Source organism: Maylandia zebra, linkage group LG10, assembly GCF_041146795.1.
Source record: "Maylandia zebra isolate NMK-2024a linkage group LG10, Mzebra_GT3a, whole genome shotgun sequence".
NCBI lineage: Eukaryota > Metazoa > Chordata > Actinopteri > Cichliformes > Cichlidae > Maylandia > Maylandia zebra.
Genome location: NC_135176.1, coordinates 19,295,573 through 19,364,798, shown reverse-complemented (window position 1 = coordinate 19,364,798; position 69,226 = coordinate 19,295,573). Strand labels below are relative to the sequence as shown.

General features: G+C 41.9%; 7 protein-coding genes across 9 annotated transcripts; 3 read left to right on the top strand and 4 right to left on the bottom strand.

The window, feature by feature from the left end:
* Positions 1–10,908: 10,908 nt before the first annotated feature.
* LOC101466978 (claudin-4) lies at positions 10,909–13,044 on the bottom strand. The gene has a single exon (XM_004550194.4). The coding sequence runs from the start codon at positions 12,870–12,872 to the stop codon at positions 12,222–12,224; it is 651 nt and encodes a 216-aa protein (XP_004550251.1). The 5' UTR covers positions 12,873–13,044; the 3' UTR covers positions 10,909–12,221.
* A 3,164-nt stretch (positions 13,045–16,208) lies between these two features.
* cldn3d (claudin 3d) lies at positions 16,209–17,301 on the bottom strand. Its single transcript, XM_004550193.3, has one exon. It carries the CDS (start codon positions 16,999–17,001, stop codon positions 16,330–16,332), a length of 672 nt encoding a protein of 223 aa, XP_004550250.1. The 5' UTR covers positions 17,002–17,301; the 3' UTR covers positions 16,209–16,329.
* Positions 17,302–35,928: 18,627 nt separating this feature from the next.
* On the top strand, positions 35,929–37,183 carry LOC101466430 (claudin-4). Its single transcript, XM_004550192.5, has one exon. It carries the CDS (start codon positions 36,178–36,180, stop codon positions 36,823–36,825), a length of 648 nt encoding a protein of 215 aa, XP_004550249.1. The 5' UTR covers positions 35,929–36,177; the 3' UTR covers positions 36,826–37,183.
* Positions 37,184–39,200: 2,017 nt separating this feature from the next.
* LOC101466132 (claudin-4-like) lies at positions 39,201–40,089 on the top strand. The gene has a single exon (XM_004550191.2). The coding sequence runs from the start codon at positions 39,298–39,300 to the stop codon at positions 39,934–39,936; it is 639 nt and encodes a 212-aa protein (XP_004550248.1). The 5' UTR covers positions 39,201–39,297; the 3' UTR covers positions 39,937–40,089.
* Positions 40,090–41,191: 1,102 nt separating this feature from the next.
* LOC101465844 (claudin-4) lies at positions 41,192–42,628 on the bottom strand. The gene is made up of 2 exons (XM_004550190.2): positions 42,558–42,628; positions 41,192–42,327 (listed from the first exon to the last, which is right to left on the bottom strand). Exon 2 carries the CDS (start codon positions 42,128–42,130, stop codon positions 41,498–41,500), a length of 633 nt encoding a protein of 210 aa, XP_004550247.1. The 5' UTR covers positions 42,131–42,327; positions 42,558–42,628; the 3' UTR covers positions 41,192–41,497.
* Positions 42,629–43,197: 569 nt separating this feature from the next.
* LOC101465540 (claudin-like protein ZF-A89) lies at positions 43,198–46,029 on the top strand. 2 transcript variants are annotated; one of them, XM_076889273.1, is made up of 2 exons: positions 43,198–43,752; positions 45,181–46,029. In XM_076889273.1, the coding sequence occupies exons 1-2, from the start codon at positions 43,270–43,272 to the stop codon at positions 45,739–45,741; spliced, it is 1,044 nt and encodes a 347-aa protein (XP_076745388.1). In that variant the 5' UTR covers positions 43,198–43,269; the 3' UTR covers positions 45,742–46,029. The 2 variants fall into 2 exon arrangements, with proteins under 2 accessions (XP_076745388.1, XP_004550246.3); XM_004550189.3 differs by lacking the exon at positions 45,181–46,029 and having other exon boundaries at positions 43,200–44,029.
* A 14,257-nt stretch (positions 46,030–60,286) lies between these two features.
* On the bottom strand, positions 60,287–64,507 carry LOC101465259 (pyruvate dehydrogenase E1 component subunit alpha, mitochondrial). Of its 2 annotated transcripts, none has more exons than XM_004550188.5 (11): positions 64,353–64,507; positions 63,895–63,963; positions 63,648–63,821; positions 63,331–63,457; positions 62,854–62,945; positions 62,639–62,731; positions 62,306–62,461; positions 61,718–61,789; positions 61,574–61,641; positions 61,092–61,200; positions 60,287–60,828 (listed from the first exon to the last, which is right to left on the bottom strand). In XM_004550188.5, the coding sequence occupies exons 1-11, from the start codon at positions 64,398–64,400 to the stop codon at positions 60,664–60,666; spliced, it is 1,173 nt and encodes a 390-aa protein (XP_004550245.2). In that variant the 5' UTR covers positions 64,401–64,507; the 3' UTR covers positions 60,287–60,663. The 2 variants fall into 2 exon arrangements, with proteins under 2 accessions (XP_004550245.2, XP_076745386.1); XM_076889271.1 differs by having other exon boundaries at positions 64,349–64,425.
* Positions 64,508–69,226: the final 4,719 nt, after the last annotated feature.

The following is a 69,226-nucleotide window of genomic DNA, read 5'->3' as shown; positions in this document are numbered from 1 at the left end:
GAAATCAGCGATAACCTGAGCCTGTGTTTCCTAGAGTGTGTTTGAGTTGGACCTTGTGATTATTGTTCTGTTTGTAAGAAATTAACTACTTGTCAGTTTCATGTGTCTCTGCTGTAAAGGGAACCTGACATTCAATTATGTAAGCAGTGATATTAGGTGACGGAAAAAACAATGGCACATCCTCTTTGTATTTGTTGTCACAATATTGAATGACTCCATCTTCTCTCTCTTCTGTTTTTTTTTTTTGCCCTGTCATACTTCTCTATTTCTTATTTCTCATTTTTTTATACATTAAACCTTTAGAGTATATAAAATAGGTTTAGGTATTATCTTAAAAAAGAAACAAACCTACATGTGAAAAACAACAACTTTCAATCCACTTGTTTTTAAAGCTTTCTTTACGTGTGGAAATCGATGGATAAATAGATAAATAGATTGAATAGAAAAAAGTGCAAAGGCCTGGATTTAGCATCATAGGCTATGTGGGATTTTTTAATGCCTGAAGTCACCATTTGTGTATGCAAGGATGGTCATAAGGCATCAGCCAGCACAGCGCCCTACGATATCTCTGAGTGAAAAAAAGACTGAATGAGAAGTGGAAGCTGTGGACTGCTTTCCGCAGACACTAACACCTGCCAATTTGTGCTAGTTAACATAGAAATAAAATTATAGTCCACAGATTGCATTTAAAACGGTCTAAAAAGTGATAACCTGTCAGATTCAATTTGAAGAACAAAATTGAAGCGCAGCAGACCTCTGTTCCTACAAAGTTGTGTCAGAGGTAGGAGTGGTTTGAGAACACTTCTGCATTGTTGAATTTTGAGCGCCAACATGGGGTTCTGTGCCATGTAGATAGATGAAGGGGGCAAACATCCAGACCACAAATATTGCCGAACTTTAAGCCCTAATATAGAGCAAATGAAAGAGATTTCACATGATTAGCAGGCACTAATTCTGATGAGATGCTTCTACTTGCCTAATAAATGACATTCTTACATTGATTGTTATCAGATAATTAGTGAAACATCTTTGGGGAAAAAAAAAACGACAATTCTCTGGCACAAGGGATTGTAGTCTGTGTAAAGCAGTCAATAAGAATAAGCATTCATTCATAAGAGCTTAAAATATAAGGTAAACTGGTTTTAATCACAGTCAGATGTTTTCTTTTTTAAGCCTGGATTTTGATACTGAAATTGGAATGTTGATTTATTATCTTGTTTTATCCATCCATCCATCCATCCATCTTCATCCGCTTATCCGAGGTCGGGTCGCGGGGGTAGCAGCCTAAGCAAAGAGGTCCAGACCTCCCTCTCCCCAGCCACCTCCTCCAGCTTGTCCGGGGGAATACCAAGGCGTTCCCAGGCCAGCCGAGAGATATAATCTCTCCAGCGTGTCCTGGGTCTGCCCCGGGGCCTCCTCCCGGTGGGACATGCCTGGAACACCTCGCCCAGGAGGCGCCCAGGGGGCATCCTTGCCAGATGCCCGAACCACCTCAGCTGGCTCCTTTCGATGTGGAGCAGCAGCTGCTCTACTCTAAGCCCCTCCCGGATGGCCGAACTTCTCACCCTATCTCTAAGGGAGAGGCCAGCCACCCTTCGGAGGAAGCTCATTTCCGCCGCTTGTATCCGCGATCTCGTTCTTTCGGTCACTACCCACAGCTCGTGGCCATAGGTGAGGGTAGGGACGTAGATCGACCGGTAAATTGAGAGCTTCGCTTTTACACTCAGCTCCCTCTTCACCACGACTGACCGGTGCAGCGTCCGCATTACTGCAGCCGCAGCCCCAATCCGTCTGTCGATCTCCAGCTCCCTTCTCCCATCACTCGCGAACAAGACCCCGAGATACTTGAACTCCTCCACTTGGGGCAGGAGCTCATCCCCGACCCGGAGTGGGCACTCCACCCTTTTCCGGCTGAGAACCATGGCCTCAGATTTGGAGGTGCTGATCCTCATTCCCGCTGCGTTACACTCGGCTGCGAACCGCTCCAGTGCGAGCTGGAGGCCCTCACCCGATGAAGCCAACAGAACCACATCATCCGCAAAAATCAGAGATGAGATTCTGAGGCCACCAAAGCGAAAGCCCTCCGCCACTTGGCTGCGCCTAGAAATCCTGTCCATAAAAATTATGAACAGAACCGGAGACAAAGGGCAGCCTCCCACAGGACGCCCCGAGGGACACGGTCGAATGCCTTCTCCAGGTCCACAAAACACATGTAGACTGGTTGGGCAAACTCCCATGCACCCTCAAGTATCCTCGAGAGGACACAGAGCTGGTCCAGTGTTCCGCGACCAGGACGAAAACCGCATTGTTCCTCCTGTATCCGAGGTTCGACTAGCGGACGAACCCTCCTCTCCAGCACCCTGGCATAGACTTTCCCGGGGAGGCTGAGGAGTGTGATCCCCCTGTAGTTGGAACACACCCTCCGGTCCCCCTTCTTGAAGATGGGGACCACCACCCCGGTCTGCCAGTCCACAGGTACTGCCCCTGATCTCCACGCAACATTGCAGAGACGTGTCAACCAAGACAGCCCTACAACGTCCAGAGCCTTCAGGAACTCGGGGCGGACCTCATCGACACCAGGGGCTCTGCCACCAAGGAGTTGTTTAACTGCCTCAGTGACCTCGCCCCCGGAAATCGGTGGGTCACACCCCTCATCCCCAGACTCTGCTTCCTCCCCGGAAGACGTGTCAGTGGGATTAAGGAGGTCCTCGAAGTATTCCTTCCACCGCCCGACAATTTTCTCAGTCGACGTCAACAGCGCTCCGCCAGCACTATACACAGTGCAGGTAGAGCACCGCTTTCCCCTCCTGAGACGCCTGACGGTTTGCCAGAATCTCTTCGAGGCAGTCCGAAAGTCTTTTTCCATGGCCTCTCCGAACTCCTCCCACACCCGAGTTTTTGCTTCAGCCACTGCCCGAGCCGCATTCCGCTTGGCCTGTCGATACCTGTCGGCTGCCTCCGGAGTCCCACAGGCTAACCAAGCCCGATAGGCCTCCTTCTTCAGCCTGGTGGCTCCCTTCACCTCTGGTGTCCACCATTTGGTTCGGGGATTACCACCACGGCAGGCACCAACCACCTTGCGGCCGCAGCTCAATGCAGCAGCTTCGGCAATGGAGACGCTGAACATGGTCCATTCGGACTCAATGTCCCCAGTCTCCCTCGGAATGCTGTTGAAGCTCTGCCGGAGGTGTGCGTTGAAGATCTCGCGGACTGGGGCCTCTGCTAGACGTTCCCAGCACACCCTCACTACGCGTTTAGGTGCACCAGGTCTGTCCAGCGTCCTCCCCCGCCACCTGATCCAACTCACCACCAGGTGGTGATCAGTTGACAGCTCAGCCCCTCTCTTTACCCGAGTGTCCAGAACATATGGTCGCAGGTCTGGTGATACGATTACAAAATCGATCATCGACCTACGGCCTAGAGCATCCTGGTGCCACGTGCACTTATGGACACTCTTATGTTCGAACAGGGTGTTCGTTATGGCCAAACTGTGATTAGCACAGAAGTCCAATAACAAAGCACCACTCGGGTTCAGATCAGGGAGGCCGTTCCTCCCAATCACGCCCCTCCAGGTCTCGCTGTCGTTACCCACGTGAGCATTGAAGTCTCCCAGCAGGACAACAGAGTCTCCAGGTGGAGCACCTTCCAGCACCCCCCCCAGGGACTCTAAGAAGGCTGGGTACTCCGAACTGCCACTCGGCGCATAAGCGCAGATGACAGTCAGGACCCGTTCCCCGACCCTAAGGCGCAGGGAACAAACCCTCTCGTCCACCGGGAAAAACCCCAACGTACCGGCAGCAAGCCGAGGGGATATAAGAATACCCACCCCAGCCCGCCGCCTCTCACCAGGGGCAACTCCAGACTGAGACAGAGTCCAGCCCCTCTCCAGGAGACTGGTTCCAGAGCCCAGACAATGCGTAGAGGTGAGCCCAACTATATCTAGCCGGTACCTCTCAACCTCACGCACCAACTCAGGCTCCTTCCCCACCAGAGAGGTGACATTCCATGTCCCTATTGCCAGTCTTGGCAGCCGGGGGTCGGTCCGCCAGGGCCTCCGCTCCTGGCCGCCACCCGGCTCACAATGCACCCGACCCCTATGGCGCCTCCTGCGGGTGGTGGGCCTGCGGGAGGATGGGCCCATGTCTCCTCTTCAGGCTGTGCCCGGCCGGGCCCCATGGACTAAGGCCCGGCCACCAGACGCTCGCCCTCGGGCACCCTCCCCGGGCCTGGCTCCAGGGCAGGGCCCCAGTAACCCTATCCCGGGCAGGGTAAACTGTTCCCTCGATATTCTTTTCATGGGGGTCTTCTGAATCGCTCTTTGTCTGGTCCCTCACCCAGGACCAGTTTGCCATGGGAGACCCTACCAGGGGGCAAAAGCCCCCAGGCAACATAGCCCCTGGGATCCCTGGGACACACAAACCCCTCCACCACGATAAGGTAGCGATTCAAGGAGGCCTTTTTGTTTTATCAAAAAAAAAAAAAAAGATTACCACTTATTAGCAGAATTGTTGCAGATATTTTTTCTCCTCTTTTCTCCTTCTTCTTTTTTCTTCTGAAAAATCCAGTCATTGACCCAGCTCATATCCTTTAAGATTAATGGACCAGTATAAAGAACATGTGTGTGGCTTGTGAGTAAAAACTTGATAACTGTTAACTGTTGTTAAGGTTCAAAATTGAGGAAGGAGAGTACAAACAAGCAGGTCCAGAAGATCTTGGTCAAACAATGATTTTAATGACTACACACGTGTGGGAAGAACACTCTGTACGCAGACAGCAAGTGATCTCCGACTTAATCAAAGCATGAACAGATATTTTATACCATCAGGGCTTGATTTACTGACGCCCCTTCATGCGTCACAGACAGGATATATACACATACGTCAATATCAAAACCACAACGACTTTTGACACAATTTAAAAGAACAATTGTCTTCTATCTTCATAACAGGTGCTTCCTGTCACTGCCGGATGCTCGCTTGTCATCTTGGCACCTCAGCAGCAGTTCTGCGACAAACTGCTCTTTTTGCAACCCCAAGCAAAACATGATTAAACTTTTACCTATAAATGATTCTCTCTAACTAAGTGTGTGTCTCGTCCTTAAAGGCTCCTCAAAATAACCTGCACTTAGACTCTGCTTTCGGTTTCAGTTCTGCAAAAGGCACACTCTGCAAACCTGCAACTTCCTGTCAGCCTGCAACTTAGTCTTTCAGAAAGAAATCCAACCTGTTCTCCTCCTTCAACCCTCACTAATTTTCCCCAAAGGATATCTTTTTGTCAACGTGTCCCACAATTTCCCTCTAAGATTTGTACACAGCTTTAAAACACTGGCATTGTATCTTCTAAACAGGATTCAGTTCACTTTAATCCTTTAACCTTAACATAAAAATAACAGTTTCAGTTTTACCATATCCAAATGACCAAAAACCCAAAAGGTCCTAAAATGATCCTAAATTATTAAACAATTAAATTATTAAACCCTAAACTGTTAAAGTACGTTTGTTCCTTTTATTTCAGATGTAGAATGTGTAAAAACTATGGAACATGACTTAGTGATTCAAAGATGTGATGCTCAAAAATGACCCTCCAGCATTTACTGACGCTGAACAAAAGAAAAACAATATGTGAAATTAAAATGCAAAGAAACGCTGAAATTGCACTGATTGCACTGACACTTTATTTTGTGTATTCTTTCATGCTACACAGAGTGAACAGCCACTGCTAATCACAGTGTTCTACTTTAAATAAATAAAAGTTAAAACCAGGCTTAGCGCCAATATCCTACTGTGTAAAGATCACAGGCCAGGTGCCTGTGTTTTATTCTGTCTTTCTGTTCCTCTCTGCACCCTGCCACACCCAAGTGTTACAAAGGTCTCCCAATAAACCAAAAGAGAGATCCAACACAGCTGCTGGCTAAACAAAAAGTAACCGAATGGAAGCCAAACCTGATCTTCAGCCATCATTTGCTTTGGTGACACATGCTTTGTGATATCTATCTATCTATCTATCTATCTATCTATCTATCTATCTATCTATCTATCTATCTATCTATCTATCTATCTATCTATCTATCTATCTATCGATATATAGATATATAGATATATCTATATATATATCCACGAGCACCTGGCAGCACAAATGAACCAGAGACACCCGGAATGGCTAACCGAAGGCCGGACAGTTGTGATCCTCAAGGACCCGCAGAAGGGACCGGTCCCCTCCAACTACCGACCAATAACCTGCCTCAGCACCACGCGGAAGCTCCTGTCAGGCAGCATAGCGGCTAAGATAAACAGGCACATGGGTCAATACATGAGAGTTTTTAAAAAAAATTTTCTCGTTTGGCTCTCGGTGAAGGCGGTCACACTTTTCTCCTCTCCTCCTTCCCCTTATCTTCCCTGCTTAGCCTCTTGTGTCCTTGTCTTGTCTCGTGTGTATTACTTTCCCTGGAACACTCTCTCACAGTCTGTTCTCTAAAACCTAAACAGAATTATGGATTTGATCAACTGGTCTCTGAATGCTATTGACACCCTCTTCTCAATGAGACGTCTGGGCTCGGGTGAGCCTGAGTGTCCTGGAGGTACTTTCCCTGCCGGATACACGATGGACGGGTGGCAGAAATGGAGGATCGTGTGCCTGGCGGGACTGTCGATCGAGGACGCTGAAGATATTGTCGGAACTATTCGGAACCATGATAACAGGGTTCTTGCTGATTGGAGCTGGCTTGGCCCTGGCTTATCGGAGAATTACAGTTTTTCTCAGTCGCTTTGGTGCGTTTCTCAGAACACCATTAACATTTGCACAGCAGTTAGTGCATTTCCCAAAACAATTAGTGCAAACTGCAAAACCTAGTGGATAGCCTGCAAAAGCACGTCACATGCACAGAATTGATTATCCATACCTCAAAAGCAAGTATCCATGTCAATGAAACTGTCAGTGCCATCAAAATGAAAAGTCTTGACACCATCTTTATGAACAAGATAGTCAAATGGCATTGTCATGTTTCCACTATGACAGTTTATAATTTCAGTGTTTCCCATTGCAAAAACAATTGGTGACACCTGAAAATGCTGACAACAGCACTATGGCCTACCTGTACAGCCATCTGAAATGTGCAGTAAAGTCACTGTAGATGTTATGGGAGTCTTGGGAGTAACTGAGACACTGAATACGTACGTTTCACATTTCCATTGCGTAGAAGTGTTTGTAATCCTACAGAATTGTGCAAAAGAAAAATATGCTACAGTCACTTGTGCACTGTAGAATACATGTAAACATAAAATCACCCATTTAGTAGAGCTGTGCACTAATGTGAACAATAAACAGCACATGTAACAGTACAGTAAATCATTCTGGCACATCCAGACGTTCCTGTCTGTCTGGCCACATATTTTCATCTACATCACAACAGATGTTATCCCTCGCAATGCAGCGAGGAAAGTATCTCCTGGAGTGGCGAATCCATCCTCTGCAGGACCCTGCTGTGATGTCGTCACATGCTGCATCCATGGCTGCTAGCAGGGCCATTTGCTCATGTGGATTTCATTTTTCTTGAGTACTCTGTCAATTGTTGAAATTGAAACAGATTCAATATGGCCAAATACCGTGTAATTCTCTATGACAGTGCTTTGTATGTCTCTCAGCTTTATTGCATTGTTTGCAATGACCATTGCACAAATGGCTTCTTCTTGCTGTGGGGTAAAAAGGGGCCCTCTTCCGCCTCCGCGAGGTTGTCTTACAATCCTATGTGGTGCAGAGTAAACTTTTTGTGAAATTGCAAATACAGTACAGTAACATGTGATGTGTCTGAGATGGCACAGTACAGTACAGTGTATTACTGTTTGCATACCTGTTTTCCCTACGGAATGTTTGAATGATTGAACTGACAGTAGTTCTTCCAATATTGGGTTGCACCCTTCGACCAGCCTCCTCCATGGTGAGGCCGTGATTGACAACATGGTCCACAATTGTAGCCCTTATTTCATTAGGAATCCGCCTATATCTGCCTCTTCTCCCTCTTCCCCTTCCCCTTCCTCCCCGCATCCTCACCCCTCTTCCACGGTGCTGACCTTCCATTTTGTGTCACAGAAGTGTAGAAATGGTACACACTAGCTCCTGCGCAGTTTATATATGCTTGCCAATTGGGGATTCACAGGATTCATCCATAATTGACAGTGAACAAGTTGTTTGTCATTGGTTACAACTAAACTTTCACACGCCTCCTCATGAGTGACAGCTGTAATTCACCCGAGATCAATTGTTCAATTTCGGAGACATTTCCAGGAACAATGATACAGAAAGGTATAGGATTTGCTTGACAGATGGCCAATATTTGGCATGTGATAACTAGTTCAACAATTTTGTGTGTGATGACTCAAGCAATGGATGTATGACTATTAGTTTTATTGGGAACGACTATTCAGCATCCATAGGTATGATTACTTTTGACTGACATGACATAAGCAAATGGAAATGTCAGAAAGCAGCAGGGAAATGTATGGAAGCAACTGATTCATGTCCAAAATCATTTGCAGTTTGTTCAGAGAGAGGAGAAATTGCTACTATGATGTGCACAAATGACTGAGTGTTGTGGAGGTTGAACTAATAGTTATGAGAATTTCAATTCTGATCTGAGAAACGCACCAAAGCGACTGAGAAAAACTGTAAGAAAGTGGAACCAGCTGTTCAAACCCCCCCCAAGGCTGCCCGCTGGGATTGAAATGATGGGACGAGGCGCGACTTCTCAGAATGGGCTCACTGAGTGCAGCATGGTTAGATCTTGGAGAAGCTTACGGCTGCCGTGAATACTCAGAATAAGACCTCTGAGCGTACATTGGACTACATCAAGGAGAAGTCCACTCAGAATAACATCTCTGAGAGAAAGTTGGATTACATCGTGGAGCAGCTCACTGCAGTCGGGAGTTCTCAGAATCGGCTCTCTGAGCACAAGAATGACAACACTCGCGGCTCTCCAACGGGAGATTGAGAGACCAGTGTTGGTGTCGGCGTGTTAAAGAGCAGCTTTGAAATTCTCATGAGTTTTTCGCACAAAAGAAAAATCACCATTTTATTGCGGCTATCCCTTCGGCGCAAGCTGTGGGCTCAAGGCTGGAGCCGAACAACAACACCCTGATAACGACTGTGTTTTTTCTTCCCACTCTATGCAAGGCCACCTGGGTTGGCTGGAAGACTGTTTACTTAGCCTGGTAGGGCGAAGGACACTGTCTCAGCTGAACTCTGGACACACACACACACACACACACTTACACTGATAAGCATTCACACATCCCCCCTCCCCTTCCAACGGCTTCGATGCTTGTTGCCTCCTGGGAACACGAGGCGGGTCTGGACCCGCGCTGGAGAGACGGCGCAGTGGCAGGATGGCTGCTGTGTTGCCTGGGATTACTCCTCATCCCCTACCCAACCCTGTTGCTGGTCACGTGCTCTATAATGTTGTACTTTGGACATTTATGTGCTTTCTGTGCAGAGGAGTTTTTTTTGTTTCCTGTTCTCATGCTGTCCTCCTATAGCCCAGCATGAGTAGAAGTCTCTTTTTTTCCTCTTGTACATTCCCATTGTAGTGTACATTTCAGTGGTTTTTCTGTAATGCAGCCGTTCTCTGACTTGTATCCCCATGTGATGTCTGTGTTGTGTGTGTAAGGTCGGGGGGCGGGTTCATTCCACTGCAGGGCAACCTGTCACTGCATGTGGCAAATAAAATTTGAACTTGAACTTGAACTTGAGCGGGGCACAGAAAGGGATGGGCAAGAATACCAGAGGCGCAAACCATCTACTGGCAGACCAAGCAGTCAGCCGAGACTGCAGGACCAGACTGACCAACCTGTGCACTGCCTGGATTGATTACATGGAGGCCTATGACTCAATGCCCCACACCTGGTTCCTGGAATGCCTAGAACTATATAAGATCAACAGGACCCTGAGAGCCTTCATCAGGAACTCAATGGGGATGTGGCGGACAACAGTGGAGGCCAACCTCAAGCCCATAGCACAAGTCACCATCAAGTGCGGGATCTACCAAGGAGATGCTCTGTCCCCACTGCTGTTCTGCATAGGCCTGAACCCCCTCAGTGAGATAATTGACAAGACTGGCTACGGATACCGACTACGGAATGGAGCAGTTGTCAGCCACCTCCTGTACATGGATGACATGAAGCTGTATGCCAAGAGTGATACATCGATTCACTGATCCACACCACCAGGATATACAGCAATGACATCAGAATGTCGTTCGGGCTGGAGAAGTGTAGTCGGATGGCAACAAAGAGAGGGAAGGTAGTCAGAACTGAGGGGATCAAACTACCAGAAGGCAACATTGCAGACATAGAGGACAGTTACAAGTACCTGGGGATCCCACAGGCGAATGGGAACCATGAAGAGGCCGCTAGGAAAGCTGCAACCAGAATGACCGAGCTAAGACAGACGGACAAAATGGTGGTGGCTTACCAACCGAACATAGTGGTGATAGACAAACATGAGAAGACGGCCGCAGTGATTGATGTAGCGGTTCCGAATGACAGCAACATTAGTAAGAAGGAACACGAGCAGCTCGAGAAATACCAAGGGCTCAGAGAAGAGCTCGAGAAGATGTGGAGGGTGAAGGTGGCGGTGGTCCCAGTGGTAATCGGAGCACTAGGTGCAGTGACTCCCAAGCTAGGCGAGTGGCTCCAGCAGATCCCAGGAACAACAGCAGAGATCTCTGTCCAGAAGAGCGCAGTCCTGAGAACAGCTAAGATACTGCCCAGGACCCTCAAGCTCCCAGGCCTCTGGTAGAGGACTCGAGCTTGAAGGATTGACCGCCCGCAGGGGTGAGTGGGGAATTTTTATATATATATATATATACACACCTATGTATATATATATATATTTTTTTTTTAAATAAAGGAGTCAAGGTTGTTGCTTTAGCTAAGAAGAATTTTATTAAAACTATTATTATTAGCAGTAGTATTACTATTATTTTGTTAATTTTCAACACATTTGAATTTACAATGGCAATATAGAACAGCAAATTAAGCATAGACACATATTTGAACAATTTCACTCACTTAAGAAATGAAGAAATTATAAACTTACACACACACACACACACACACACACACACACACACACACACACACACACACACACACACACACACACACACACACACACACACGAACTGCACAAACCAACCAAGCAAATACACAAAGAAAACCAACCAGTATCTGTGAAATACAAACACATATGTACTTTGCAAACTGCTGTGGTGTTACAAACATAAATATACTAAGAGGATCTTGGTTACATACTTTTTAAAAGGGTCTAAACATGGGATCCTTGGAGCATCACGGACACATAAATATACACTAAAGAGGTCCTTGGTTATATGCTTAACAAAAAAATGGACCAGACATGGGTTATAATCTATTCAAAAACTTTAAAAAATCATTGAGAAAAAATTGTGACTAACGCTCATTGTCAACTTCCAGAAAATAAAAAAATAAAAGAAAGGAGCATAGTGTAGAACATATTTGAATATTTGAACATTTTGAAATAAATTTTAAACACATGAATATACAGACATTTGAAATAAAGTTATCCTTACATGAAAAACTCTTTTCTATTTGCACACACAGTGAAACTGTGAAAAGGAAGACAAAGTTTCACCTGGGGCAGTATTGGATCTATCTGTAGTTTCAGTCTCAGCAGAAACTCTCTTAAGCAAATATTACAGGTCATGCAAAACACACGCACACACTGAACAATCACACCAACCAAATGCATGTAAAATGAGAGCTGACTCTTCCTGGTCATTGTCAGTGAAATGACAGATCACATTTTAACAGCAGGTTTCAGTGAAACACAACACCACGCAACCAGCCAAGAGCTAATAAGAGGACGACACACAGGTGTTTTCAAATTCACATAATGCCAAGAATTTAGTAGAAATATTTTCCCAGTTAAAAATCTTAAAAGAATAAAGTTATTTGTTTAAGCTCCCATGTTCAAGCACTGAAAAATCTAAGTCTTTTTTTTTAAGCAAAACAAAAGGATGTGAATAAACATATCAGCTAAAAGCAAAGCAGAAGATTAATATTTCTATAGCATCTTCATCTCGGAGTCTTTCAGTCGGATTCACGCTGTGGTTTCCGGTAAAAAAAAGTAACATGCATACAGACAAAAACTCACACACAAAAATAATTTTCCTTTCATCCTTCAGCATTAATTCAGACGTAGTCTTTCTTGTCATATCCTCCACCTGCACTAATGCTGCGTGGGGCCGAGTACCCCATCCTGGGTGGCAGATATTTCTTTTCTTTTGGTGGGCAGCTAGTGCACAACATTGCCCCTCCGATCAGAAACAGTCCGGCTGCAGCCCAGCCTATGTAGAGTGACGCCCCTAGCTCCATCTTCTGAGACGTGAGCAGAGTAGGGTTGTAGAAATTCATGATGATAACATTGGCAGTCCAAGAAACAGGGATGAGAACCAAGAGGCCACTGAGGATGAAGAAGACACCAGCGATGATCATCACTTTGGCTTTGCTTCCTTCCTCTTCAATGCAGTTGGTGCACTTGGCGCCGACTATGGAGATCATGACGCCCAGCACTCCGAGTATAATGGCAACAACCATCATTGCTCTGGATGCCTGCAGTTCCTGAGACAAGGCCAGCAGCGAGTCGTAGACCTTGCACTGCATCTGACCTGTGCTCTGGACAACACAGCTCATCCACAAACCCTCCTGGATGATCTGAGCAGTGACGATGTTAGCGCCGATGAAGGCAGTCACCCTCCACATTGGTAGGGCACATGATAATATGGCTATAAGAAAACCAATGACTCCAAAGGCAATGCCCACGATCTCCATACCCATCGACATGTTCGCTCTCGTGTGTGGTGACAGAACAAAATCCAAAAAGCGAGTCCACAGTGTCCAACAAACTGAATCCCTCGGGTGAGTCTTTGGTGAAAAGGATTCTGCTTTACTGTCAGGTGCTTGTTGAAGTGTGAGCAGCTGTATGAGGGTGTGGCGTAGCTTTAGGATGCTGCTACAGAAACAAGATATCTTTATACCTCGAGAGAACAAGGAGGAGTCCTCTGGTGTTGATGTCAGCGAGAGGCTGTCTTCACATACACACAGAACAAATACACACATGTGAACATACAGTGGAGGAGGGGAGCTTGAGGCAGAGCAAGAGAGCAGTGATGTGATGGAGGCAAGGTGTGGCTGTGGTTTGTGGGGGATGGGCAAAGGTAGTTCTCTCTTAAATTCCAAGAACTATGTAAAACATGTCACCTGTTTTCTCCCAGGAACTGATTTCACCATCACGTGGGTGGACTCACACATCCCTTCATACACGTCCCTACCAAGCACTTATCTGCACAATCTTATCCACAAACACATCACACTTCATACATCAAGTTACTGTTGCAAAATGCTCAGTATTTTGTACAAACCACTGTCATTGTTGCACATTTCTATAGCACTATCTTGTGTCTGCATCGTTCTGTTCTGTCTGATGTTACACTGCCTTTGTTTTCTTTTTTTCTGTTTTGTTGCAATTTTGGCACACTTGCACTTAATCTACTCCTGTGTTGATTGTCTTTTATATGTTATATGTAGCACCATGGTCGTGTAGGAACGTTGTCTCGTTTCACTGTGTATTGTACGGCTGCACATGGTTGGAATGACAATAAAGCCTCCTGACTTGACTTGATGTGTGTGATTAAACTGTGACTGTACAAAGTAATAATGAAGAAGACACCAAAACGAGGCACTTGACCTTCTAATTCACTGCATATGAATGAATGAAAAAAAAGAGCATAAAAAAGTTACTGGCTAACTGTAAATGCTACTTTGCATTAAGTGATTAACATTACGGGGCAAAAAAAATAAAATCCTTTGACCTCAGGCTACTTCAAAAGCTTTGTTGTGAATCAGAAACTTAACCATGGTGAAAAATAACCCTCAGGTAATTATTTTGGTTTCATTCATTCAGACTTTTAACGACAGTCAGGATTTAGTGTCTGGAAAACAATCCCAGAGCTCTTCTGAGAACCGGAATAACTGCATCAAGAACAAATATGAAGAGAGAGAAAACATAACAGTGCTGTTGTCTGACACCCTAAGCATACAGAGAGAGCGTGACCTTCTCAGTATCGGTTAGACTCTGACCAATCATTTTCCTGAAACACACACATGTCCACTCAAGAAAAAGCGAGCTACAAAAGCTCCCTATCACTTTGTAATTCAGCAAACAATTTATAGAATGAGTTCTGAAAAAGTATTATTTAAAAACAAAAAACGATAATGAAATGAACCCCCCTATGATTGAACTTTTAGCTGACCCCAAACTTTTGAGTGGAACTATGTGCTGTAATGTGATCTATATGGGTTTTAATGCATGTTAGGGAAGTAGACTCATTATATTTTTTTAAGAATTTTAAAATTTTTGGTAATGATTTTCTAATAACCTGTAAAAAGAGAGATTTTATTACATATGTAAAACACAGTTCACATAATAATTTCTGCTGGTTATGGAAACTAAAACGTTTCTTTCAAATGCACAGCTCACGATAACAAGCTTAGTGACTTAACGTTTCTGCTGTACACACAACTGCATGTCAACAATGTGCTGTCATAAACCAAAATAGGGCTCAAACATATAAAAACAAGACTGAAAAAAATAAGGGAGCCTGTTTGCAGTTTCATCATGAACATCAGGATCAGATGTTTATGTATTACATCATCCTTTCATGAATGACAACTGCTATTACAACAGCTAACACCTGTGTTACCAAAAACAAACGCATTAGCATAAGCAGAACAGCAGCTGTTCCCCCCCCCAGTAATTTAAGATAAAGATCTCCACCAAACAAATAGGAGAATACATGCTGATGGTGTTTCTATTACTGCATTACACCTTAGATGAACCACATTTACTCTCCTCACAAGTTTGCAGATTCAGATTAACGTCTGTATTTTCTTTAATACTTATTAATGGGAATAGATTTCTTTATCTATGGCCTTTATGTCTCATTACCAAGGAGTTTCAGTAGTTTCAATAAAAGCCTTTCCTGGTTGTTGAAAGTTTACTCAGTGTACTGATGAGCGGAGTCAGTCATGTGCTGTAATGGCGCAGCACAGGGTGGCTGCTCACATGCTAAAGGTCAGGATAATTTGACTATTCAAACCAGGAAAAAGTTGGTATCTGTGAAGGCACTGAATCAGACAATAAACAGAAGGGACATTTTCCCAAATGACATCAGATTTCACGCGTGAGTTTCAGAAGAGACTCTGATGAATGTGTAATGAACTTGGTACATTTATTTATGTGACCTGTTGTGCTTTACTTAAAAAAATGTTGTTAAAATGTTGTCCAGTGGATTACGTATTACTCTTAGTTTCTTCTTCTTTCTACAGAATTTAGAAACCTGTTTACATGCACTCTTGTAGAACATTAAACAGTCAATCAATGTTAAACCAGTAGTTACTTGTAATTACTTTATTAACCTAAAGTATTTTAATCAAGTCAGATTCCAAAATAAAATATTTGTATTTATGGAGTCAAATGCATTATAAAAGTTGTATCAAAAATCAGATAATATTAAGATTTTTTTGTCAAACACACAAAGGTGAATACGTAGAAATGAAGGACATTAAGTAAAGTACAATACATGAAAGTTTGTCAGATTTAAAAACGGTAGGAATACAGAAACATCAAATGATAAAATACGGAAGAATGAACAAATAAAATTACTTACGTATCATTCTAATAAATCATACATTTGCCACCCTTTTGACCTTCGTTTGAAGCCGAGGGTGAGCTCCACTTTGCTCAGCTGCATGCTGTTTCACATCTGTGACTCAGCATGTCTGTTTTGTACGAACGTCCAAAAAGTCATCACATGAAACTTATTCCAGTTACGGTGTCTGTCTGCTTTGAATCTATGATAGTTTGTATATACAAAGTCATCAGTACATTGATCATTAGAATAACGACCGTCCACAACAGACACTAATGCTATGAATGTTATATTATGAATAAATATATATAATATTTTTTTCTCTGCAAATGTTTCTTCACAGTGCTGTGACAAAGAATCACATCGTTTGCCATAACTGATCATGATCACAATTTCAATCTGCTCAGTTAGACTAAATATAGAGAATATGTAAACATTGTCCTAAAGAAACTGCAAATTCAGTGACATTCTTGTCATCCTAAATATCGATAGATTTCCGTACACCATAACATTTGTATCTGTTTAACTACATTTTTATAAAAATAGCATGCAATCCCCTCCAATCCTCTTTAGTTTTTGTCCTTTTCCACTCACACATAGTCCCTTCTAGTATAGGAGCTTTGAGCTGCCGACATCGGAGCGGCTGAGTATGCTGCACGACTCTGGGGCTGTATGTTATACTTCAGTGGTTTGTCTTCCTTTGGAGGGCAACTGCAGCAGAGGATAGCTCCCCCAGTGACCAGCAGGGCTGAGGCAGCCCATCCCACATACAGTGATGCCCCGATCTCCATCTTCTGCCCAGCAGGGACGATTGGACTGTAGAACTCGACGACAATGGTGTTTGCTGACCAGGAAACAGGCACTAGTTGAGCCAGACCTGCTATGATGAACGCCACTCCAGAAGAGATCATCACCTTGGCTTTAACCCCATCCTCCTCGATGCAGTTGGTGCACTTGGCTCCCACCATGGCAATGAGGAGAGCAATCAACCCCACTAGGATGGCAACAACTGTGAGTGCCCTGGCAGCCTGGAGGTCCTGAGGTAAAGCCAGCATCGAGTCGTAGATTTTACATTGCATCTGGCCCGTGCTCTGGACCACACAGCTCATCCACAGACCCTCCCAGTACACCTGAGCAGTGACGATGTTGGCGCCAATAAAGGCCGAGACCCTCCACATTGGAAGGGCACAGCTGGTCACAGTGAGAGCCCACCCCAACACTGCCAGGGTGATGCCGGCCAGCTCAAGTCCAAAAGATGCCATGGTGCAACCACGCAGTCCTTTTTTATATTTTCTCTCCCTGTGTTTCAAGACAAGATAAAGTTTTTTCTCCCTTCTTATTTTCTCAAGTTCTTTTTCCTTGTGTTTGCTTCAGTGACTATCTCAAGCCTTTGTTATTTGGTCCTTTAATTTCCTCTTTTCTGCACCTCTCTCCAAAAGGTACGCCCTTTTCTGAAGCTGTAGCCACTGTAGTTCCTGCTGAATCCACTCAGTGTACTTCCTCCAGGGACTTTCTGCACCACGTATTTGTCCGTTCTTGAGCAGCCGTTGACCCTTATCTGTGTACCTTTTTATTATAAACTGGTGTGACCCACCTAGGGGATGACATCACTCGCCAAACTAAGCCAATCAGGTGAGTCCTGTGCATCGGCCTCATTTATCGCCTGGGTGTGTTGGCACTCGTTTGTGTGCTTTTTCAAATGAAGAGTGTTTTCATGGTTTAACCTTTTGCCCCTGGTAGCTCTAGGTGTGCCTGTTTTATTGCTGTTAATAGATAATGAGTGGCCAGGACAGGCCTTGTTATGCAGTTGATAAGTGACCACACAGGACCGCATGCTTTCTAAAAGATTTGTATGTAAGCGTTAGCATACATAAAGCGTGTGTGTACACAGAGTGGGAGAGACAGAGGAATAAAAAGAATCTGCACAGATTATTATATTTGACTTGATGTTATTTTTTTCCATTTCCAGTTTTCTGTGTCACATTTTTATAGCCGCAGCTGACACACATTATTACAGTTTTAACACCAGTGACGCGTACCACAGTAGTTCCCGCAGGGTTAGAAATTCATAACTAGTTTCGCAGTAAAACTGAGTTAATGTCAAACTAGAAGCAGAAAGAATGCACTATATACCTGTGTTACTATGCCTTGTGTGAACTTAATAGGTTGCTGTAAATTCTACTACTGAATGCTAGTCAGTTTCTACCAACAAGTTAATACTAGTACTATACATAGAAAAAAATTGTCCGGCTGTAATTACATTCACAGTAATTAAAGTTACAGAAACATTTTTTTAAAGGACACGATTTATACAGTGCCAAATCACAACAGTTGTCTCAAGGCACTTTATTGTGTATGGGAGCCAATGAAGGGAAGCCAATATAGGAGAAATATGCTCTCTCTTCTAGTCCCTGTCAGTACTCTTGCTGCAGCATTTTGGATTAACTGAAGGCTTACAGTAGTTATTGTAAATGTAAATAATGGTTATTTACTGTAATCTAATTTGCAGTAATTTTTTTTACTGCATTTGTATGTACAGTATTTGCAGCATGTATTCATTTATAGTATTTTATTTTTCCATTTTATTTTACTGTATTTTAAATTATTGCACTGTTAATGTGGTTATTTTGTAATGTTGCAGGATTAACATAGTTAATCAGAAAATTAGTCGTGAATGCCTAAAATGAATTTTAATTGTTGAAAGCACAAATTACAAGTGCGTATATACTTTAACCATTATGGTTAAAATTAAAAGGCAACAAAAATGCCAAACCAGAAGCGGCAAAAACGCAAAGTGTTAAATTCATGAGGTGCACTTGAATTGATGTTGTATTTGAAGAGAGGAAAAAAGCAGTGGTACAAAATAAGCTAAAAATCCACCTGGCCCATCTGACATGCAACTGGTATGTTTGATGCTGCAGTGTTTGGTCTGATTTTAATCGGGTGGTTGCTAGATAACATGACGTGTAATCCAAGTTTTGTGGCTATAGGTTTGAATATTGTGCGTAAGGTGTGGTTGGGGCTGGAGATATATCTGTGTGCCAGTTTTGCTTGCTGACCTGATTTTGTAAAAAGAGGTCATGAGCAAACATAGACTTATATCTATAGCTTATCTATCTACAGTTATCTCATCATTAACTAAGCTAAAGTGAAAAATTGATGATGTATAAAAAAAGTTTGCTGTAGTTTTACAAATCATTCTGAGGGGAACATGAGTATCTGGACCACATTCATCATAATCCATCCAATAACTAGCAAATCAAAGTCACCATACAGCAGATAAAGTTCTAACATAAACCGTCTTTACTGTATTTCAGGTAGAGTTAATTTACTGAGTCCCAAGTAAACTTGTTATTCACTGGGCTTGGACACACAAGTCATCTTCAGATAGAAGTGATTTGTTAAAGCAGATAGACACTGCAGCACAGAAAAATCTTTAACTTACATCAGCTCTGATCAGAGAGCTAATAATTAGCAGAATTATGAGGAACTCTTTTTCTTAATGTGTTACCTTCAACAAGTTTTTCTCAGTAACATCACACGTAACACAAGTAACAGTGGCTTGATGCAGAAAAATAATTTTAGTTATACAGTTCACATGTAAGCACAGTGTCTCTCTTTTTATTCGGGTTAGCATACTACACTGTGCTGTGCTTTTAAGCGGACTGAGGCAGACAGAATGAGGTAAATTACTTCTGAGTCGTGCTTAACGTGAAATAAGGATTTCTCTAATCTTTGATGACCCAGAAAAACTACATAATGCGGAAGAAGACTTCTTTACAACAAGACCTAATGGGCTCTTAATAAAAGTCACTGACCCGTGTCTCGATACCTTTGTCAAACTCATTGCTGATATCCCCATTGCAACTATAATAATCTGCGGCGGAGTGGCGCAATCAAAGTCCGGGCTTAAATCAGATTGAGATGCTTTGACATGACCTTTAACGCCATTCATGCTTGAGAAGAGTGAGAAAAAATTCCTGCATGGCGATGCAAAAAATTCCCTTTCAGTCAGCACAGATGCTCAATTGTAGTTTTTACTCCCAAGGGTGGCACAGCTAATTATTTATTTTAGAAGGAAAATTCTGTTTTCACACAGGGCAACGAAGGTTTAGATAGCTTTCACCCCTTAATAAATGACATCACCATTTAAAAACTGTATTTTGTATGTACACAGGCTATCTTTGCCTAACATTAAACTGTGTTTGACAAACATTTAAGTGTGACAAAAATGTACTTGTTTCAAAACATGAAAATAAGGACTTATACAAAAGTACAGAGTAGTAAAGTATTGTGAAGAGACCTACTGTGTTCTTAGTATCAGTCACTGAGTCTGTATTTCCATGAAAGTGTCTCAATACTTTTGTCTACCTGATCACACTTTGTCTTGCATACGTGTACACTTTATCAAACTGTAATATTTGTCAAACACTCCCGGTCAAAAAAAAGGTGACCCAGAAACCACGATAAGATAAAGCCTAATAAAAAGCAATTATTAAGATAATGTTGTATTTGGGAAGGAAACAATACAGTGAACCAACAACTCAAATCTGATTGTCAATTGTATGTCTTTATTTGCGTGTTTAAACAAGAAATATATGATAGTGCAGTTATTATTCTTGCTTCCTTCCTTTCTTTGCTTTTGCTCCAAATCTATCCTTTGTGTACACAAGCCACTAGGCAAATTTTTGGCATCACTGTAGCTGCTAATAATGCATGATAGTAGTCGGACCTGACATTAAGCAAACTTGCCTGAACAATCCACCAAACTAGAGACCATCTGCAGCTTCTGGAGCATCAGCTGGCTTTAAAATTAATTTGTGCAAGTTAATGAATGCATCTTACTCATTTTTGCTGCTTTCTCACTGATACCATTATAATCAATATACTCAAACATTTGTGGTGGCTACTGCTATAGTCTCTACAACTTGCACTTGCCGTGGCAATTTTGGACAGATCCCAGCTGAAGGATAAAAGAGAAATTGATATATTTCAATAATATATTTCATGTTATCATTTTTATACTTAGCTTCATTATCTGGTAATGTTTTAGCATTAGCTAAAATACACAACCATCAACAGTGAAGAGCCAAAAGAAGCAAATGATTAGGAACACTTGACAATGATTGCTGGCATTAGATAAAGGAAGGAGTGAAAAAAAAAGGTTCATCATTGATCATAGGACCAGTATCTCATTTGCTTTATGGTGAGACCTTGTTTTATTTTGAGTATCATATCTGACCTTGAACTGTAAGATAATATCAGCTTTATTATTAGTACGATATGATTAGTAACTTGCAAGAAACTGAGTAAAACACTCAGTTGTCAAGAAACTTAAAGAATTCCAGGCGCTTTTCTTTCCAAGTTTCTTAGACAGCACTGTAAGCAAATTCATCCAAGATTTTGGGGTGATCTGGTGACTTTGCCATAATTATGTTGTTTCATCAGTCAGTGAAAATGCTAGCTCAGTAAACCTTGATTGATCACTAGAGATGTGTTAGTTGGAAAGATACAAAATTTCTACCCCACTAAATGTGATCCATGATAGTCACTTAAGTGATAAGTCCGGTGGTATTGATTTCAGGCAACAGTAATGCAATGGTATAAAGCAAAACTGTGTAAGTAGGAATGTTCTTCCTCAGGGGTGGTTAGCCATTTAGGTATAAGCAGCTTATGTCATGGTCCTGCAGCCCTGGGCAGTATGTGACTTACTCTGAATATTCTTGCATCACAAGTTTTCTTTGGGTTTGGCAGACACAAAGTAAGTTGCATAAAAGGAGAGTTGATGTTGTCATGGTCCTGGGTCGGTGATCCAATGTTTTGTGTTTTATTAATTAATGCTTTCATTATTATTTATAGTCTCTTGGTTTCTGTGCATTCCCTGTGGTTCCGCGTTTAGTTACTCTTGTCTCCATGTCTCAGAGTCTAGTCTCGTCTCTCTTTTCATGCCCCCAGTCTCGGTGTAATGTCTGCCTCGACAGACATTACGGCATACTTCTAATTTAATCACACATTCAAACCATTTGGTGAATAATGATCAGTCAGTGACCATCTGGTAACCCCTTGTGGCTACTAAAATAATAATAATAATACTAGTAAAGTATATATTTTTTGGTGTAGAAGGAGGGGTACATACATTTTTTCTTTGACATTTAGCTTCATTTACTCTAATTCATTGAGAACTATCTTGCGAGTGCACTAAGCAGTATCGTAAAGCTGGTTACTGCACTTTAGAATTAGTTATAAAAATGAATTTGTTTTTTGAACATAGAAGCATCTAAATGTCTTCCTGGAGGTTGGTAAAGATATTAGTTAATATATGAAGCTTTAAATACACATGGAGTAGTTTTAGATAATAAATCCATGGTTCTGCCTTACGAAGGATTACACGACCTACCGAGGCTTCAAATACCTTGTTCCTTGTAAGTATAATTAATGAAAGTTTCTCATCCAGAGTCAGTTGTATCTGTGATTCAGTTATGAGGATGGCCTTTTTCTTAAAAAAAAAAACTAAGCAAAAGAAAAACCACATGTAAAACCAAACAGCAGATTTATCACCTTAAAATTATGAATCTAATTTTGGTGTGACAGTAATGTTTTTACATCCTTCTCTGCTAACTTGTTTCTGTTGAATGAATTGTAAATACTAGTAATACCCCAGCTTGTGCCTTTGTGGGAAATAGAACGATCGTATCAATACTGTACTTGCGTTGTGTTACTAATTAAACTCAGTACACTACAACTTCAAGTGCTATGTACTCAACAGGATAAGAGATGCAAAACAAAAACTAGAAGCATGAATGCTGACTCAAGTGTTTTGATCGGCCAGTTATGCAACCCAGTTCCTGGAACTGCCTGTTGAGAATTATTCACCAAGAAGCAACAGGAAGACTATGACTACTGGAAAGTTTAGATATTATTTTGCCATAAAATGGTCTCAGAGAGCTGGATCTCAATTGAAAATAATTTGAATATGTTATTGAGAATGGTCTATGATTATCAATAGTGATATTTTTTTTAATATAATTTTCACTGAAGCAGATTTACATTTTGTGGATAATTTCAATGGATTGTTTTGTCAGTTGATGAATTAGTTTCAGTTTACAGAGGGATTACCCATTTTGTGTTTTCTACCTCTGTGTGTGTGTTTGAGAACCTTCATCATATCTAAAGGGGGTGTAAACAGGGATTTCAAGCGTAAACAGCAACCGTATCATTTGGTTAACTACCAGAGGAAATCCAGATAGTATATCTGTATGAGTATCAACCCACTGCCAACACAAGGAGCATAGTAACCCGAATACAGAAAACATGAGAGGCACTTTTTCCTCTTTCACCTACAGTAACACTTAAACTGTTAGTCAGTTTTCAAATAATAGATAAAACTTTATATTTAACATATTTAACTGAGTATTTATCTCTTTCCAGATTACAGATTGAACTGTCTGCAGCGCTACTTCATATAAAACATTAAAAAGCTTCTTTCATATTAAGATATTAATCACAAGCTCTCACTGAGATACAGTACTCTGCAAAAGTCTAATGCCATTTCTTCATCCACTCTTTTTGCTTCCAGATTTCTTTGAATGCTTTAAAATGGTTTTGATCAAAAGTTCTCTGGACTTTCCCAAGGTCTTTCTCAAGTTTTTCTTTGGACAGTGTTTGCTTTTTCACTCATTTTCAACGACAAAAACATTTCAGTAATGTTTTTTTTTTTTTTTTTGTAAAGCCACTTTATATCTACAAAGGAATCATTGAAGGATAAAAACAGGCCCCTAACTCAAATAAGAACCAAATTTACATCTAAAAGATTGGAAATTTGGCTTATGTTAGCATGAGGAAATGAGAAAATTGGACAAGTGGTTAACAAAAAAAAGAAGTTACAGTATCTGAAAGTCATTTCTTCAATCATGAAAGCAGAAAAATGTCAGATTGTGATCCATCACGCAGTACTACTTGGAAAGCGTCTGATTGATAGCAGCTTCATTTTTAAGCACAACAGCGATTCCAAACACACTATTAGCCATTTTGGCCTCTCCAGAGCTTGAATGGGAAGAAAAGTTTGCCAACATTGAGAGCTTTGAATGTCCTTCATGAAACCTGGGAAATTATTCTTGAAGACTAAAGAAATTAAAAGGAACTTTTCCCAAGAGAGTTCAGGCTGTGCTGAAGAATGAAGGTGGACATACTAAATATTGACTTTTAAGCTAGTTAGAACTGTACAAACACGGTTTTTGCTTCATTTACATTATTTTAACTGTTTGTATGTTTAGGCGATTTAAAAAAATTCTTTTTTCAAATATACTGATTTTTCAAGTTTCCAGCAAACTGTCAATCCCATTTCATTTCAAGCAGTTCAGTGCACAGAGAGATGGTGATTTCCACAGGCAGCCTTTGTTGTCTGTTCTTCTGTTCTAGAAGCAGAACGTTGGCTACAAAGCCATAAATGCTCTAAAGGAGGGTGGAGCCTTGCATTTAATGGGTGCTTAGAGAGTTATGGTCACATAAGAAATGGAAATAAAGGATGTTTGAGCACAGGTGATAGCACACTTTCACAATCTTCCAGACATATATCTCTTAGTACATGTACTGCATCGAAAAAAAGGTTAAAGTTGATATTACTTTCTGTAAATGCAAAGTTTCAAATTAATAGGCTGCTTCTACTAACTGCAACCTCAGATTCTGGTTACGCAGAAAAAGAGTTCACATCACCAACTGCGTGTGCATATGCCATACATGCACAAGCACAAAAATAGACACTGCTGTCACCTATTGGGCACAACGAGGAATAACAGATAAAAGGGGAAACATAGCAGACAAAACAGAGTTTATCATTCTCCTTTGATTTCAATGCTTTGATTTGCTGCAATAGCTGCAAAATCCAGACATGCCAAATATGTTGTACATCACCTCACTGACTACTCTTTGATGCCTTCATCCACTCACCCTAAATGAGCTTCATACACAACAAAAGCTCTTTTCTTGTAACCTTCAGCAAACAAAAAGCTCTTGTATGTTCACATTTACAATTGGCCTTCAGTATGAGCTTCAGAACACTCACAGAGCTTCTCTCACCTCCAACCTCAGCCTGCAGTTTGTACGCCTTCTTAATATTTTTCCCACTTCATAAATCACATATTTATTTGAAAAATAAAGTTTGGACACTGTGTAAAATGTAAATAACAACAGACTGAAATGATTTGTAAATCTCATAAACCCCCAATAGAACATAAAAAACACATCAGTTGTTTAAGGAAATGCAATATTTTAGGAAATATATTTGCTGATTTTGAAGCAACATATCTCAGTTTGTAGTGTTACGGGTCCCAAAGATGAAGACCACGATGACAATATGTTACCTGTAAAAGCAGGTGAAGAGCGGAGTAAGGAAGACACGATGCGTCTCTGCTTTCCTCCAGAACGTGTCTGAGTCTGATTTATTTCACACAAATAAATGCTATAAAACACTAAACATGAGCTTTCAATATACTGTTCAGCTGGTTCCTCATTCACATCAATTACCTTTACTTATTTCACAACATCAGTGAAATATACTCTTTTAACTGGTTCAGTTTCTTAAGTTCACACTTCTTTCCATAACAACTACATTCTTTTATCATATCAATAAACACATCACATTGTCTTCTGCAGTGTCTTACTGGCTAAACAGTTATATTCAATAACAGCATTGGTAAATACATTACATTTGTTCCCTCCAGTAATTTACTGGCAAAATCACTATTTAGTGCATCATGAAACACAGCTTGTTTAATTAACCCGTGAATGCCTCTGTTAGCTACACAGAGTTGCTCAGAGTGCTTGTGTTACACTAGCTAATCTACTCAGTCACTTTCAACATAACTATTAACATTCACATCTCACAGAACTGATTCGATTGGAGCATTACAACACGTTTGCACCGAGCATAGGAGCGCACTGACTCTGCTTCACGAGCGCTCCACCTAACGAGCGGGCTCGCGGTGCGGTCGCACGGGACACTCCTCGGGTTTTCTCCCGCGTTTACATGTAATTAACTCGGGCGGACCGCCTTAACTCTCTCATTCACGTTAACGTGGGTAACCATGGTAACAATAAACAACATTTTCGGTGCGAGCACCATTTACCGACCTGTAAAAGCAGGTGAAGAGCGGAGTAAGGAAGACACGATGCGTCTCTGCTTTCCTCCAGAACGTGTCTGAGGAAGCAGCGGAAGGTGGGTTCCACTTACTGCACCCCCAAACCCCGGAGCAAGCACCAAAGTTCCGCCCTCACTGCTTTCTAACATAAAATGAATCCCTATTACATGGATTTTCTATCCTCTTAAAGAACTGAAAATAAATACATATAGCAATGAAAAATGTCCCGTTACATGAGTGTTTTACACAAAATAACATTAATGTGGTCATTCCCTCACAGGGGTGCCACACACTCCCCTACAACAAAAGTGGCTCCTGACACTTGAAACAAATTTACACTCCCAATCTCTGTATTCTCGTCAAATCTCGGACAGTGAATAATCAAACCCTTAAATTAAAACTTCAAGCACTTAGGAATGTTTGGTTCTCTAGGATTAAGCAACCACCATAGTTTAGGGCTTCTTCCTAATAACTACATATGGGGTAGAGAAGAGAGATATATGGGACCTGGACGACCGGTGGGCCTTGGAACGAAGATAGGCTTGGTTGTGGGGGCCACAGGGTGGCCGAAGGCACGAGGTAAGTATCTACCATGTTTACAGTGGGCCGTGACTGGTATGTTGGATGACCTAGAGATGAATAGGTGAGCATTTGGCCTGGACGCCTCTGTCGGGTGGATCGCCTCAGTGGGGCAGGTGAGCTAGACTGAGAGTCTCCTACCTGCTCATCACAGCACTCATGTCGAGGTAACTCAGGTTCCACTTCTGACTGAGGCAAGCTAAGGGCTGCCGAACTGTTACTCCCCTCGCGGTCACACTGGTGAGTCTCAACTTCATCTCCATTCTCAGGTGCCATGGGACCCCCTCTTCCTAATGGACCTCCTTCGTGGGCTCCAGCCACCTCTGACAGATTCTCAACAATGTCCTCGGCATCTATCACAGGTGTCCTTCGTCCTGGCTCTTCAAGATCTCTCGGGCTCAGAACAGATCCTCCTTCAAACTGAGCCTGCGTCTGCCTACCCGGTTCCAATCTGTCCTGGCTGACAGCCTGTTTCCCGGAAGGGACGGTTGTTCTGAACTCAGCCTGGATTGGTGGTACCCTCAGCCAGTAGCCACTACCCGGGTCATCATCTGAATCAGAGGTCTCAGCATTTTCTATCCGTCCTTCACTGTCTTTACCCCTCACTCGAGCATTGGTCTGTTTGTGAGTCGATCTTAAGGTTAGTTTAGTTGGTTGTGGTGGGAACTCTACTGGCAAATCATTGACCAAGAGGAGCAAGTTCCGGTGCAGGGTCCGAGTCCTTCCCTGGTCATTACCCTCTGGATGGACGACATACACTGGGTTATCCGAAGCCTGTTCCTTGACCACATATATCCTGTTCTCCCAGTAGGAGCGTAATTTGCCAGGTCCACCCCGCTCGCCTAAGTTCCTCACCAACACTCTGTCCCCTGGTTTCAGTACCACTCCCCTCACCTTCCGATCATAGTACGACTTCCCCTTAGCACTAGCCGAAAGGCTATTTTTGGTGGCAACCTGATAGGCCTCTGTCATTCTCTTACGCCACTTTTCAGCATACCCCCCGTGCGACACTGGTTCAGTTTCCTCAACCAGGCCGAACAGCAGATCGACCGGAAGGCGGGGGTGACAGCCAAAAAGCAAGAAATGTGGGGAATAACCAGTGGACTCATGACGAGTACAGTTATATGCGTGTACAACCTGTGGGAGATGATCTTTCCATGTTTCCTTTTCTTTGTCTGTCAGGGTACGCAACATCTGCAGCAAGGTGCGGTTGAATCGTTCTGCAGGATTACCCTGGGGGTGGTATGGGGATGTCCGAGAATGACCAACCCCTGAGAGCTGCCCAAGAGTTCGGAAGAGCTCATTTTCGAACTCTCGCCCCTGATCGTGATGGAGTTTGTTGGGGAACCCGAAGCGAGGTATAAAATCATTGTAGATCCGCTCGGCTGCAGTCCGCCCGGATTTGTTCTTGGTCGGGTAGGCCTGAGCGAACCGTGTAAAGTGGTCGACCACCACCAAAATGTATTCATACCCGCCTTTGCTTTTCTCAAGATGTAGGTAGTCTATACAGACAAGTTCAAGTGGTGAGTTGGACTTCAGGTTGCCCATGGGTGCACGCACATGAACTGTGGGTTTCTTTTGTTTAATGCAACAGCATTTCTTAGTGACGTAGTCCTCTATGCACCTCTTCATGTGAGGCCAATAGAACCTCTCTCGTGCGAGATGAAGGACCCTCTCAGTACCGACATGACCCATCTGGTCATGAAGATGTTTCAAGACCATAGGCTGGTACAGGAGAGGTAGGACTAGTTGTTTCCGTTCGGGTGTTCGTCTGTACAAGATTCCACTTTCGAGGTGTAATCGGTCCCACTCGCGGAGGAGTTTACAAGCAGATCCTTCTAACGACCTCCTGATACTCTCACTGAGTCTGACATTAGACTCTTTAAGTCTGATGACCTCCTTCATCGTGGGGTCATCCCTTTGTGCCTGCATCAGGTCATCAGGTTTGACTTCCTGGAGAGCCGCGCCTGGCTGCAGCATGGCATCCTGGGAGGAAGCTAAAAGGACAGCCGCCCACGCAACTTCTTTCTGCTGGGCTACTCTTGCTCCCTCCCAAGCCGCTCTCACCACCTCATGTGACAACTCTTCGGTGCACACTGACGCAAGGTTGTTCACATCCAGAGGAACGCGGGACAGCGTGTCGGCATCTATGTTTGTTTTTCCTGGCCTGTATTTGATGCTAAATCGGAAATCAGACAATTCCCCAACCCATCGATGACCAACTGCGTTCAGCTTAGCTGTGCTCATGATATACGTAAGCGGGTTATTGTCTGTGTAAATGGTGAAGTGTGGTGCATAGAACAGATAATCTCTGAACTTTTCACACACCGCCCATTTAAGAGCCAGGAACTCCAACTTGCCACTGTGCAGGTGGTAGTTCCGTTCAGCAGGTGACAGGGTTCGTGACCCATAGCCAATGGCGCGCAACTTCCCGCCCTGCTGTTGGTAGAGTACAGCGCCCAGTCCCTGCTCGGATGCATCAGTGTGCAAAACAAAGGGTTGGTCAAAGTCTGGATATGCTAGCACTGGAGGATGGACTAGCATGTCAACCAGTTGTTCCAGTACCCTCTGATGCTCAGGAGTCCAGTCTATGGGCGCCCTTGATGGCATTTGAGGCCCTTTGGTTTTACTCTGATGGCTACGAGTGGGCCGTTCTGAAGACTTGCTCTGGAGTAGCTCGTACAGTGGCTGAGCTATCCTCGAAAAGTTCTGTATGAAAGAGCGATAGTAGCTAAGGAAGCCCAGGACCCGCCTCAGATCACCCACCGTCTGCGGTGACTTGGTCTTCAGGGCCAAGACAGCCTCCAGATCCTTTGGGTCAATCCTGACGCCCTCAGCGCTAACTAAGCGCCCCACGTAACGAACTTCTGCTTTAAAAAGCTCACACTTCTCAGGCCGCAGCTTCACACCGTGGACCTGTAGGACCTGAAGAACTTTGCGGACCACCTCGACATGGGCTTCAAAAGACTGTGAGTAACAGAGGATGTCGTCAAGGTATGGTACGCAACAGTCATCCCTCAGCGAACCTAAGATCTCTTCCATACTTCTCTGGAAGGCGGCGGGTGCATTAGTGAGCCCAAACGGGATTCTCACCCATTCGTATAGGCCCCAGGGTGTGGTGAAGGCGGTGAGATGGCGGGAGCCTTCATCCACAAACCCCTGGTGGTAAGCCTTGCCTTGATCAAGGATGCTGAACCAGGAGTATCCCCCTAAGGTGTCAAGCAGGTCGCGTATCCGAGGTAGTGGGTGTCGGTCCGGAACAGTTTTCTGGTTCAATAGACGGTAGTCTATGCAAAGACGGAGTGAACCGTCTTTCTTCCGTACACACACGATGGGAGCAGCATAAGAGGACTTGGATCTTACTATCCATCCCTTCACCAGGAGGTCTTGCACGTACTCTTTAACCTCCTGTAGCAGCGGCTTAGGTATGGAAGTATATGCTCTCTGCACTGGTATGTCATCCTTTAGGTTTATCACCATTTTCAGATCAGGATTACAACCAATATCATTCCCATCCCTCGCAAAGGCCCTGCACTCGTCGAACAACATTCTCTCCACAATCTCTTTTTGTTCCTCCTCCAAATGTTCAAGGTTCACTGGCGGATGCCATGACGTTGGGAGAGGTTCAGCTGGCTCCACCGTTACCTCGCGAACTGTTACGGTAGGTTGGGACTCGTTTGGGGCCTCGGCCTCCACAATACGTTCAACCGGCTGTAGGGTGCCCAGGGCAGTCTTCCTCGTCAAGGTGATATCATGTTTGGTGTCGTTACTCAGGGCAATGGCGACGTACGGCTTAGCTGGATTCTGTATTTCAACTAACCCCGTCCAAACATCCAACTGCTCTAGGGCCTGATTACCCTCATCAGCCTCAAACAGCACCAAACAATCAGGTGGATTCATGAATGATGGAACCCGGCACTTTACCCAGGTGACCTGTCCAGCAGGGATAATCACATCCCTTTCACCTGTTCTCAAGCGCCCTTGCTTCATGTTTGGCTCTGCTGTCTGGATGAAGCTTACGACCACCTCAGCTTTCTCAGGGGGAAGACAGATGGCATTGCACAGCAAGGTAACAAGAGTAGGTATCAACCGCTCTGGTTGCCCCTCAATGATCTGTTCCAAGACATTGAAACCGATCAATGGTTTGTCCATTGGCAAAGTACTGACGAGGACCGGAGTACTGACGGAGAGGCTGGGGTCTTCACCCCCCGGTAAGTTGATCATGATGGGTACCCAGCCATCAAATGGTATGGTTTCCCCATTGACTGCGCACACTTTCAACTCATCAATTTCCTCGATGATCTCTGACAGAGGTCGCATGACTAAGTCAGGCAAGTATCTGTCTTTCCAATCTCGACTTATGATGCTAACTTGAGCACCTGTGTCAAGTAGTGCTTTCACTGCTAAGCCATTCAAATTACACTGTATGAGGGCTTTCTTACCGATTAGCTTAGCAACTGCCCCACGTTTAGTGTGGGGTGTCATAACACCAGACGTAGCGAGTGCCTCACCCTGCTGCCGGTTAACTCCTGATGTGACTGGTGAAGGGAGACTGGGTTTGCTACTGTTAAGGCTAGGTTGGGTCCTCACCTCCCTTAAGCGCTCACTGTGGGGCTCTCTTTTGGACTCGGTCACTGGGCGCCCCGCTGCAGAGACCGGTTCACGTTTCCCTGGTTCTTAGATTTTTTTAAGCAGCCAACCGCCCTGTGACCCTCTTCCCCACAGATGAAGCAATGGCAACAATCTGGACGGTTCTGTTCAACACAGTTTGGACACCCAAAGGTTTTGTCTTTTCTGTTTCTTGACCTGTTTTGTGAGTATGGGTTCGCTAGGTCTGAGGCTCGTGCTAGAGTCTGTTGTCTCATTGCCTCCACCAGCCCAGCGAGCTCATTAACTTTAGCTGTGAGTTCTTTAATCGGGTCAGTCTTAGTTATGTCAACTGGTCGGTCTTGCTTACTACATTCCTGGATGGTGTTGAGCTCAGACTGAGCACTATGTGCGTTAGTTGTGTTCTGTCGACGGGACGAGCCTATTCTCTTTTGCCTCTCACTTTCCTCACTAGTGATTCTCATTATGTGGCGCAAAATTGTTTCATCACTCACCTCTCCGCTTGACAACAGAGGTTTTAACTCTCGCCTAATGTCACTGTGCTTATACCCAAGCCCCTGGTAGACTGAGTGCAAGAAAACATCCTGAACAGTAGCTGGACTGTATTTTATGCCTGCATCAGACATTTTGGAGGTGAAGAGGACCCGCTGCTTCAACCCTATCACCCGGTAGAGAAACTGCTGTGGTGTCTCACTCTCGTCTTGTCTGGCACACATTAATTCCTGAAAGAGTTCTGTACTATTTTTCTCTCTCAGGTGGGCCTGGAGGAACCCCTTCAGTTCAAGTACAGTCAAATCGTCTTTATTGATTAGCATATCTTTAAAAGTTCCAGGCTTTATTATCCTGAGCACTCCACGAACTATCTCTGCGTCAGGGAAGCCTTCTCTAATCCCCTCATCCATCTGTTTGCAAATGTTGTTGTAGCTAATGTCGGATGAATGGTCACCAACTTGACCCCCTTGTACTCTAAATTCTCTTCTCTGGAGATAAGAGAGGTCTCTCAGAGAGATCATCCCCTCACGAGTGGGCTGGGCCCGTGACTGCCCGGGTGGGTTGGGTTGAAATGGGTCGCTCTGTGTTAGGTTAGCTTGAACTAGCAAACCTGTAGGCTGTCGAGGTGACTGTTCAGTGGGGACCATTACACTTTGTCTCAGTTTTTTACCAAGCGCCTCATAGCTATTTAACATCTCCTGCAGCTCAGTGTTAGTGATATCAGAGATAGAGCTAGCTAGGCCAGTAAGACTAGTTGTACCTGCAACTGGCGGCCGGTTAACCATGTTAGCTATCGTGGTCACCGGAACAGGTTGCGTAGGACTATCACCCATGCCACTTGAGGGGTGAGCTGGTTGCAGAGTTTGTGTAAGTGTCTGTGTAACAGGTGAATCTGCGTACACACTATCATCACATACTTGTCGATTTTCAATCACATCATCAATGAAGTCCTTTAACATTAACAAGTCCACCATCCCACCATCTTCTGCCTCAAGCAGTGGCTTACTGTACATGAAAGAACTGATGTGGTCAAAGCAGCCCTCCTGGTCTGTTGCGTCGAGCTCTGGCTGACCCGGGTCCGCTGGACCCACCTTCTTAGCGATCTTGTAGAGTTCTCCCATTGACAGGGTGAGTAGGCTTCTCCTAATGTCCCACACTAGGCTCTTCCTCCCTCCCTCGGCCATGGCTGCAACTCCTTGCTGTCCCTCTCAATGGGCCACTCAGCACGACGATGGATCAGTCTCGGCTCCAACTCTCAGCTCGCTCAGCCAGCATCAGCTCGCGTCCTGGTCCCAGATGTCATTTATGGATCAGCCCCGACCACAAGGTGGCGCCGATCCCGGACGAGCCCCCAAGATTTGTTACGGGTCCCAAAGATGAAGACCACGATGACAATATGTTACCTGTAAAAGCAGGTGAAGAGCGGAGTAAGGAAGACACGATGCGTCTCTGCTTTCCTCCAGAACGTGTCTGAGTCTGATTTATTTCACACAAATAAATGCTATAAAACACTAAACATGAGCTTTCAATATACTGTTCAGCTGGTTCCTCATTCACATCAATTACCTTTACTTATTTCACAACATCAGTGAAATATACTCTTTTAACTGGTTCAGTTTCTTAAGTTCACACTTCTTTCCATAACAACTACATTCTTTTATCATATCAATAAACACATCACATTGTCTTCTGCAGTGTCTTACTGGCTAAACAGTTATATTCAATAACAGCATTGGTAAATACATTACATTTGTTCCCTCCAGTAATTTACTGGCAAAATCACTATTTAGTGCATCATGAAACACAGCTTGTTTAATTAACCCGTGAATGCCTCTGTTAGCTACACAGAGTTGCTCAGAGTGCTTGTGTTACACTAGCTAATCTACTCAGTCACTTTCAACATAACTATTAACATTCACATCTCACAGAACTGATTCGATTGGAGCATTACAACACGTTTGCACCGAGCATAGGAGCGCACTGACTCTGCTTCACGAGCGCTCCACCTAACGAGCGGGCTCGCGGTGCGGTCGCACGGGACACTCCTCGGGTTTTCTCCCGCGTTTACATGTAATTAACTCGGGCGGACCGCCTTAACTCTCTCATTCACGTTAACGTGGGTAACCATGGTAACAATAAACAACATTTTCGGTGCGAGCACCATTTACCGACCTGTAAAAGCAGGTGAAGAGCGGAGTAAGGAAGACACGATGCGTCTCTGCTTTCCTCCAGAACGTGTCTGAGGAAGCAGCGGAAGGTGGGTTCCACTTACTGCACCCCCAAACCCCGGAGCAAGCACCAAAGTTCCGCCCTCACTGCTTTCTAACATAAAATGAATCCCTATTACATGGATTTTCTATCCTCTTAAAGAACTGAAAATAAATACATATAGCAATGAAAAATGTCCCGTTACATGAGTGTTTTACACAAAATAACATTAATGTGGTCATTCCCTCACAGGGGTGCCACAGTAGCATTGCCTCTTCTTTTAACAGCAGTGTGTAAACATCTGGAAATAAGGTAAGCACCTGCTGAACTTTTTGGGAGAGCACAGTGTTCCCATCTCTGTCTGATGTAGGACTAACAGTTTATTCATTCTGGGTCTTCTTTTCATTTCGTAATGCTCCACATATTTTTAACTGGTAAAAAGTCTGGACTGCAGGCAGGTCAGTTCAAAACTCTTCTACTATGAAGCCATTTTGCTGTAATAGATGCAATATGCGTTTTAGAATTGTCTTTGTTAAATATGCAAGGCCTTTTCTGAAAAAGATGCCACCTGAAAGCTACTATATCCAAAGGCACTGCCATACCTTCAGAGATGCTGGCTTTTACACTGAGAGCTGTTGACAAGCTGGATGACCCTTTTTTCCTTTTGACATGTTTCCCATGTTCTATAGAGAATAAAACAGGAGTTTGGGAGATTTGCAAATCACATTATCTGTTTTATTGACATTTTAGACAGTGTCCAAACATGTTCAGAAATAAGATTGTATATTATTTTTTCTTTCTCCAGGAACAGTTTGAGAAAACAGAAGTGACAGGACAACAGGTGTGTCTTGTGAAGTGTTTATGGAAGCATAGGTTGATTAGATATCACACATCACACACAAGAATGTTATAGGATAATATGAGTTCGTCAGTATTGAGCTACTGGGAGAGGCAACAATCTCACAATCTGTAAAGCAAACAGAGTGGAAGAGTGACATCTGGAGCTGGTTCATCTCCTGTTTTCCTTCATGCTGACTGTAAGTGACACCCTACACTACGTGCACTTCTTTGAAAAAACCCCACACACCAGTAATTCATGAATTTGGTGAAGAGTAAGTGCTTGAAAGATTTACACTACTTCGCTTACATGTTATTTCTGCTAATTTTTCATTCGAGGTCAAACACAAATGTAGAGCAAACAGTTAGGTGTACTTTGTTCTTTTCATTTCAATTTATGATTTAATTATTTTACTGTTCTTAATTTACTTAATTTACTTTATCTGAACCTTTGTATTTTACACTGGATGCAGTTATCTAATAAAATAGGTCAGGGATTCCCGAAGCGTGGGCTGGGGCCCCTGGTGGGCTGCGAAGGTACTGCAGGTGGGCCATATAGTAGTAAGAGAAATTCTGTTTAAATTTACTCTCAAGTATGTACAAGTAGATATTTATATAAATATATTATTTTATATAAAAAGCAAATTAAAACTGGTAATAGGAGGTGGGCAGTTTGTGATATTACTTGTTACTCCGACTTGCATATGACTGGATAGTATTTTATAAAAAACTGTTTGTGTTATTTATGATTTCTTAAAAAACTAATTATAAGGAAATATATCACTCTCTCGTTGGGACTTTGGGAAAAGCAGATGAAGATAATTTCCTGTCAAAGATTATTAATACTCATATGAGATTAAAACTGATCATTATTGTTTTTAGGGACATAGTCAAAGCCTAATCAAGCAAATGATTGTACTCTTAACTACACTTTTAATATTAAAATCAATTAAAGTATTCGAATTAACTTTAAGTGAAAGAATAATATTCCCCTCAGTCCTGAGCTGTGTCCATCCCCCTCAACCTCTTGACATGCTGTAAAGTGAAAGATACAGTTCTTCCAGAGAGTCTTTTGCAAGGCCATTTATGTGCATTTACTTGAGAGAGAACTCCAGCGGGATGCCATCCATTATCAGCGCAGGTGTAACACAACAAAAACACTGAGCACATGACCATTTTTGGTTAGTCGGAAGTTTTGGTCAGAGGTGTTGTCATTTCAGACTGACTGAGTCACCAGACATTCAGGACATCACTCCACCCACCTGCTCACCGGCTCACCTGTTCAGGTGAAACTTTATATTTAGGGAGTGGACCTGAAGAGCAGGTGCTGATGACGGTTCGCTGTTTCTCCATTGCCCCTCCTCCATCAGGCATTTGTACCTGCTCCACTCCTCACCCATTCAGCAGACTTGTCTGACTGGCAGAAAACTCGACTTCATCGCAAGGAAGAAACAAATATTCAACAGCCTGTATCACTCCACAGTGAGAACGTCGATACGCACTCAGAGCTTTATCAGCAACCTCTGAAAAGAGAAAGGACTTTAATTTGAAGCAGCTTGAAGAACAAATCTGACCAAAATGGTGTCTGCTGGCTTCCAAATGCTGGGTGCAGCCTTGGGGATCATTGGCTGGATTGGAGTCATCGTTGTGTGCGCTGTTCCCATGTGGAGGGTCACTGCTTTTATTGGCAGCAACATTGTCACCTCACAGGTCATCTGGGAAGGTATCTGGATGAGCTGTGTGGTCCAGAGCACAGGCCAGATGCAATGCAAGGTCTACGACTCCATGCTCGCCCTCACCGGAGACCTCCAGGGTGCTCGGGCCCTGACTATCATTTCCATTGTGGTAGGCGTCATGGCTATTCTGCTCGCTGTAGCTGGAGGAAGATGCACCAACTGTGTGGAGGATCAACAGCAAAAAGATAAAGTGGCTGTCGCAGCTGGGGTTATGTTCATCATCGCTGCGGTCCTCTGCCTTGTCCCTGTCTGCTGGACAGCCAACACTATTATCCAGGAGTTCTACAGCCCTCTTCTGAATGCGGCCCAGAAGAGAGAGATGGGTGCCTCGCTGTATATCGGATGGGGTGCTTCTGCTTTGATGCTTATCGGAGGGGGATTACTCTGTGCCAGCTGCCCCAAAAAAGAAAAAGAACCCTACAATGCAAGGTACACAGCTGCCACTAGGTCTGATGCCTCAGCACCAATATCTGGGAAAGGCTACGTCTGAAATATTTACTGGGACAGATGCACCAGAGTTTATGGGTTGTGTGTGTTGGTAATTCAGGTTACTTGATGAAACGTGACTCCTCATGAGAGTGTTGGAGTGTTTTGAGATGATGTTAACACCAAGAAAGGAACCACACCCAAGTCTACATAGTCTACAGCTGTGTGTGTGTGTTTGTGTCAAAAGTACTATGTTGTGTAAGTGCTAACAAGTCTAGTATATCCATATGCTTATGTATCTTTTTAAAATGTTCACTTTTGCTCCTGTGCTTGTAGATTGTTTTTCAGAACTATGTATACAAAATTCTCAATGCACCACTTCTACTGTAAATAAATATTTTTACTGTTTACAAATCTGAGAATATGTGTTACTGTTTTTTTGTTTCCACTCAATGTTTGTGTTCAACAGGATTCATTCAGTGGTCACCCACAATCACATTTAAAGGAAATTCTAACATTAAAAACAGTGTATTTACAGTATCCATACTCTTTTTATTGTGCGTTTGACACATTTTTAATGTATATTAATTGTAACATACATGTTCATTATGTAACACGGCATAATCAAAACAAGGATGCTTAAAAAACAAACGTCACAGTATGTGAGAAGCAACCATTCTCCGACTTTCTGGTTGAACAGGTTTGGGTGTGGCAAGCATAATACTGGCTGGAAACCGGCCTGTCTGGTTAAACTGTGAACCTACAACAAAGGTATTTGGACTTTGAATGTAGTCACAGAACCAAGTTTTATTTGTTAGGGGAGTAAATATTTTAAAAGAAACAAAGTCTTGTAGTAAGCAAACATTTCTGGAGTGTAAAACAATCCACAGTTCTTATATAGCGCTTTTCTACTCTATCTGAGCACTCAAAGCACTTTACACAACTAATTCATTCAGCCAATCACATTTTGTAAGTGTTTACTACATAACATTCATAGATATTCACACTCCGATGGATGTATCTTGCCCAAGGATATTTGGCATGCAGACTAGAGGAGCCTGGGACTGAACCACCAGCCATCTGGTTAGTAGCTGACCTGCTCTACCACCTGAGCTACAGTCAGCTCTTAATTTATGTCTGTGAAGGTCTGTGAAGGTTTTCAGTCATCCAGGTCATCGTAGTCTAAGGAGCTTGGAAAGAAAAGCGTCTGGAGTTGCTTGAAGACATAGAAGAGCCACCTCCACAGGACAAGACTCGGCGGTCCATCTGCATCTAAAGGACAAAGGTCACTACTTAGATGATGCCAATGTTCACATTCTGGACAGAGAAAACAGATGGTTTGAAAGAGGAGTGAAAGAAGCCATCATTGTTCATTGTGAGTGACCATCTTTGAACAGAGGCGGTGGTTTACGACACCAACTCTCTGCCATCTATAATCCAGTTTTGAGATCCCTTCCCAGATGCCTTAACGCCCACTCACATCCTGGGCCATCTGACCACAGGAAATCACATGAAAGGGTGGGGCCAGGTTTCACAATTAGCTCACCTGAAACCTTGGCTGATTGTTTCAAGGTGATTCAAAGTGCTTTACAAAGACATTAGAAACAAAAACAAATAAAAAGCATGATTTAAAATTGATTAAAACATGCAAACAAACAAACAAACTAATTAACAAACAAACAAACAAAACAGTATATAAAATCAAAACAGATAAAATCAGAACAGTAGATAAAATCAGTAGTTAAATGTAAGTTTTGAAATTTAAGCTTAAAAGTGTGGATTTGGTGCTTCATTCAAATGCAGCTGAGAACAGGTGAGTCTTCAACCTGGATTTAAATAAACTGAGTGTTTCAGCTGATCTGAGGCTTTCTGGGAGTTTGTTCCAGATATATGGAGCATAAAAGCTGAATGCAGCTTCTCCGTGTCTGGTTCTGACTCTGGGAACTGATAAAAGACCGGATCCAGATGACCTGAGGGATCTGGAAGGTTCATACTGGGTCAGAGGTAGAGGATCATCAGAGGCTCCATTGTCCCTCTTTGGAGGGACACACCCACAGGGCCACCATTTGACCCCAGAACTGAAGAAGCTTCTCGTACGAGTTTGTTTTTGCTCAGAGACTGACCTTACCTTTGTGTGCATGCACGTTTGTAGGTGTGTGTGTAGAGAGAGTGTGCGTGTTTGTGTGAGGACACCTGAGGATCTGATAGCACTGTTGTTCCCACTGTTGAAGTCTTGAACGACTGAATAAAGCTTGTTTGTGTGAGGACAATGAAGGAAGCTAGAGAATAAGGTCTGTGGATATCAGGTCTCCAGTTTCCCGCTTTGTCTGAGGACACAGAAACTCCACCCTGAAACACAGCAGCAAGCATCTATCTTCTCACAGCTAGGCACAGGAACATTAGACCACAGCAAATCCATCATCAGGCAGGTGTATCTGCAGCACATACAAGACTGGAGTGTGGTTCAATTTTCTGTGGTGCCAACTTTTTCTTATTTCTTGAATTTTGCGTAGAAATCTGTTACAGCAGCATTTTCATGGCTTCTCAGGGCCTCCAGATCTTGGGTGTTTTACTGGCCTTCTTTGGTTGGCTGGGCGCCATTATCACCTGCGGTTTGCCCATGTGGAGAGTCACCGCTTTCGTGGGGGCGAATATCGTCACAGCCCAGGTGATCTGGGAAGGCTTGTGGATGAGCTGTGTGGTCCAGAGCACGGGGCAAATGCAGTGTAAGATGTACGACTCCATGCTGGCTCTGCCTCAGGACCTGCAGACTGCCAGGGCCATGGTGATCATCTCTGTGATTGTTGGGATATTCGGCATCCTCATGGCTGTGATCGGAGGAAAATGCACCAACTGCATGGAGGATGACGTGGCCAAAGCTAAAACCTGCATCGTGGCTGGAGTGATATTCATAATAACTGCCTTGCTGATCTTGATTCCTGTATCGTGGTCAGCTCATGCAGTAATCAGCGACTTTTATAACCCCCTATTGGTTGAGGCTCAAAGAAGGGAGCTTGGATCTTCACTTTACATAGGCTGGTGCTCTGCTGCGGTGCTGCTGATGGGAGGTGGTCTTCTCTGCAGCAGCTGTCCCCCAAAAGTTGGTGGCAGACCCTACATACCTGCCAAATTCACACCTGTAAGAAGCATATCTTCAAATGTTGACTATGTGTGAGTGTCTCAGCTACAATGCTAATAAAAAGGCACAGCAGTGTACTCGAACAATTCTGAAGGCTGAAGGCAGATAAAAAAAAAATAGAACAGATCACATTTTACTACATTTAATAGGTTTCATACATGCCTTGATCATATCTTGATTCTTTTTTAAAGTATATTTTAGGTTACTGAATGAATGTCAATGCTATTTTTAGATGAAATGTGTATTTTTCACAAATAAATGTTTTGCATGAATACCACCAAGTTTGTCATATATATCTTGTAAGTTGCATGTGAAGAGAAATGGACTTGATTGTATGCAGAATTTTTTAAAGCTCCCACTAATAATGGACAATGAGCCTTCAATTGCCAGGAAATTTGAACCTTTTGAAGTGGGAGTGTTTATCTGAACCTTATTGAACCTTGTGACAAATGAAAAAAGAAACCCAACTTGCATATAATGTCTAAGTTGTATTGTTCACAGTTTAGCTCAAAAACATGAGTGACTTAGGGTTTGAAAAAAAAAAAGATCCCACTGATGACGTCGAGGTCTGTAAAACTTGTGCATCAAATGTGACACACTTGGTGTTACAGGGTTTAAGTACCAAAAAGACAAAGCTTTGTTCATGCAGCTCCTCCTTCTTTCCTGGAACTCAGAGTACAGACACATTGTAACCCAAACTGGAACTATAAGCTACTTCTTAGTAACCTCTAATGACAAAGCGTTCAAGAATTCAAGGGAGTAGACTCCTAGGAAATTGGCCGTGTAGTAAAGACAGGAATTTACAGTTCCTGTCTTCAGTAAAATGGACAGTCTGTTGTTCAGATTCGTGTTACTAAGGGAACCCCTTTTCACCTCTAAAGAATGGATATTTACACTTTGCCCAGTAAGAGGACATCTGCCAAGTCTTGGAAAGACGATATATCCTGAACCACCTGAATGGGGTTTTTTTTTTGTTCCCTGATTCTCAGTTGAAACCAGTGAGGACAACACAAACACATCACTGTGATTTATAAACACTGTTCCTGGACCAGTTTTGGCCTCTTGGTAGATAGCAAGAGGATAAAGTAAAAGTAGCAGTACCATCAAATTTAAAAACAGCCCCCCACCAAAAAAAAAAGTTTGGCAAAGTGGTATATACATTCAAAAGTAAAAGCAATGCAGAATTTATCTTAACTTTAATATTTTTGGGAAATTAAGTATTATCACGAGTTGTGTTTGAAAACCAAGTCTGAATTGTAAAAACAACTACCAGAGGGGTCGATCTGCTGATGGTGGTGGGGAATCAGATCCCAAAACATCTTAGTGAATTAAGCAGAATAACTACAATTAAAAAATTACATGTGGCAATAAACAGTTTATTGGTTAAAAATCACTTAAAGAACTTTAATATAGGAGTTAGAAAAAAAAAACCCAGCACACCAATCCTGCAGTAATCTAACATCACACACACTTTGACAGACAAAAGGCCATAGTGTTAGTTACACCTGCACTATGCATACACTGTGATAAGAAACAGGTTTGTACTCTTTGTGAAAGAGGTCATGCTCATCCACTTCTCATGTAATGCAATATAATCTTAGACAAATTCCTTCCCGGGTGTTGTTGATTTAGGTGCCGAGTACTTCGCACCACTGTAGCGGTTGTCTCCTGCTGGGCACTGACAACAGAGAAGTGAACCACCAATCAGTAGTAACCCTGCTGCACCCCAGCCCACGTACAAACAGGCACCCAGCTCTCTCCTCTGAGCATCTGGAACCATGGGGTTGTAAAAGTCCTTTATGATGGTATTAGCAGGCAGCGATACAGTCACAAGACACAGAGCCCCACTCAGGATGAAGAAAAAGCCTGCAGAGATAGCAACTCTGGCTTTTGCCATTTTGTCCCCAACACAAGTGGTGCATTTACCTCCAACCACAGAAAGCAGCAGGCCAAACAAAGAAAACAGGATAGAGATGACGATCATGGCTCGAGCTGCCTGCAGGTCTGGAGGCAGGGCCAAAAGGGAATCGTAGACCTTGCACTGCATCTGGCCGGTGCTTTGCACCACACAGCTCATCCAGAGTCCTTCCCAGATGGTTTGAGCCACCACAATGTTATTTCCAATGAAAGCAGATACCTTCCACAAGGGCAGCATGCAGATCAGTATGTTTCCAATCCATCCAAGCACAGCCAGCCCAACACCCAGAATCTGCAACCCTAAAGAAGGCATAACAGCTTTTTCCCCCCCTTTTTTTAGACGAGTCAGTTCTTTGCAGGGTTTCCAAATAAGAGTCCACTCTCAGCAGAAGTTTTATATGACCTACAAATCCCCCCAGAATACAGCCCTCCTCTGGGTGGGCTCTGGCTCCACTGCATCAATCACGCTCCATTTGATTTCAGAGGTTTTCTTGACAACAAAGAGGCCCACTTGTCCCCAAACAGAGCCCAGAGAAAGAAAAGAAGCTTTAACAGTGCAAATCAAGGGGGAATTCTTTTTAATTAATTTTAAATATATGGAATGATGCACAAACCCAACCACATCATGTTAGGTTTAATAAAAAAAAAAATTCAAATGTCTGAGCAGCGACTCTAAAGAAGGGTAAACATTTTTATTGCCTCTGGAGAAAGAAAGTAAGAAAACTATTAAAACCCATTACCTGATAAGATAGGCTCATTAAAAGAGAAACCAACCATACCAAGGAGGATCACAGGTTGAGAAACAACCAACGTGGTGCATGTCTAATTTAATACTGTTTGTTTCTTTTGTTTTTTTCCCCCAAGCCAATGCCTCACGCCTAATTACCACAGGTGGACTCACTCAGCTTGATTGCTGCACTGGTAAAAGAAAATGAAATCAGATGTAAAACCAAAAGCAATCATTATGATCTCATATTGTTACACGAGATACTAAAGTCAATATTAAAATGCAATCTTTAAAATCACTCTTCTTCTCATTGTTATGTTCTTGGTAAAACTGCTACTTTTGTCTGAGTGAAATCATAGCCTCACAAAAAACACCCACAAAAAATTATGAAAAAGACATTAATTTAGGTGGAAGATTTTTATTCTAAACATTCTTTTCATTTCAGTTTTCACAGCACTTTTGCAAACATTCATCCATTTTCTTATTGGCTTATCATAAGAAAATGGGTTGGAGGGGATCTGGGACATATGCCAGCTATCACTGGGCAGGAGGTCAGTCCTAATGACCACAGGTGTTTTCACTTTGAACACTTCTGAATAACCAATCAGGAGAAACCACGAGCCCCCCATGTGGATATAAAAGCTGCAGTTGAGGCAGTCATGTTGTCTTGTTGTGTTTCCAGTTGATTCTTTCTCACAGCTCTCTGTTGCACCAGAAGAGACAGTATGGCATCTGCAGAACTTCAGATCTTGGGCATCATTTTGGCAGTGATTGGCTTTTCTGGGGACATAATTACCTGTGCTTTGCCATTGTGGAAGGTGTCTGCTTTCATTGGAAACAACATCGTGACAGCACAAGTTTTCTGGGAGGGTCTCTGGATGAACTGTGTAATGCAGAGCACCGGCCAGATGCAGTGCAAGGTCTACGATTCCATGCTCGCTCTTCCTCAAGACCTGCAGGCAGCCCGTGCTCTGGTTGTGATCTCCATCCTGGTCACCCTAATGGGACTCCTGCTTGCTATCGCAGGCGGAAAGTGCACCAACTGCATTGAAGAGGAGACTGCCAAGAGTAAGGTGGCCATTGCTGCGGGGGTGGTGTTCATTGTTGGTGGCATCCTGTGCCTCATCCCTGTATCCTGGTCTGCTAATGAGGTCATCAGGAACTTCTACAACCCAATCATGTCTGACGGACAGAGGAGAGAGCTTGGAGCATCGCTGTTCATTGGCTGGGCTTCATCAGGACTCCTGATCATTGGAGGTGCACTCCTTTGTTGTCAGTGCAAGCAGCCTAAAGATGGTGGATACTCTGTCAAATACTCTGCTCCACGCTCTGCAACAGGTGGTGGAGCATATGTTTAAATGTCTGCAAGAGGTTGGAACGGCTGTAGACTGTCACCCTCAAGAGAAATGGACTAGGCTGTTTTTATGGACTAAATATTTAGGTGTTTTTACTTTACTTTTGATTTAATAAAACTCTTTTCACTAACTTGACTATGGTTGCGTTTTTCTTTTCCCCCTATTTTTATTTTTTAATATTATAAATTTAAACTTTGCTCTAGTGGAGGGTTTCAATGAGTAAAAGCTAAAAGGCTGCTTTTGTAGACCGCACTTTCTAGCAAACATGGTAGACTTTACACTCCAGCTCACAACTAAAACGCAAACTCTAGGAATCTAGAGAAGGCAGCTAACTGCGTGCAAATTGTCTTGCAGAATTTAAACTAAAAGGCAACAAATGCCAAACCAGAATCAGCAAAAATGCGCTATAAACTCATGAGGTGCACTTGAATTGATATTGTATTTGAAGGGGGGGCAGTAGTACAAAATAAGCTAAAAATCTAACTGGCCCGTCTGACATACAACTGGTATGTTTGATGCTGGAGTGTTTGGTCTGCTTTTAATTGCTGGTTGCTAGGTAACATGTCATGTAATGAAGGCTTTGTGGCTACAGGTTTGAATATTGTGCTTTGGGACTTTATGTGATTGGTGCATAAAGTCCCAAATGGACAATTTTACCTTGTTGGTATGTGGTTACTAGGTGACATCCCATCTGATATAGATTTAAAAAAAAATCTTCAGGGGCCTGTGATGTATCTGTCTGCCAGTTTTGCTTGCTGACTTGATTTTGTAAAAAGGTCATGAGCTAACATAGGCTTTGTTTATTTAGTAAGATTAAAACATTTAAGTGCAAAGAAATATTCATAAAAATGCATCAGTAATTTGATACTGGTCTAGTTTTTCATGCATTCTGGTAATATGTGAAAGTACTTTAAAATACAAGAAGTATACCTCATGAACTCTGCAGTCTCTATATTGCTGGTTTAAATGAGCAATCTGTTTATCCTTTGTAATGACAAAGCAAGTTTTTATACACGATTGCTTCTGTTAATGGCCTTCTACTAGTTTTTCAGGTCAAGCAGGAATCAAGACAAACAGGAAACTTGCCACAGAACACAGAGTCCCCTCCCTGTTGCCTTTCTCATACCTGAGGAGCAAAACAACAAAGCAAAACCCAACCAGCAGCATTTACAGACAACTGGAAGTAAAAATGATCTTAAACTCAACTGGAGGTTGATTCTGATGTTTTTTTTTTTGCTTTTTTTACTTTAAATATAGACTTTATTTTCTGAAAACATGAAGACTCAGATCGTTGGTGTGTGTTTGGCAATCCTCGGTTTTCTTGGCACCATCCTCATCTGCGCACTGCCCATGTGGAAGGTGTCGGCATTTATACAGTCAAACATCATCACTGCTCAGGTGTTTTGGGAAGGCTTATGGATGAACTGTGTGTTCCAGAGCACGGGTCAGTCACAATGCAAAAACTATGACTCGGTTTTGGCTTTACCACAAGAGCTGCAAGCCTCCAGGGCTCTAATCTGCGTGTCTATTGCTGTCAGCGTGGTGGCCATCGGGCTCACAGTGGTTGGAGCTCAATGCACTTCTTTCTTTGATTATGACCAACTGACCAAATCCAATGCCGGCATTGCAGGAGGTGTGGTGTTTATCATAGCAGGGATCGTGTGTATTATTCCTGTCACCTGGTCGGCTTACAGCATCATCACAGGGTTTTATAATCCTGTGGCCACAACAGGAAGTCAAGGAGAGCTGGGAGCTTCTATATATTTGGGATGGGTATCTGGAGCACTCCTTGTCATTGGAGGAATTACTTTGTGCACCACCTACAGATGCTGTAGAGGATGAGAGAACATGCCGTAGAACATCCAATACATGCTGCAGTTAACAATTCACAAGACAATGTGTGCACTCTCAAAGACTTTTTTTGTTTTGGGCTTTGAACTTCTATTTTCATCATTTTTGTCAACCTGTAATTGCACAATATTGAAATTTTACAACAAATCATAATGAAATGTGACACATTAATATAGTAAATTGCATGTATAATTATGTATTTTAATATTTTTAAAGAGCTACAAGGAAAATGAAGTCTGTTTGAGCTACTCTTGGATTGTATGTATGTTGCATATGATATTTTTTTTTTTTTTTTTTTTTTTTTTAGAAAAAGGTACAATTTATTGAAACATGTGCAAATACATGGAAATATAGCCTATAAATCAAAAACTGAGTTTGCACAATTCTAATGAGGTTGAAGTTGATATTTTTTTTTTTTTTTTTTTTTTTTTTTTGGAAGTGCATATATGTTGCATATGATAATAAAAAATGTTTACTGAAAAAATGTCCGATATGCTGTGTAGAGCACATGTTTTAAAAAATTTAATGAATAGTATTTGTTTAAGGCTCATAATCTTACGCAATATTTGTGTTACTGCATGTGTGAAAAAGTCTTTTTATACTTTTATACTTTCAGTGAATTTCAGTGATAGTTTTAGTGGAAGTTAGACAAAATGAAGTAAACCAGTCAGCTACAGAAAAATAAGCTATTACCGTTTATTAAAAAATTAGGTAAAAATAGGTATGAATTCAGTGGTAGACTTTGTAACATTTTTAAACTATGTGTTCTTCATTGTTTGTGCATGTTGTACTCTGTAAATGAAAAAAAACCCTTTGTGTATTTGTATCTTAACAAAAATAAAAAATTCACTGTATATTTGTACTTTGGATGACAATTTATTTATTTTTTGTCTTTTTATTTCTATTTTGTAAAACTGCTAATTGCACTTAGGACTGTTCGATATGACGATATATATCGGATAATGATATGAAAACATTTATAGTTTAATATCATACGCTATCATTTGTTTCGTGGTGTCGCAAAATAAACTGTTTACGGCAATATTTTTTCATCGTTTTGATGGTCCACGTAGTGGCTACATTAACTTCTTAAAACTCTCTTTTTTTCTTATATTTAAAATAACCACACTACAGACGGATAAGCGACTGTTTTTATACATTGGTTTGTTAGCAACAACAATAGTAAACTCAGCGTGGAGCTCCGCCGTCCGCTTATTTATTTTCCACATGAACCTTTCACAATAAAGCTGAAGATCCTGTTGAGATTTTTCAAAATAAACTGAAATGATGACAAAATGCATTATTCTCAAACATTAAATTTCAGAATATGAAGATGAAACATTCACCGTACCAATTCTTCTTTTATGTTGCTCTATGTAGTAGATATACTGGTGCAGTTCTGTTGTTGAAACTAGAATGTATCCCATGATGTTCATGCTCAAAGCTAGTTGGCCTGAAACTTGCAAATATTGACGATATGAATATGAATAAAACGTTTTTACTTTGGCTTCAGTTAAACATGCTGCAATAAGTTGTCTGATCTGATTTTTATTTCCAAAGACCCCCTGCTTGATGGTTAGTCAGTTAAATTGCAATAGTAAAAGGTCTCATTTTGTGTAACAACTTATAAAAAAAAATTGGGAGTGAGTTGGGCTTCTGTTTCTTGTCTGTGGACTCTGCGGCACATAAAGGGGCTGGGAAGCCAACCTAGCAATGAGTGGTCAACCTAACCAGACCAAATACTACACAACACCAAATCCACATTTTAAGATCTGGTATGTTTTCTGTTCACTACATAGAGCAGATATTCACTGAATACATATCAAGAAATTCTATATGTAAGAGGTTGACTTTGCATTGCATCTCGCTCATACAAATTGTACCCTACAAGCCTACTCAACCCCTCCTACCTGTCACCATCACAAAGCATTACTGATGTTTCAAAGAGGAGGGGTGGTCAGTGTGAGATTTTTTTTAATTTAGGAAAGAAGGAGAAATCAAGAGCTTACTCAAAGAGAATCGCTGGGTTTCTGTCAATTGGCTTGGTGCTCTGAGGGCTCTGAGTGCTCTGAGGGCAGTCCATACCCTCCACCCTCCTAGCTCTTCTACTCCAAAAGGTGGAGTATATTATGTGACATGCATGAACTTGACAACTTTGCAGTCACAACACTTGATCCCACAAAAGATTTCTCACATGTTTTGCATGTGGCAGTTCACATGCAAAACACTCTGAAAACATCCAAAAGCCACAGCACCAGCCCCCCACTTCAGCCTGCCGCCAGTCCTGCTGACCCATTTAAAAATTATAGCTCTGAAGCAATGAACCACATGAAGCAAGTCTTAATCATCCACTGCAACTCCAAAAAAAGAAAAAGAAATTCAACAGACTCTTATCTCCTTTAATTTCAAGTAGAGAGAAAGATGTTTTCTTAAACTGTTATACAACAGACAAGGAGCTCAATAATGATATGAATACATCCTTTGAAAAGAGGCAGCTTCTGAGCTGTTTGTGAATGTACGCATAAAACAAATATTCAAACACCTCTGGGCTACACAGTCAGGTTTTCAGGCTTTTACACTCATAGAAAGGGTTGATATTGAGCACTGAGCCTCTGAGATACTTTCATGTAGAAAGTGCAATTAGGGATGTGCGACATGACCAAAATCTCATCTCATAATGAGACATTTATCGTCCTTACATTTTCTGTAAATTATGTGAATCTCGGGCAACTCGTGAAGTGTTTCAGCTGGGTGTCATTTACCTGGAGTGTTTTGAGCCGCCATTTTCTTTGTGAGTATAACACGGTTTGCCTTCTGTTTGGAGCTACCTGGTTCTGCCTCATCTTCACTGGCCATGCCGGTATTCTCTGTGCCTGCATCCACGTGGTAACTGTAAGCGCCATTTATAGTTACTTCATGTTTTTATTTGAAGAATTGGTACGGTGAATGTTTCATCTTTGATTTTTATAATAATTTACTGAAGAAAACATTAAAAAGTGCACATTGGGTAATCTTTCAAGATGTAGAATATGAAAAGTCTCATTTTTTGCTTACATTTTGATGCAAGCTTCTCCTTCTAGCCACGATTCCTTTTATTTGAAAATAATTTTAATATAGTCATTTGTTAACACTTGCCATTGTATCTTATGGGTGGTGAAATGTGGAAAAACTAATGGTGTTTACATGTTGTCATATTAATGAAGCAACGTTAGTTTCTTTAGTTTTCCAAAATCTTGTGGTATGGATTGAAAAGTTTCTCAGGATCAAATTTATCACTCTACCCCTGATGTATTCTGCATGTACACAATATTTACATGCACCACCCACAGATGCTAAACAAGAAGAGAAATCAGTACTGGAACAGACAGTGTTATCCACCAAATACAAAACAGTGCTGTAGTTGTCAGAGTACAATAATGTGTTCACTGATAGAATTCAGTTGTTTCAGACATTGATTGAAGCTCTACGTTAATTATGTATTATTATCTTGAACTTCACATCATATGAAAAATGCGGCAATTAGAGCTGTAAAGTAAATGGCTTTAGCCTCTAGACCACAAATCATCAGTTCTGCAATAATATTGTCATGATGCAAGTGTATCTGGTATTATTCTGCTTGAATCCTGTGGTTTACTGTGTCCGCCCATGTGGGTGGAGCTCTGGGTGTTCACCTGTTTCTATCACCTGTAATCCATCAACAGCACTCAGCAGCTGACTCATAAGGCCAGCGCCGTCCTGTCAGTTTGTCAATGACCTCACAGCCTCCTTGCGGCTTGCGGGAGTTTTTTGTTGTTCCTTGCTTTGCATGTACCCTCATTTTCTTTGGTTGTTAGTTTTCCTGCATCTGATTAACCTCACCTATGTTTAATCTCATAAACAGTGGCTGCACCTGGTAAGAATCTCCAAACCTGCTTGCAAACCCCTTCTTGGAAATGCCACTACTCACGGGACTCGCCTTTCGTCACTCCTGGATTCTTGGAATCACCAGGTTGAAACCTCACCTTTTACCAGTGTTGGGCAAGTTACTTTGAAAAAGAAATTAGAGTTACTAGTTACTTCTGGAAAAAAGTAACTGAGTTAGTAACCTAGTTACAAGATTCTAAAAGTAATTAATTACTTGAAAAGTAACTATTGCGTTACTTTAAGAAAAATGTTTAACCCTCTGGGGTCCAGGGTATAAATCACCATTTTTGAGTACTTTTGATTTGATCTCTACATATTCCCTGTAAAAACTATTTACTTTGCCTTGTTTGGTATCATTCTTTTCAGCACAACCTCACGTGTCTGAATTTACAGTTATATTTTAATTTTGACATACTGTATTAACAAAATGTATGGGTTTTTTTTGTCTGAATTTAGATCAAATCTGAGTAGAAAAATCTATATTTCTTTACTGTAACAACCACAAACATGTTTATTGAATCATGTTTCATAATTTTAAATGCAAATATAAATTGTCAATTTTAAGATTGTATGCATAAGTTTTGCAAACAACGTTATTTGCAGCCATTTACTTTTTGCCCTTTTGTTAAAAAAACAAAACAATTTCAAACTGTTTACAGAACAATCAGGTGTTCTGCATTCAATAAGATGCCACACAAATTATTTGATGACATCAGTCATCTGCAACACAGCTCTGCACCTAACCACCTCTGCTTCAGTGCCTCGACGTCTGAGACCCTTGCTACATCCCCTCATTGGCTTTTGTACGTATTTCCTGTGCACAATAAAACCTGGTTAAATATGAACTTGTTTTGTCCATTTAGTCTGCTTCAGACTTTTGATAAACATTTTTCTACAATGTGTTATATTTACTAATGTGTTTTGGCAGTCATTGTCTAATTTAACTACACATGTTGTCCAAACGTGTGCTCCTGTTGTCATGTATAGAGAAAAAATAATAATAACACAATTTCTTTGGAGGTGCCTTTGAGAACACTCAAGGACACTGTACACAGCAGAATAATTAAAAGCAAGCAGTTTAATCAATCATAAAAGCACAAGACATGAAACAAATTTAAAATGGCAGAGTGGTTGGTTCTGTTGGATAACCATTTTATTTTAACAAGCCAAAAAATATACATTATATTTCTGCTTTTTAATGCATTTTTGTCTTACATGAAATGTATTTCAAATGTTTTTCATTTAGCAAACTAAGAGGAAAATAGCAGTTTGTCTCTGAGGCTCAGCACTCAACATAAACAATTTACATTTACAGACAGGTTTAAAGCTCCCCATCCCGGGACAACTTTTAAATATCTTGAGCTCGTTGTCTTAACCTTTAAAGCTAAAGCCAGCAGCTTTCTCTCTACTTACACAGCACAGTCAGCTTGCTTCTTTTGGTACAGTGGCTGTACTGTATTAGCAGATTATTATTGCATGAAATGAGAAACACACTAAGGATTAATATTTACAAATTTTGATGTAAGCTGGATTGAAGTGCCTGCCTGATGCTGGGACATCTGGGATATATATTTTTTTTTTAAACTAAAGCGGGCCTTTTTCTAAATAAACGTAACAGCTCATCACCCCTCTACTAAAAAACAAAGATGAATGCTTATTGCCACTCCAATTATGAAAATACAGTCCATTGAAATACCTCAACATAAGGCACAATATAATATGTAGTAATATAACTAAAAAATTAACAACTAAAAAAAGCTTGAAAAGATGACAAATAAATAGCACACAACAACATGAAGCACAATGCAAAATACATTAAAAACAGTGCAGTGCAACAAGATGTAGTCATGTGAGAGTTCACTCTAAGTTAGTGGGTCTATATCTTACTTATTTTATAGTCAAACAGAGAAAGAACAAAGAATAAAATCAGCATCTAAGCAAGGAACCTTTTCACGTAATCCATCAAACTGACTAATATAACAATGGACATAAAAGGGAGACTGTTATTTATGTATTACCACTCAGTAAATCTAAAAAAGTTCACCATTGTAACCAAGCTTTAATTTTATTCCCACTGTACGTCACCATGTTTTCCTTCACTATTGTTAGCTGCACATTTTTCTCCCTGTGTCTGTGTGGGTTCTCTCCAGGTACTCCAGCTGTCTCCACTCACCCCCCCCCCCCCCCCCCCCCCCCCCCCCATTTAGTTTTAATGTCCTTGCATTTAAAAATTATTATGAGTCACTAAATTTTCAACCAGTTTACAGGTACTTTAGTGTGAACATAATCCCCCTATGGGTGTGGTTACTTTTATGGGTAATCTACAAATGTTGACTACAAACTTTTCTAAACACAGTCAGTTTATTTCGACATGAGTTACCCAATCTTGCAACCCTGTGCAATTTATTGCATGGTTGCAAACTAAGAGGTAATATTCAATATTCAGCTGTGGGTAAGGTACTAACTGGGCAGGCACAGCTTGTTAGAATCAGAAAAAACAATTAATTTAGGTCACAAATTTATGGCACATGTAAGCATCCAGTGGCAGTTTTACAGTGGAAGTCATGATAATCTGATGTAGAACTGTAAGCAGTGCAACAATATTTTGATGTTACGTTCTGTAGCATTCTTGTCTTAACCTGTATTAGGCTTACATCTTTTCAAGGGATAAAGGTATTAGCTGATTTCAGTGAAGTATTTGTGAAGGTCCACCACTAAAAACAATCATGTGTTACATTCCAGGTCATACGGTTGAAACCGTGTGTGCTGTCAATGTCAATGCCTGAAATTATAACCATTTAATTTGTTTAATATTTCATTGTTTTCACTTGATTAATATTGTAAATACATTAATCAGAGCAAGAGCAAACAGCAGTGCGATACTATTAAATAAGAGATCAAAATGGAAAATTAACTGCTATTATGCCTGAGATCCATCCAAGGCTCGATTATGATCCATCCGAGGCTCGATTATTTTCAGGATAGGTTGAAAAGTCACTGTCATCATACCTCGGTTCTCTCTTTGAACACCATTGTGCAGGCTATGAAACACATAAGCCACAGTTAGTTGAAAGAGATGAAAAAGGTTTTATTGCCACTGGTATTGTTTGACTCCTTTTCATTGGAACAAAATTCACTGAGCAGATTAGGTGGCTTGGTGATCCATATAGTTTTTCCACCTCTTCATCTATCATTTCAAATATAAAGCAGCACAGCTAATAGTTACCTGATCCAGTCTTAACTTTGCAAATTAAGAGAAATGGAGATTGGGAGAAATAAGGCCTCCCTTTGTCAACACGATTAGTACTTCTGCCATGACATTTTTGACCAACTGAAAGCTTTTAAAAGAGCTTGATGCTAAAGAATGAAAATAGTCATGCCTTGAATTAACAAAAGCATGAACTAGTTTCTAGCATTGCTCAGTAATCAGGTGAAAGAAATCAGTGCTGCATATTTTTTTAACATGTGGACTGGAGGATGTATCCTGGTCAAAAATGACTTCAAGATCACAGTGTAATAATAGGCGATAACTAATATTCATCCACATATAAAATACAGAAAGCTACATGAGGGTCATCCTTCCACATAAGACAGGGAGTTCTTTTCAGTTACACTTTATTTATTATTCAAAACAACAGTTGCATCAAGATTCTTTAAATTGTGGATTTGAAGACATTCAATACAACCATTAAAATGAAAATAAGCACCAGGACCAAACTCACACAGCACAAAACACAGGAGACAGAAAAAAGGAACAAAAAGGCAGACGTCAATATTTAATAACATAAAGGAAACAAAAAGAAATAAGCATAACCACAGAAACACAGGTAAAACAGACACCATGTCAAATATTTAAACAATTATTTAAACACTAAACATTAGAAGAGCAAGAGGCATCACAGACTGTGTGAATGCAACACAAATAGGGTTTCACATAAAAGAGTAAGGCTTCACCTAAAGCAGTCATCCGAGATCCAACATGCTCATTACAGGTCATAGGCTCCCACCTAGTGGCATCAACTGAATATCACATTCATATTCTGCTGGTGCAGCAAATAACACTGATTAACAAATAATCAACTGAACACAAAATATATCTTAATATTATTCAAGAGCCATTTTGAATTCCTAAAGAAGTCATCAAAAAGTAAACAGCTTGAATTTGTCTTTTCCCTGCTCCAAAATAAAAACACTCAAAGTACAGTAATTCATGGTAAATTTTGTTTTTGTTTGTGTTTTTAACAGCACTTTTCTACTCTGAGCACCCTTTGCTATGCTTAAGTGCTTTCTAGCTATGATTCAAACTCTGACGGATGGGTCAGCGATCAATTTGGGGCTAGTGTCTTGCTCAAGGATATCTGGACCTGCTAGTGACTGAACCACCAACCTTCCAGTTAGTAGATAACCTGGTGCCACCTGAGCTACAGCCATGTGGTAGAGCTATTCTTTTGCTACTGTGTATCACATTAATAACAATTCACCAAGTCACTAATCTCAGGGCACTTCATAATGTGAAGACTTTAAAACATTAAAGAGGTAATTCCAAATATTATCTCTGAGAAAGCACTTGGCACGTGCTCGGAAAAAGCTTTAGAAAAGCTATTATCAGGATGTGCCAAATGAAGCCCTTGAAGTGTCTTTGGAGAAGACCCTGAACCCCAGCTTGCTCCCAATGGCAGGTGAACACCTTGTTATGGAACTACCATGCAAGGTGGTGCACGAGTGTTTGTTTGAATGGGTGAATAAGAAAGTCAATATAAAGAGCTTAGTTTTGGGTACAAAAAAGAATAATTCTTCATAAAAATCACCCATAAAACAATGTTTTGGGGGGCAAAAGTTGCACCATGACACAGATTAACAGAAACAAACATGGGTACCTTGGATGACATCTGTTTTGTGATAATTCACTGGAGGAAACTTCAAAAGGTACAGCTTGGATAAACTTTCAATGGTCATATGAAATAACCGATTGGTCAAAACAAGTTATAAGATATATTTTTTTAAAATTCTAACATCAGGTTTGTCATGACTCCATGAGTCTTTTTCTATTATTTTTTTTATACACTCACAAATGTAGCTTACACCTGTTAAACAGAGAAACAACATGTGCACATGAATTTTGTAATACTGCAATACCCCACTTTGCAGTTATTTATTTGTAAAAAATGTTTGGAATCATGTATGATTTTCGTTCCACTTCTCATGTGTACACCGCTTTGTGTTGGTCTTTCACGTGGAATTCCAATAAAATTGATTCATGTTTGTGGCTGCAATGTGACAAAATGTGGGAAAGTTCAAGGGGGCCGAATACTTTTGCAAGCCACTGTATCCAAATGATTAATCTGTTTTTCCAAAGTCTGTTTTGCTTTTTTTTTTTTTTTTACTTTCTTTCGCCTTCTTGGAACTATATCCCACACATTTGCCATTTACGATTGTAAATCAAATCCATAATTCTGTTTAGGTTTTAGAGAACAGACTGTGAGAGAGTGTTCCAGGGAAAGTAATACAAAAAACATGAGACTAGACAAGGACATAAGAGCTAAGCAGGAAAGATAAGGGAGAGGAGGAGAGGAGAAAAGTGCGACCGCCTTCGCCAAGAGCCAAACGAGCTTATTATCTGTGGTACTTTTTGTGTCATAATCAGGAATCATTGAGATCATTTAGAAAATGGGAAACGTATACCTGACCTAGAAGATTTTGAGAAAAAGCATAAAGTGTAAGGAACAGAGACGTGTTTGATGTGCGGATTGTGAGAGCTCCGTCTTAAAATGTTCGTGCATAAAAGTCCCGTTTTTACCTACATTTTGATGTTCACCTGATTTCTGATCTACATTCAAATGCAGTCATATCAAGAAAGATATACTCATAAAATGAACAGAATTATAAGTCGAAGCAGTCAGATTTGCTTCTTTTTTGTTTTTTTTCCTCTGGGTCTTAATTTCAGTTTAGAGTTCAGCCAGCTGGGTAGCAATAATTTTCTGTCTGTCTTCAATTTGTTCTAAAGAGTCTTCTTTCAGCTCTCGGTCAAGAGTCTCTACCTTCAAATCATCAAGGGCCTTGTTGGAGCAGAGCTGGGATTTAAGGTCCCTGATTTCTGTGTTGAGTGTCTCTTGATCCTACCCATGTTTAACTGACTGCTCCTTCAGTTGATTTTGAGCTTCTAGGAGCTGTTGCTGGAGCATTTCTATCTGTTCTTGTTGATTCTTGCACTGGACCTCAAATTCAACCTCCTTAGAAGATTTCAGGCTTACAAAGTCTGTGTGTGAAGCCTCTGTGGTTTGAGTGGCAGACTCCGCTCTGTTGCAGGGTGGCTGATTTGTTGCTGCAGGGAAAGGATCACATCATCCAGTTTGGTAATATAAAGCAACCTTGTTAGCAACTTCCAGTTTCCAAAAAAAGCTGGTTCTGATGATAGTGGGAAGCTTGCAGTTGCTGTCTGAGAGCAGAAATCTTGTCCCATGGATTATACTGGCCTTTGCCCTTATGAAATCTAAATTTGAAATAGGGCTGATGTTGCCAAGTCCCTCCATTAGGCCTAGGGTTTTGTCCGCTGGGGTTATTCACATTTCCCTGTGTGTCCATATTCATGTCCTCCTTTGCTTCTGAAATAGTGAAGGATTCAGGGTTTCCTCTTACAGAAGTTGCTTAAGTGTTTTCTTGCATTTCTTGATTTTTAGGGCTTGTTCCTCAGCCATGCTGTTTTGCGAATCAAGAAGAGCCCGAGTATATGCCCGAGTAACTGCTCCTCAGGCACTTTTTCGTTTTTTTGCACTTTTTTTTCCTTGGTTCTGGTGACCATTTTCATTTGTGCTTCTGCCATTGTAGATTCTTCAGCGTTTGCATCTACGTTTCTCTGCGTCTGCGTTTCTCTGCGTCTGCCTTATCTTAGTTTTAACAACCAGGTTGTTTTTACACTAAAAGCACTAAACAGTAAAAGCTACTCTAACAGAATTGCAGTAAAAAATAAAACAAAAGCAAAACATACGTTTTAATAAACGGATGTTAAAATAAACCTAACCGAAGTAGAAGATGACTGTTTAGCGGGAAAGTATTAGACTATCAAGAGATTCTCACTCATAATAAATTCTTTCATAATGTAAACTAAGACAGCGGTCCCCAACCCCCGGACCGGTACCGGTCCGTGAGAGTTGAGACTCGGGTGTGAAACTTATCGTTTTCAGGGTTTTTATTGGTTTTTAGCGTTATTTTGTTATCGTTTTTTTCCATTAACTCTGTTTTTCTGGTTGTGTTATGAATAAACCTTTTTACGGTACCGGTACTAGTTTTATTTTGTTGTATTTATCCGCGACACCTTAAAGGCCGGTCCATGAAAATATTGTCGGGCACAAACTGGTCCGTGGATCAAAAAAGGTTGGGGACCACTGAACTAGGACATGTAGAAAACTTTCATATTTTGGAAAAGATATTTATTAACATTATCCAGTGATCATCATATTGTTCTGAGTGTTACTGAATGACTGTAGACAGCGGGATCTTGGTGGATGCCTAGGGGACAGAATGTCATCTATGTTTATTTTTAAATCTAATTTCATTGCTGAAACTATGAAACAACAGGCTGTAGAGGGAGACTTTAATACAGGTTGACTAATTCGTACTATCATATCTGATGTAGAAAAATCTGTATAGATTTAGCATAATATATTAAAAGTTTATTTGAATAATCCAAGTATGCAAACTAAATATCACAGGAGAGCTTATGAGACCCCAAATACTGACGAGGTCCAGTTCAGAGATGCAGGATTAGCAGAGGTGAAGCCTAGAAGACAGCTGGCAGCTGCAGCCATGCATGTCAGTACCCACCTGTCACAAAGAGCATTCCTAATTCTGCATAACTGTAAGCATTGAAGCAAACTGCCAATTGGATACTTCTTTACACTCTCACTGTCCTTTGGATGAAACCCCCCCCCCCAAAATTCAGCCAACAAGATTTTGACTGGTCTCTTAATGCAATTGACACACTCTCTTCGGCAAGCAGCCTGGGTTCGGAAGAGCCCAACCGTCCTACAGGGACGTTTCCTGTCAGTAGTGATGGGACGTTCTGTATCGAGGCTTCGGAGCGTGTGTCGAGTAATGGAGGGGGCGTTTCCGCGAAGCGCGTATCGAGGCTTGATTCATTTATGGGAGGAGCTGAAAATGATGACGTCCGAAGCCTCGCTGCCCGGCTGTACCACGTGACTGGTTCATGAAGTGGTTCGAACTTTGCCGCGAGATATGACAGCGATATAAACCCCTCAGACTTCATTCAAAAATGTGGGTGTTTGATGGAGAGTTGCGGTTAGTGAGAGTTTGGAGACCGTTTGGAGGTTTATGGGAGTGAGGAAAGTCAGGAGAGAATGGAGCCAGCTAAGAAGAGGAGGATGTCCTCCCCTGTGTGGGAACATTTTGATCTTATTCCTCCCAACAAGGTATGTAAATTTCTACAGAAGATGTATTTTCATGATACTGATGGTGCAATACAATTTATGTTAAGCTGTCTTGACTTTTGTACAAGGTGAAGTGTTTGCTATGTGCCAGGGAGCTGGGATATAACAACAACACCTCATCCACGCTTAGGCACTACAGAGCTTTGCATGAGAATAAGGGGGACACCGATTGTGGAGCAAGACCAGGTGAGCCATCAAATGCAATGATAATATAGGATGCAGTAATGTTACTAAATGATATAACAATATTATACAACTGTTATAAGTTACGTGTGTGATATTTATATTTGTGCTTTATCTTTATTGTCTTTCCTGAGGAGAACAATCTCAAATAGATGAAGACCTGGTCAGCATGGTGATTGAGGACTCCCAGCCATTTAGCATTGTGGAGGACAAAGGATTCAAAAGATTTGTTAAATCATTAAATCCTAGCTATGTTCTCCCCACTAAAAAGGTCGTAAAAGCAGTGAAAATTTAGTTTTTACAGAATAAAATGTGAACAGGCAGGACTGAGGCTCAAAGCCTCAGTGTGTAGCTGTCCATACCTCAACGTTACAAAAGCACAACTACTGTCCACACCCCAACCACACCTCACCTCACAGTAAATGATCATTTCCATTTCAAGCATTTCCAAATAATCATTTCCCATACTGCCACTATAAATATACACAGTATACTGCCATCACTACAATATACATGTTTTACACACTCCTTTTGTTGTTGACATTTACAGGCTGTGTGCATAATGCCACACTCTTCAAATTCATGCCAGCTATTATTTTTACGTCCAGTAGGTGTCCTGCTAGAGCAAATGAAGCTTCTTGAAGCTTCGCGTTGGGGTGAACCAATTGGATGAAAAGCTTCAGTGCTTCATGGGGCTTCATCTGCCCATCACTACCTGTCAGATACACAATGGACGGGTGAAGGAATTGGTGCGTTGTGTGCCTGGGAGGACTGTCGATTGAGATTTATACCTATTAAGAGCCATGATAACAGGGTTCCTGCTGATTGGAACTGGCTGGGCTCTGGCTTATTGAAGAAAGCGGTTACAGCTGTTCAAAACCCCACAAGGCTGGCTGCGTTGATCGAAGCGATGGGAAGGGCCATGAGTACTTAGACTGTGCTCATTGAACGCAATATGGATAAGATCTTGGAGAAGCTCACAGCTCTTCAACGAGAAATTGATAGACCAGGTGACCAGTGACGGACATTAGACCAACTGTGAAAAATGCAGTTTCCCCGAAAGTTGATTCTGTTCATCTGGATGTAGAAACTTTCACCACATACCCACCCATGTTGCTTGTCACGTGAGTTTATGGTGTTGAGGTGTGAATGCATGTTATTGTTGTGCTGAGAAGTTAGTTTTCCATTCACATACTTATCCTCTACCAGCCCCCACCATTCCATTGTACATTTCATTGTTTGGCTTCCAAGCTACCTGTTCTGCCCCATCTCTAATGGGACTTAATGTGTAATGTTTGGAAGGGGTCCAACTTCACTGCAGGCAACTGAGAAATAGAGGCTCAATCATAATGAAAGGTAATCAGGCCTGAGGAGACTCCACTACCAGAAGGTGACACTGTAGACATTGAGAATAGCTGCAAGCACCTGGAAGTCCCACAGCGAAAAAGAAAACATGAAGTGGCTGCAAGGATAGCTGCAACCTGGAGGGTTTTCACCATACACCACATTAGTTTAGATGAGTGGGACTAAACCTGAAGTACTGGTGTGCTAATGCTACAAAAATTAGCGACTTCTTTGGAAAGGGATCAAGTAGGGTATTTCTTGAGTGTCCCTTAGAGAAGGCTACATAGACCATTCTGATAAAATTTGATCATGCACTAGTTTAAAGCCATTTTCCTCTTAGTTTTGTAGGTATTGAGACTAGACATTCATAGACCATTGTTCTTTGTCAGAGCTGCAACCATAATCTTAAGACATTGAAGCCTAAAGTTTGTTAAAGTTGGCCTGAAGTCTAAATCCAGCAGTGACAGAAGCATGTTAAGTCTTCAGATGCACAAACTTGTCACCCAATGTTAGGGTTCACATTTCTAGTTCAAGTCAAGCCTGAAATGAATCCACTCTTAAAGGGCCTCAGGATTTGAGTACTATGCAAACACATCCGCTCAACTTGAGTCAGATTAAACCTTAGACAGTTGTGTCAAGAAAAGTTACCATGTGAAGACAAGCACTTTCTCAATTTGACTTCTTTAAGCATATGGAGCACAAAGCCATGTTAAGGTCATACATCCTTTGACACTAAACATTTACAGCACCTCAAAAATTACTAGATTACACAGCAAATAATCTAGTCAGAGATTTAAGGAATGTGGCTGAAGTAAAAAGATGAAATCTACCAGAAGCCAATCACTAAACATTTCTGGCCAATGTAAATATGGTGAAGAGCATAAATGTAGGTATAAATCTTACACTGATAACATTAACACTTCACTGTAGCAATTTCAAGACTTGAGGTAGTAAAGTGAACCTGATCTTGTCCTCTCTGGTGTGAGGCTCAAGTTTAACGTACATTGTGTGCATTAAGGACAGGCGGTTGTCAAAAGCTTTAGCTAAGAGACTTCAGCTTGGTCCACAGGTTTGTTCCGCGCACCTCAAAAGGCGGCTCATTGTAGAAGATGTGGTTGCACAGTTCTTCCAGTGGGGGCTCTGGGTCTGTGGTGGCAAACTGAGCTGCATCCTCAATCTCCTTCCTCACTTCCACATCAATTCCCTACAGAAATGACAGTTAAACAAGGCATCTCCCAGTATAGGAGGCAATTCTGCAAGACATGTGATGAAACCTGGAGGATCTCATTTTAAATGGAGTTGCAGCCCTTTCATTATCCTCACATGTAAAGCATGCCATTAATACTAGTTCAAGTGAGATCACAAATGTTAGTATGCTTAGCTAGTCAGACTTTCATTACTCGCTGCAAAGAAAAGGTCTAAACTGTCAGAAGTGTTGCTCATAAGTTTGATTTCTGCATCTCCTACCTTGAGTTCCTCCACACTAGCCATGTTGTGGCTGAGCATGTGGTCCTTTAGCATGGCGATGGGGTCACTCTTACTGCGCACTTCCCAGATCTCCTCACGTGTGCGGTAGCTAGAGGGGGAGATGGTGCAGCAGTTGTAGGGATGCACAAGGGTTGCCAAAAAATGTTCTTTGAGCATTTAAAAGTGATTTAGATGCTCAAAGTGAAAAATTAGTGCCTTGAAATTTTCAATAAGCCATTTCTATGCAGATTAGAAACTGATAGACTTAAAAGTTATTTTGAAGCATCAAGTCTGTCAAATGGAGAAATCTAGCAGAAGATACTGAAATTCTGTAGGCAGAACTAGCCACTACAGAGGGCATACATGAGACCAAGGAGCAGAGATCAGAGCCACAGGAATGGCAAAGGACATTTGTAAGATTAAACAAGAACTTGAGCCAGCTTAAGTTGCAGCAACTTAAGCTGGCTCAAGTAGATGTTTACCTAAGTCCAGGATCGCTCATGCTGTGTCCATGATAGCGGTATGTCTGGAGTTCCATGAGAATAGGACCCTGAGCAAAGGACAAAGAATTTCAGCGAGACAAGTTTCATATCCTGCACATGACAATTAAGCATTTTGAAACATACCTTCCCAGAGCGACAGTGATCAGCAGCAAATCTGGTTGCTTCCCGGACACAGAGAACATCCATTCCATCCACCTGTGCACAGTTACTGAGTTTTAATCTCATCTTACCAAAAAAACAAAAAAACAAAAAAAAACAAAAAAAAAAACTGACAGGGTCCATATGCAAGTCCATGGTTGCACCAGACAAATTTTAAATTAGTCAAACCTACAAGGAGTCAGACTTGGTATACTTTTCTGTATTGCAGTCTGATAGTGAACTTCAGAATTCAACATTAGACTAGTGTGTGAGAATGGGTGGATGACTGAATGTGTTAAGTGGTTTGGGGTCCTTAGGGACTAGTATAGCACTATACAAAATACAGGCCATTTACCTGACCATTTGAGGCTGCCATTTCTCACTTCCAGCTAGTTTGCATTGTGTTTGAAACAAAGAGTTCAGACATGCATTTTTAACTAAACAAACCCAGATTGAATAATTGGCATTTTGATTAAAGAGTGCAAGACTTTGCAAAATGAGAGCAACTGTCATTTTGAGCTGCACTATTTTACAAGTAATGAGAGATGTGCCGAAGCACGCCAGACCCCCTACCCTCAGACCAGGAATGAACTCTCCTCTCTTGTAGTAATCTGTGCTGGCTGCAGCTCGCTCCACTGAGGTGCCCATGGCATAGCGGTTGTTCTCACAGACAAAGATAACAGGCAGCTTCCAGAGAGCAGCCATGTTGTACGTTTCAAAGATCTGGCCCTGTTGAATATACACAAGGCTTTTTAAAGGTTGTCCTGCAAAGTTGTGAAGTTACAGCTTCAAGACTTCCTAGAGTTTAGTCATGTTGTGCATTTAGCACATATTTGACAGATACTGGCCGTGCAGAGCCAAGCGTTGCTCTTCAACCCATTTACATACAAAATAAAAACTACATACCTGGTTGGCAGCACCATCACCATAGAGACAGACACACAGCTCATTGTTGCCCAGGTAATTGCAAGCAAGTGCAACACCAGCACCCAAAGGAACCTAGAGAAATCCCACATTGTGTGGACATTAGTGTTAAAGTCTAAATGTACAACAAGTGTCAGTTCCAAACCAATGACATGTTTAAACCATAGAAGGCAAAAAGACACGTAGATGACATTTACCTGAGCACCAATAATTCCATTTCCACCATAGAAGGTTTTGCAGTACATGTGCATAGAGCCGCCCTTGCCCTTTGCAATTCCACCTCTTCTGCCTGTGCATGGAAAACATTAGTTGACATAACGAAAGTATTTCCATCTCAGAGTACTTATTGCCATTTGTTCCTTGATTCAGTGATGCCAAAAACGTCTTAGAGCCTTAATCTCAGGGAGTAAACCACCAAGGGCAAGCCACAATTGTGCCACCTTCATCCAATTAGGGAGACATTTCTATTGTCATCTTGTAACTGTAGTACTCCATGTACTGGGCTCTTTAGGATAATCTTTAAGTTTCTGAACCTCAATAGCTTGACTTTTTCGAAATATTAAAAACCTGTCAAGTTACTCTGGCAAGAACTGAACACTTACAACTGCCACGTTCACAGTGGAGTTGCCAAAATGAGTCCCATGTTTACTGATCTTTAGTCTTCAACAACTCACCAGTGAGCTCAGCCATGATCTCCTTGACAGTCCCTCCCCGGGTGTAAGTGTAGCCATGGACACGATATGCTGTGATCAGGTGGTCTGACAAGTTAATTGAGGCTTCAAGACCAACAGCACAGGCTTCCTATTATGAAAAAACAACTTCACGTGTCTGGACCTAAAGGGAGATTCTGAAGAGTAGCCAAAGAGTATTTTACAATAATAGTACTGTGTTACTGCAATCAGATTGCAGTTCAAAGCCAGTTTCAGATCTTTAGCAGGTATTCAATGTATACCAGCCATGAGTTTCATTGTAGATGAAGAAAAAACCCAACCTGGCCATCATACAAGTGACAGAATCCTCTAATCATCTTCTGCTTGTACAGCTGATCTGCCTTCAGCTCCATACGTCTCATGACCTGCATTGTGCGGTAGTACTGCAGACCCTCATCACGAGTCAAAACCACCTGAGTGGCAGGGCCCTCATCCAGCAGGAAGAGGTCACATTTCTGGAGAAGCAAATACCCATGAGTCAAAGTGCCAAGTGCCAGTCTGTGTTCAAGACCTCACTGTCAATCTTACCTTTATTTCAAAGGTAGCCCGAGTTGTGAAATCAGTGAATGTGCGTGCTGACATAATCAGTGCAGCACCCTGTTGAAACAAATTTAAGCACTTAGTCTTTAAAAGCAATGCATGTCATATGGAGACAGCCACAGAGATGATGCTTCCAAGACATTTTTTCCTCAAGCGCTGTTCCCATTAATCACTCAATGCAACTAAAACACTAGTGGTTCTTTCCCCAACAAGCCAAAAGAATGTCTCCTTTGTAGAACCAGGTTTGTAGTTAAGCCATGCACTGAACAGTCTTTAAGCCAACTGTCAGTTTCCAGTAGTCTCAAGCCATCATCTGAAACAAATTAAAAGTTCTTATCCAGTGCAAATAATATTTTAGCACTAAAGCTTTAATGTTTAAATAAAAACAAGAACAAAAAACAAAGATTTTAACTCAGGTCACAATAAAATAAAAACTGAGTACTTGCATTCTTCCAGGCAGTCACTCGAAACACACTTGCAATACTGGCCAACATTTCGCCTACACTAACCCAAGACACAACTGTCCTTGTGGCTTAGGGCCTCTTCCCTGTCTTAAATATTGGCAGCTAAAAAACACAGCTGACGGCGATCCCTCTGATGTGCATAGCACAGAGTGAAGTGAAAGCACCGGAGGTAATCAGGGTAAAGTGACTGCACCTGCAGGAAGGAGTGGAGTTCGTTAACAGTTTACTGATTAAAGGATTGGATGCTGTTGATTTTAAAAGAAAATGTAGGCATACTATTGATGATCATAAAGAGCCTGATACTCTCAGGTGATCTGTGTGCCGTGATAAATGGGGTGTGTTTTATTGAATAAAGGGTGTTAAATTATTGTGTAGAAGGTGTAAAATTGGTGTGATAAAACTTGGCCATAGCCGTGTTTGGCCCACTGTGGTTGCCACATTTCATACTGTGTCGTATACTTTTTAAACAAGGAAAATTGCTGCATGAGCTTGTTAGGATCCTTGAAATCAATTTTTAAAATAAAATAAAACATAATAAAGGATCTGTCTAACTTGGGAGCTGGTGTCATACTGACGTAAACACAGTCTCAGGCCTTGATCTGTTTCTGTTACATCCTACATGTCTTTGAAGAAATATTCTCAGTCCAGCTGAGGATGTGGTCCCTGCCAGTCATAATGGTAGTTTAAATGCCCTTTTAGGTATGACCTATACGTTTCTGCAGTATGTCTATCCACTTTGTAAAGGCATTTGTATAAATTTGTGTTACAGAATCAATCACAACCATTAGTTTCATATCTGCAATAAAACCTTTCACCTATATAGCATAACAGTGCAATTCTTTAATGCTTCTTCTTTTTTTTTTTTGTGTTCCGTTTGGATCTTTAGCCATCAGAATTGTTGTCTTGAGGCCAAGAAAGATGCCAAGCGGATTTATTTTACCAAATGGATCATCATGGCCTTGCCATATTGGTCCATTTGATTGACCTTTATTATAATTATGAATTTATTTTATTTTCAGTTGCTACAAACGGGACAGACATGACTGGGGGATAGGACAGGGAGAAAGAATGAAAGAAAGAGAGGGAGAGAAAGAAAACCAAAGGGGAGAAGAGACGGTGAGAAGGGGGGGAAGTAAGAAAAAACAAACAAACAAAAAAACAAAACACCTGGGTCACCTGTATGGAGAAAAAAAACAGAAGAGAAAGCAAACAACAAAGAGCAACATAATAAAAAAAAAAAAACGGCACCATCACAATAAACTAGCTAGCAGTAGATATCAGTAGATACTAAATAATAAACGATATTGTGCAGCACGCAAGATAGACAGCGCACAATGTGCTTTGAGGCAGCAGCCAAGAAAGCTGTAGTCCGCGTCTGTGAACACCCGTGTGTACACCTGTGTGCATACCTGTGTAGATCAGCATGCTTGCATTCCAAAGGTTTCTCCATGTAACGATCTGCTAGGGAGTGTGGGGAGCCACAGCCCCGTCCTCTAGGGTATGAAGCAGGTATGGAGGAGATCAAAACTCCAGACATCCAGAGGCCCCCAGAACACAAGAGACCAAGGAAGACCAACAGAGGGGCAGCCGCGCCACTGTCCCAGTAAGAGCTGAGGAGAGTCCCAGATGAGGGTTCACTCAGCAGCCGCGGAGCAGAAGCCAGGGGGAGTTGCAGTGACGCGCCCGTGAGCTCCGCCGGCAGCCAGCTGTGCCTGAGTGACCGAGCCCCAGGCCGAGAGGCCGGGGGCACCCCACCTCCGAAGTGGCCCAAGCGAGCCCCAGGCTCCAGGCCCCGATAAGCGGCCGCCAAGGAGTGAGCCGGTGTGTACCCGGATGCACACCCCCAGACACAAAGAACCACCAACGCACCGACACCTGAGGGAGTCCGCCACTGGCAGGGGAAGTGGTGGTGGGTGGAGATAGGCCTCCAAACCTTGGAGGGCCTGAGATGTCCCCAGAGAGGTGACGTCTGATACCCAACCTGACATATAGACACAGACATACAGGCACACACATATACAAACATCCATTCCCACCCTCATGCTCTCATATGCACTTACTCCACACTCAACTAACGTGGAGACAGACATAAAGAGACGTACACACGATCACACTCCCCAAGCGTACTCTATGAACCGGGTCTAGGTACCCTTGTCCCTGGAGGGGGGAACTGCACCCAGACCCAGGTGGTGTTACCCTTTTCCCTGCGGTGGGGAGAGGCAGACCGCCCCGACTCCGCAGCAGCAGGGAGGCCCCACACTCCAGACCGCAGTCGGACGGCCAACTCCTCCTAGTCCCCCCGCTCCAGCAGGTCGCAGAGAATGGGGGTGAGAGATGCTTCTTTAAGCTGTTTCAGCTATTAAACTTTGATGATGGCTATAACTTCACCTCGGTGTGTCCTTGGTCCTCCAGGTAGATGCCCGAGATTTTTGAAATCTGGTGAGTGAGATCAGACCGCAGAGATCCTGATCCTGTAAAAAAAAATTAGGAGAAAAAACATCACTGCACACTTTCATGAAATGAATTAAAGTTGATGAAAGGAAGAAAAACAGGTTAAATTAGAGCAGAGCTCTGGGAAGCAAAACAATACAACATCATCAGTTTTTATTAAATGTGATCTTCAGCCATTAAATTGTGATGGAGATGGCAAATGGTAAATGGCCTGTATTTGTATAGCGCTTTTCTAGTCCCTAAGGACCCCAAAGCGCTTTACACAACCTGCCATCCACCCATTCACACACACATTCACACACTGGGGCGCACTGACAGAGGCTCCCCAGGGTGCAATACCAAGCCAAGTGTGTGACCCGGGAATCTACTGAGCAGGCGATCGGTTTATAGCTTGAAACTTACACACACGATCACTGAATGCACTTCCTGCTGTGAGACAATGCCAACCACCACTGTCCACATTGTCCACATTCATTTAATTTTTAAAAAAAAGGTCTTTGTAGAGTTTAATAAGTTCTCTCTACTATACAGCATATGCACTTTGCACAGGCTATAAGCATTCATCTGCACAGTAAAATGGTTACATCTATGTCACGCATTTATTTTTATTTGGTTTTGATTTCCTGCCCTGTATCAAATCCATCATAGACTCTCAGCTACAAGTACCGATACACTAATAAAATATTGAAACTGATTAGGTACAGTCTACAATCTTTCCATGCATAACATGAATAATCCAGATTGAGGTTGTCATAATGAAAGGGTTAAATAGCTGTTAGTGTGCCTTGTTTTGCAGCATGTTTCACAATATAAAAAAACATAATGTCACATCTGATTTAAAAACATGAGGACTTACACGTAAGCTGTAAATAAGCCGTCCTTATCTTTGAATCTAACCTCTCTTCTTCCTCTCTTGTGCGCTTTCTTATCTTTTTCCATCTCTGAGTGAAGTTAGGTCTCTTTTTTTTCTCTTCCTGTGAAATATAGCAGCTGGACCTTTAGCTAGCAACACACTGTGACAAACTGCACACAAACAATTTGTGTGCAGTTTGCTAATGTTTGTTGGTTTGTTAAGGCTCAAATAGGTTTGACGTGATGATAAAATAATTACCCCCAAATGTGTTAAAGCAAAAGTAACAAGACTGTTTTGAAAAGGAATAGAAAGTACTGTTACACCCCGGCCTAGGCAACCGGCGTGCAACGCAGGAAAATAAAAATAAGGAAAAAACACACGACAAAAAAAACCCCACTAAGTCTCTCCACCAAATTCCCAAAACGGAAGTGTCTCAAAACGAAAGTAATGACAAAACCCATTTACAGCTATTTACAACAAACTATTTATTTTCAACACAGGGGGAGATCGCGACCATGACATACTGAAACACAAGGCTTAAATACATAGAAGGAGCAATCAGGGAATGGACCACAGGAGGGAAACACAGCTGGGGCAAATTAGACCTGACGAGACAAGGAAACGTAAATTGAACACACTAAGATAACACAGACTTTCAAAGTAAAGCAGGAAATACATGACTGTCACGCAAAAAAACAAAAAACTGACAACACCGAAACGTAACAAGTACATATATTTATTTAAAAATGCATGGAGTAAAAATAAAAAGTAAAAACTACTCACGGAAAGTACAGTACCTGGAAATTGTAATTTAGTACACCAACAAAATATTTGTACTTTGTTACTTCCCACCTCATGTGACAACGAGGCGGAGAGAGGTGCTTCAGCCAAGATTTTCAAATCATGATGTTAGGATGCCTCGGTCGCCGACCCAGGGTTTTTGAGTTTATGTTATTATTTATAATTTCTAGTTTTTGGTTTCTTTGAGTTCCGTCTTATGGCTTATGTCTCTGTCGTCTTTAGTTGCTCTGTCTCCCCTATCACCTGCATCCCCTTGTCTAGTTCGCGTCTATGTGTATCTTAAGTTCCTATATCCCCGTGTTCAGTCAGTGTTTGTGTCTGCCCAGTTCCCACGTCTCTGTTCCCTTTGTAGTGCCTGCATGTGAGTCTGTGTCTTTGTTCAGTCTGTGTTATGTGTTTCCTGTTTTACTTTGAAGGTCTCTGTCTTTTCTCAGTGTGTTCAGGTTATGCTTCTTTGGTCTCGTCAGTTCTGATTTGCCCCAGCTGTGTTTCCCTCCTGTTACCCATTCCCTGATTGCTCCCTCTGTGTATTTAAGCCCTGTGTTTCTCTGTGTCCGTGTTGCGATCTACCGTTTTCTTAGCTGTGTGTTCTGTCATTCCTCTAGTTTAAGTTTGTTTTGAGTTTTTTCAGTTATGTTATATTTTTTGAGTACTTAATTAAAGCCTTTTTGAGTTCACGTCTGTCTCCGGAGTCTGCACCTTGGGTCCTATTCCTGTCTGCACACAGCCACACCTAACAGAAGATCGCGAC

Excerpts from the sequence above, each read along its gene's own strand:
- LOC101465259 (XM_004550188.5), bottom strand. The coding sequence starts at position 64,400 with ATGTTGGCCAGTATTGCAAGTGTGTTTCGAGTGACTGCCTGGAAGAAT. Across the intron at positions 63,964-64,352 it reads GAGTGACTGCCTGGAAGAAT|GGTGCTGCACTGATTATGTC; the intron begins GCAAGTACTCAG and ends TTGTTTCAACAG. Across the intron at positions 60,829-61,091 it reads CTAGTGTGGAGGAACTCAAG|GGAATTGATGTGGAAGTGAG; the intron begins GTAGGAGATGCA and ends TCATTTCTGTAG.
- LOC101465540 (XM_076889273.1), top strand. The coding sequence starts at position 43,270 with ATGGCATCTGCAGAACTTCAGATCTTGGGCATCATTTTGGCAGTGATT. Across the intron at positions 43,753-45,180 it reads GACAGAGGAGAGAGCTTGGA|ACTCAGATCGTTGGTGTGTG; the intron begins GCATCGCTGTTC and ends GAAAACATGAAG.
- LOC101466978 (XM_004550194.4), bottom strand. The coding sequence starts at position 12,872 with ATGTCGATGGGTATGGAGATCGTGGGCATTGCCTTTGGAGTCATTGGT.
- LOC101466132 (XM_004550191.2), top strand. The coding sequence starts at position 39,298 with ATGGCTTCTCAGGGCCTCCAGATCTTGGGTGTTTTACTGGCCTTCTTT.
- LOC101465844 (XM_004550190.2), bottom strand. The coding sequence starts at position 42,130 with ATGCCTTCTTTAGGGTTGCAGATTCTGGGTGTTGGGCTGGCTGTGCTT.
- LOC101466430 (XM_004550192.5), top strand. The coding sequence starts at position 36,178 with ATGGTGTCTGCTGGCTTCCAAATGCTGGGTGCAGCCTTGGGGATCATT.
- cldn3d (XM_004550193.3), bottom strand. The coding sequence starts at position 17,001 with ATGGCATCTTTTGGACTTGAGCTGGCCGGCATCACCCTGGCAGTGTTG.